This window comes from Vitis vinifera, chromosome 15 (genome assembly GCF_030704535.1).
Source record: "Vitis vinifera cultivar Pinot Noir 40024 chromosome 15, ASM3070453v1".
NCBI classification, from domain to species: domain Eukaryota; kingdom Viridiplantae; phylum Streptophyta; class Magnoliopsida; order Vitales; family Vitaceae; genus Vitis; species Vitis vinifera.
The window spans coordinates 883376-949793 of NC_081819.1; the positions used below are offsets into that span (position 1 = coordinate 883376).

The following is a 66418-nucleotide window of genomic DNA, read 5'->3' on the forward strand; positions in this document are numbered from 1 at the left end:
TAATCGAAAACTAATAAGCTTAACACTTAGTTTTTTGTGAAAGAGTAAGGATTGGACCTTTGGGAGTGGAAATTCTTTTGATGCTTAAATTTGCATAATGCCTACTCTTTATAAATTGTGATTAAGTAAGATATTTGATGACTTTTGTTAAAGGTTGGGTTTTGCCTCTTTGATGTTCCATGAGAGAGTATGATCCACATCATGCCACTTGAAAATTTTTTAGAGTGATTAGCATGATTTTGTAAATTATTTTAATATCTGTTTTTCTTTATCTCTCCTTCATTGCTAAGGTACTAGCAATGTGTCAATTGGGGAGAGTGACTGCTACTCAAAAAGTGCTCTTTTATAGCTTGAAATTAACTATTTTAAACACTTTTGAGTAGTAGTTAATACTTTTTAACTCAATTGGCACATTAAGGAACTTGGCAAGGGTTCCTAATCAGTTTTTGACTAGTTTTGGTGTTTTTGGTAGCTTTTTTATCATTGAAACAAGCAAAGAATGAGGGAGAATTTTGTGCAATCCATGGCAATGTAAGTTGACACTCAAATACATGAAGAATCCGAGTTTTGGAGGACTTCATAGCCCTTTGCCAAGCTTGGGAATAGGTTTCCAAGCCAATCAGAGATGCAAGGAAGAAAACCAGAGGAAGAAATCCAACATGTAGCAATTTCGCATGTCCATGCGAAAATTTCTCATAGCATGTGAAATCAAGAGGAGAAACAACTGTAGGATTGAGTGAAGGACAATTTTGCACACCCTGTGAAACCAGAAGATGCAAAAAAAAAAAAAAAAATTGAATTTCGCACACCATGCGAAATTTCGCATGGTCTGCGAAATCTTCCTGTGCACCGACTCCGTTAAATTTTTATCTCCAGATTTTTATGTAAATTACTATTTTCTCCTTGTAATCAACCAATGATAGGATTTCTTGGTTAGGAACTATAAAGGGGGATTGGAAAGACCTCTCTAGAAATATCTTTTTGTATAATATTTTAATGACGACATTTGTAATTCCCGTAGGAAGAAATATACAGAGCCCTTGCTCTACATTTCCTTCTCATTTTGTTTTCATTTTTCTTTCTAGCCAAACAACCTCTGAGGATGATTTCTCAGGGGATGAGTGGCTAAGTTTTACGTTTTTTTGGAGTGATGGAAACTAGGTGAAGGACCCGGATACAAAGGTGAGAGTTTTCCTTGCTTTAAATGAAGGTAGTTGTTAACCATTAATGGTTTTTATTTCAAGGTTTAGCTTTAAATCCCTTAGAATCACCTTGAATGGCCAATACTTGGTAAGCTTTTCGGATTCTATGGATGCTTATTGCTAGATCCATGGATGTCCATTAGTTATCAAGTATGAGCCATTGGAAGGTGGTTCAAGATGAGAATCACCTTGAGTGGCCAATACTTGGTAAGCTTTCCGGATTCTATGGATGCTTATTGCTAGATCCATGGATGTTCATTAGTTATTAAGTACGAGCCATTGGAAGGTGGTTCAAGGTGAGGGTCTTTAGTGTTTGAAGCCATTAATGGGAAGCAACTACCATTTTTTTATGAACCCTTTGGATCAAATCTTAATTGCTAAATACAAAACCAGTTCGAGAGATAACCATCCTTTATGTTATTGTCCCCAATGCGAGGAGAAGATCCAGAATCTTCCCCTTTGCCTAAGGAACCCGATCCTAGTGACCTAAAGCTCCAAGAGACATTCTCTTTGTAGTTAACTTCAATTGCTATTTTGCTTAACTTAAAATCAACTTTTTCAACCACAATTCCATTTTCTCTAAAAGCTAATTTCATAAGGAAAAATACCATTTCATTACCTTCCCTAAAGTCACTTGTACGAAGAAAACCCATCTCTGTGAATGATCCTAGAGCCACTATACTATAGTAGCCATGCTACCCTAGTGTAAGGTGATTTAGGTTTTATAACTTTTTTTTATAACACCCGTCTGACACAAGAATCAAATGGCGCCTTTGCTGGGGAGGAATCAGTGGTGTTTCAAAAGTGTTGGAGGTAGAAAACGGTGAGCAAGAGAATTGTGGAATAAAATAATAGGATTATGGATTGTGTGCCATAGTTGCTGGTGTATGTCAGTGTTGAATGTCAGTAGATGTTGTAGTGGGATGTTGATATGGTGCGGTTACTAGTGTAGCAGCAGGAGTGTCCAACTTATTATAATAGGATATCTCATGTGTGGAGGTTTGAGAACTAGGAGTAGGACCTCTAAAATTAGGCTAAATTGAGTTAGTTGATGAAATTTGTTCATTAAAAAAAAAAGTAATAACAAGATTTTTTTTTGGTAAGGAACAAGGAGATGTCTTTTTGTGAGTGTAAGGGAAAAAGCTTTCATTGAAAATGACATGTCATGAAATAAATACTTTGTGGGTTTGGGGATCAAGACATCGATAACCCTTGTGCAGGGGACTATACCTAATGAAAACACATGACTTATTCTGTCTAGAAAATTTATTCATACCTTGATGTTTTAAAGATGGAAAGCATTGACATCCAAAGGTGTGTAAACTAGAATAGTCGAGATTCTTACCATAAAGCTTGAAGTACAAAGTATTCATACCAAGGGAAGAAGATGGTAATCTGTTTATAAGGTAGGTTGTTGTGAGAAATGTGTCAACCCAAAATTTCATATGTAAGTTGGCAAGAAAAAACATTGTGAGTCCTATTTCCACAATATGCCTATGCTTTCTTTCAACCAAGCCATTTTGTTTTGGTGTATGAGGAGATGAAAGTTGTTATGCAATGTCACACTCAACCAAATGAGAAGTGAAAGCAATAGAGATGAATTGACCACCACCATCACTCTGAAATGTCTTTATTTTCCTGTCAAAATGCTTTTCAACAAAGACTTGAAATTTGAGAAAGCAACTAAAAAAATAATATTTGGATTATAAAGAATATAGCCATGTGTAACGAGTATAATCATCAACAAATATCACATAATATTGGAATTTTTTTAGAGGATAAAGTTGGGGTAGGCCTCCATAAATCACTATGAATTTTATTAAGAGGAAATTTACTAGTTGACTAAGACTTATTAAGAAGAAGTTTACACTTTTTTCCAAGTTGACAACTACCACAGATGGTATTTTTGCTTAGCTCACTAGACACACTAATAACATTTTGTTTTTCTAATTCTTGAAGAAATTTGAGATTTGGATGCCCTAATTTGCTATGCCAAATAATAGAGGGAGCAACTTGTGATCGAGTAGTGATGAGAGCCACCAAGTTTTCTTTCTATAGTACATAAAGGTTGCCTTTTCTATATCCATTGGCTAGAACTTTCTGGTTTTGATTCTTAAGAACAAAACCAAAATAGTTTGTTGTCATGCCATTTGGATTAACCAATGTTCCAGCTGCATTCATGGACATGATGAATCGTATTTATCAGCCTTACTTGGATCATTTGTGGTGGTATTTATGGATGATATTTTGATATATTCTAAGAATCGAGAAAAGCATGGTCATCATTAGCATTAGGCACTTCTAATTATATGCCAAATTGGAGAAATGTGACTTTTGGTTGCAGAAAATTCAATTTTTGGGACACATGGTTTCTATAAAGGGTATCTGAATGGATCCAACAAAAGTGGAAGTTGTGACAAAGTGGGAAAGACCTAAAAACATTTTTAAAGTATGTAGTTTTCTTAGATTAGTTGGGTACTACATAAGGTTTGTTGAAAACTTTTCTCGAATTGCATGCCCAATGACTAGATTAACACGTAAGGGAGTGAACTTTGATTGGGATGACAAGTGTGAAGAATCTTTTCAAGATCTAAAAAGAAGGCTAACCACAACACCTATGCTAATAACTCCAATTAGTGAGGAAAGATATATATAGTTTATTGTGATGCTTCAAGAAATGGCTTGGGATGTGTTTGATGCAAAGGGGAAGAGTGGTTGCTTATGTTTCTAGGCAATTGAAGAACCATAAGCAGAACTATCCTACGCATGATCTTGAACTAGCAGCCATTGTCTTTGCTTTGAAGTTATGGAGACATTACTTATATGGTGAAAATTTTGAGGTGTTTTCTGATCACAAAATTTGAAGTACATTTTCTCTCAAAAAGATTTGAATGCAAGGAAAAGGGGATGGATGGAAACCCTTGAAGATTTTAACTTTACTTTGCAGTATCATCTAAGAAAAGCCAATGCGGTTACTGATGCCCTAAGTAGAAAAACTCAATGTGTGTTATCTGAGTTGGTGGTTTCTGAGTGGAAAATGTACGATTACATTAGTGAGTTCAACCTTTGTTTTAATGTACATGATTCTGATGCATGCTTTTGTACTTTGGTAGCTCATCCAACAATATTCCATATAGTTATTGAAGCTGAAAGGAAATATACAAAGTTAGAGGGCATGCACTCTCAAATTATGGTAGGTGATGCAATGGAAGGTCCGAGCATACATTCTAATGGTAGGATTTATTTCTTGAACAAACTTTGTGTTCCTAATGATGCTTAGGTGAAGGAGGAGGTAATGAAGGAAGCTCATTGTTCTCGGCTCACAATACACCCTAGAGAAACTAAAATGTACCATGATTTGAGGCGTTAATATTGGTGGCAAGGTATGAAGCAGGATGTAGCTCAATTCATTTCCAAGTGCTTAACATGTCAACAAGTGAAAGTTGAACATCAGAAGCAAGTAGGGTTGTTACAACCACCACCTAGAGCAAAATGGAAGTGGGATCATGTGACCATAGACTTCATGACAGGATTGCGAAGAACTCCCCAAAGTAAGGATAGTGTATGGGCGATAGTTGCTAATCTAACGAAATCAACACATTTCTTAACAATGAGGATCATTGACTCAGTCCTTGCTTTGAGTAAATTGTATGTGAAGGAAATTGTGAGGTTGCACGGGGCACCACTCTCTATTGTTTTAGATAGAGATCCTAGATTTACATCATAGTTATGCCAATCGTTACAAAAAGCCTTGGAAATATAAATAAGGTTGAGTTCAGCATTTCATCCTCAAACTGATAGGCAATCAGAGAGAGTTATTCAGATTTTGGAAGATATGCTAGGAGCATGTGTGATGGATTTTAAAGGAAATTGGGTGGAACATTTGCCTTTGATTGAATTTTCTTAAAATAACAACTTCCAAAGCAATATTGGAATGACACCATATCAAGCACATTATGAGAGGCCTTGTAGATCCACTATGTGTTGGATGGAATATGGTGAAGCTAGTTTGATTGGGCCAGAATTAGTGCAAGAGACTACCGACAAGATTCAAGTTATACGTGACAGGTTGTTGGTAGCACAAAGTAGACAGAAAAGTTATGTTGATCACAAAAGGAGACCCCTATAATTCTAGATAGGAGATAATGTGTTTTTACGTGTGACACCTTGGAAAGACGTATTTCGATTTGGAAAAAGGGGAAAGCTTGCTCCAAGATATATTGGGCCATTTGAAATCCTTCAAAAGGTTGGAGAGGTTGCATACAAAGTAGCCTTACCACCACAACTACCAGGTATACATGATGTGTTCCATGTCTCCATGTTGCTAAAATATGAGTCTGACACCACAAATGTATTAGATTGGCATGATTTGAATATGTAAGAAGATGTAACGTATGGGAAAGGGCCAAAAGAGATTTTAGATAAGAAAGAGCAAGTATTATGGACCAAAACCATATGAAAGTGTTATGGGATCATCATGGAGTGGAATGAGCTACATGGGAGTTGGAATCAGATAAGAGAAACAAGTACCCAAAACTCTTCACAGGTTTGCTTCTTTAAATTAAGAGGATGAAATTTTTGTTAGGGGAAGAGGATGTAATACTTAGTACTAATGAATTAAATAGACAATAATGATTATCTTAGTACTTAACCTTAAACTTGCTTAATTAGATATTAAAACTAATTTAATGTTAATCTTTATGAATTAAACCTTGATTAAGGTTAAGTGGGATTAGTTAATGACTTAAGCATGCTTATTAGGTTCTTAAGGGCTTATTAGAATTATGAAAACCTAAAGGACTAATGGGCAGCTGTAGGTTTAATAATAGATAACTAGAAGGACTAAATAACAATTTTGGGATATTTGAGGTTGGTGGTATCCTTACGGACTGCCACCTCTTGCTTGGCTGCTTGGGGACCCTTTATAAGGGTTGGCAGCCCTTGTTTGCAGCCTTGTCTCTGTAGCAACCTAGGTTAGAGAGAGAATCTAGAGAAAGAAAGTGAAGAACTAAGGTAAGAAAGAAGGTAAATTTAATGATTTTGGTATATTTGGGTTCCTAATGATATTTTGAAACGAATTAATGGTAAAGTTTGTTTAAAAGTTGAGTGTAATTAGTTATAAACATGTTTTAGTTATAAATCAGGATTAATTAAGGTTTAAAGAGTTTTAACTTAAGCATCTTTGATGGAAGAATCAACATACATGTTTGTTTAGTTTGCTTTGATTGAAAAATATATTAGTAAAGCATGTGATTAATTAGGTTTATTTGGACACTTGGGACTTGCTAATTGATTGGACTTAAGGAAAATCAAAATAATTAGTGTTTGGTAATTAATTGGGGAATATTAATATGCATTGTAAAGATTGTTTAATTCATTTTTAAACTTGATTTGAAAACCTGTGGGCATGTAGATTAAAGAATATGAGAATTACAATTAGCAATAGAAAATTGTTAAAATTAGCAAGAAAGAAAATGTCATAAGTTTTAATTGTATAAATTTTCATGGTTAGGAAACCTAAATTATGTTGTTTCATTTTAGTTCCTTGTAATAGGTAAAGATCGCCTACATAGAAGAATCACAAAGAGGAAGTCGATGTAAGGTCAGGAATTTTATGTTGTTCCATGGTGTATCTTGGTTTCTTTTCTGGAAACATTTATGGAAATTTCATGTCATTTCTATGATTTCATGAAGTGTTTTAATGTATCATGGTATCTCGGTTTATTGTATTGAAATGTTGCAATGATATTTGAACATATATTGGTATGAGGATTCATGGTTCAGTATTGAGGAAATGGTTCATGGTGTGGTTGCATTGCAAGAATGATATGGAATAATGATAGATGATATCCAAAAAATTGATTGATATGTGGGAAGTGTTTATGTGAAGTTACAGACACTATCCTTTGATATATTGTTTATGTGGGACCATGGGTCCTTAGGTGAAAGTCCCTAAAGCCCTCGAGGAAGACACTCTGATGTGGGTGTATGGGGTTAGTCCTACCCTTGGGTTTTAGTCCCTTAAGACACGGGGTTGGTCTAGCCCTTGGGTATAAGTCCCAAAAGACAGGGTATGACTTACCCTTGGGTGATAGTCCTAGAATAGTCATTATTATGATCGAGTATCTTGTGGAGCATTGATATCTAATGTGTACATTGGTGGGGGTTAGTAGTTTATTTAGTGTAAAAGGATGAATGAGAAAAAGTAAAGATGAAACCATCAACAACATGCATACATGTTTGACATTATTGCATATTTGTTAATGGTTATCATGGTTTTAAAAACCGGATCGGACCAGCTGGTCCGGTCAATTGGCCGGGAAAAGGGTTGAACCGGAATCGAACCGGTTGAATCGGCCGGTTTCCTCAAAACCGAATGGTTCAATTAATTTTTTTTTTTACAATATCAAAACGACGTCGTTTTGATGAATATAAAATGTCATCAGCTTTCAACCCTCCCCCTCCCCAAGCAACCTCTTTAGAGCAGCCCACTTTCGTCGGCATGAAATTGCCACTGGTTGGACATCGCTCCCTTAGTGGTAGCCTGTGACAGCAAAACGCGCCCCCGATGGCATCCTTGCAGTGCTGTGAACACCCCCCCCCCCCCCGGCGGCACCTACTATAAATCCCCCCTCCTCCTCACTATGACAGTCACTATAAATCCCCTACCTCGGCAACACCGGCTGTAGATCCCACCCGCCTCCCCTTTGCTGCAACACCAGTTGTAAGCCCAACCCCTACAATGCTCTCCTTTCCTCCCCCTCCGACGTCATGGCACCGTTGCAGTGTTGTGAAGCTCTCCCCTCCTAGTGGCGACTGCGACACCAACTCTAATCTCCCAACCTCGGCCGCACCTGCTATAAATATCTTCCCCACCCCGGCGGCATCGGCTGTAGATCGCACACCCTCCCTCCCTTCTCGGCCTGTGCAGTGGTAATAGCTGCTCCAACGTTTATTTTTTATTTTTTAAAATTTATTTTTTATGTTTTATTACTTTTATATTTATTATTTAATGTGTTATTTTTATTTGTTGATCATAATTTTGATAGATATTGTAAAAATTTAAATAAAATTTATTATTATTTTTAAATTTTTAAAATTTTAATAATATATAAAATAATAAAATATAAATTTATGACGTCACCGGTTTGACCGCGGTTCGACCAATGAACCGTGAACCAATAACTTTTCCGGTTCAATGAACAGTTCGGTTATGAAAACATTGATGGTTATAAATTGTTTATCATGCATGCTATTATATGTTTAATTCAAGGTTTTTTTTTAAGGATATGCATAGGATGGTTGTAAACTTTCCTACTGAGTTGTGAGCTCACCCTATCCCTTCCACCTTTAGATGCAGATCGAAAGACCCATGCTGGAAATAATGCTTGAGCATTGTTTTTCTGTTGATTGGATGTTGTTTTCTCGCATTGAAAGTGTTTTGAGGCTTTGCCTTAATTTGTATCATACGAAGACTAAATCTTTTTGAAGGAATGATGTAATGTATATTTGTCATGTACACTTGTAGTATGGGCTACCCTGAGTGAACCATGGGGTTTTGGTATATGCAAAGTAATGTGGTACAAGTTCTCTTTGTGAAACAGATCATATTTTGTTAACTAATAGTTATAAAGTTTATTACAGGATGAATACCTCTTTATAACAGGTTTCCACATTCTCTTTTTGCACAAAATCAACCAAGAACTTAACATTTAAAATTTTGTATCCCCAATTTTGGGAGTACTTATGTTCTAATTGAGTATTAATTATTTAGTCTGAAACCCAGGGTGTGAAATGATTTGTCATGTGTGTTGAAGCACTAGAATCAGCATAAAAATTTGGATCAACTTCCTTTTTTAGAGTCATAACTGCAAAGGCTTGCTGATTTTCATCATCTTGTGTTGCATAGTCCTATCTATAATAACATTTTATCGTGGTGTGGTTAGTTTTGCCACATATTTGACAAGAAACTTTCTATTCTACACTTTGCTTGAAATGTTGGCCATTTCCTTTCCAAGAATTGTTGCTAATGGCATTTCCCTTAGGTTGAGAAGAGAGTTGAGTGTTTGGTCAGCTTGTTGGGTTGAAGCCTCTCTCCTTGCTATTGAACCTACGTGGTGAATGTCTTCTTCCACGACCTCTTTTGGCAAAAAAAAAAAAACCTAATTGTAGTCTACCTTTTATTCCTTCTTTTGTGAATAGACTTGCTCAAGATTTCACAAAGATAAAATAAACTGATTAAAGGTGGGATATGGAGGCTTAGAAAGCATTGCCACTCTAAAATCTTTGTACTGTGGACCAAGGCCTCTTGATAGTTGGAAAATTTTGTCTGTCTGTCTGATTACTACCAAAAAGTGCTATTTTGTAGACCTAATTATAATGGTTTTAAGCACCTTTGAGTAGTAATCATATTCATTTAACCCAATTAATTCATTAAGGTCCTTAGTAATTTGTTTTAACCATTTTGTGGCAAGTTTACATGTTTTTATCAGCTTATGAATCAATTCAAGCATGCCAAATGATGGAGGAGCTACTTGGACAAGTTAAAGCAAGGATTTTGGAAGTTTACAGGCTTGAATTTCAAGTGGAAACACGAGCACAAACAAAGGGATAGCCATTTCACAAGGCAAGGCAAAGTACCTTGCCAAAATGCAATTTTCGCAAGGTGAAAATGCACCTTGCCAAATTTGGCAAGGTGAATTTACTCATGATGCGAAAATATGGCACTTCGCATCATGAGTAATTCACCTTGCCAAAATTTCGCAAGTAACCTTTTACCTTGCCAAAATTTCGCAAGTAACCTTTTACCTTGCCAAATTTCCTCTGTTTCTCCACGCACGCACCACCGACTTCCCAGATATTTTTAGCTTGATATTTTCTCGTGTAAATTCCTTTTGTGACCTTATATTCAGCCGACATAAGGCTTTATCTTGTAATTTTGCTATATATAGAGGTGCACAACGCCTCCAAAAGATATTGGGGGATCGATCCTCTGTACATTAACTTAGAAATATATAAAGCTCTGTTTTTCTCTCTTCTCCTATTCTTCCCCATTTCTATTTTCTTAGTAGCCAAACAGCCTCTGAGGGTTTTTCCTCAGAGGATGATTGGCTAAAACTTTTAGTTTCTCAAAGTATGGATGTTATGTGATGGCTTGGATGCAATCCCATGGAAATTTCTCGCACCTGGAAGGTAAGGTAGTCGTTTTTCATTAATGGTTCATTAATGCAAAGTTTGGTTTTTATTTCCTTTGGACAACTTCCAACGGCCAATACTTAATAAGCTTTTGGATTTCTATCCATTAGTTATCTCTTATGAGCTATTGGAAGGTGAGGTTTTCAATTCCAAGTTTTGCATTAATTTGTTAGAACCAATTTCAATGGCCATTGAAAGGTGAGTTTATCACCTGGAATGACTTTGAGTTGCCAATATTTGGTAAGCTTTTGGCTTTAGACCATTAGTTATCTCTTACGAGCTATTCAAAGGAAGTCTAAGGTGAATAACCATTGATGAAATTCACTACCATCTATTTTGCCATTTTAAAGGATTAAAACTTGATTTGCTAAATCCATACCGGTTTCGGGAAGCAAGCATCACCATAGTTGCAACCCCAACGTGAGGAGCCTATCCTGAGATTTCCAATTTGCATAAGAGCCAGAGCATAGCTATCCTATCTTTGAGAAACTTGTTTTTACACCCTTTCATTTTAGTCTTTAATGTTAGCTTAGATTAGTTTAAATCTTTCTAAAACATTTACATCTTCTTTTAAAGCTAACATCCATAAGAAAATCACCTATTTTCCTAATTTGAATATCACTAGTGTTTGCGAAAACCCTTCCCAGTGAACGATCCTAGAACCACTATGCTATAGTAGCTTGGCTACTTTAGTAATAGTATTTAAGGTATAAATTTTGTTGATACGCCTTTAAAGCTAAGCTACCATGAGTCGCATCACTGTCACTAGTTTTCCAATTGTTGATAATTTGTCACAGATATTTTTGAATTTTCTGATGTATTCTTCAAGAGCCAATGATCCCTTGGTCAAGGCATACAGGTTGTCCTTTAATTGTGCTTCATTTTCCTTGGTGTTAGGCAACAACTGTTCTTCTAATGAGCACCAAACTTGATAGGCTGTATCCACACTAATTGTCATGCTGAGAACTTCTTAGGTCATATTTCCAAGAAGCCAGGATGTAAGGAGGCCATTGTTGTTGATCCAATCACCATAATATTGATTTGTTACCCTATTTCTAGAAGAGTTAATAATCTCTTATGTTGGTATTCAGAATTGGTGAGATGATGGGAAATGCCAAGGCTGCGAATCAAAGGTAGGATTTAGGATTTCCAAAGGAGAAAATTTGATGAATTTAGTTTGATTGAGACTAGGCTAGCACTTTGATGAAATGATTGGATAAATAGTTTAGGCTCTTCATGGGATGGCATTTTGCAGCTGATGGAAGAAAGCTCTGATAGCATAGTAAACTCCAGCAGATCAAGAGCAAAATAAAATAGTTCTAATGATTTGTTTCAATACAAAAACTCGTTGACTTGTCCAAGTATATACACACTAAGGTCTAACGGTAACAAAACTATGTAAGGAGATGTGATTTCATAAGGAAGGAAATCATGTGGATGTAAAGGTGAAATTAATTAGCTCTCAAAAGATTTTCTTTATTTGTTGCAAGCCCAATGACTCTCATTCTGACTTTACTTGATTTGTGGGATCAATCTCCATTTTGCTTGATTTGGTAAGGTCAATGATTCTGTCAAGATCATTTCTAAGTTCCCACAATGCAACATATTCTCATATTTTATAATAAATTGCTTGTAATAAAATCTTATATTAACAAAATATTATCAATATTTAATCGTTTAGGTCTAACGGTAACAAAACTATGTAAGGAAATGTGATTTCATAAGGAAGGAAATCATGTGGATATAAAGGTGAAATTAATTAGCTGTCAAAAGATTTTCTTTATTTGTGGGATCAATCTCCATTTTGCTTGATGTGGTAAGGTCAGTGATTCTATCAAGATCATCACAAGTTCCCACAATACAACATATTCTCAAATTTTACAACAAATTGATTGTAATAAAATCTTATTTTAACAAAATATTGTCAATATTTAATTATTTAGGTTCTAGAAAAATTATTTTATAAATATAAATCTAATGCCTTCTAATTTTTTAATATTGAAATATAATTTGTTTTCAGTGAAAGTAAAATATTTATTTTCATATTAATATTACTTTAGATTTGATCAACGTCACTGATTTTGATATACATATATCAATTTGTTCAATAAAAGAACTTAAATTTTTTTATTATCTTTTTAATTTTTGATATTTTTATGAGTTTTCATTAATTTATATTTCATTGAATTTGTTAAAATTTCTATCGATATTTTGTTATAATTATGAAGTTGAACTACTTCATTATATATTCATAAATTTGTTAATATTTGTTTAGTGTGTATGCATGTGGCATCAAAACAATACAGGTTGGTTCCCAAGTCATAGTCACTGAGACAATTTTAAAGTAAAGTATGATAGAAAACCGATATATGATATTAGATTATATAGAGGATGGTTCCCAAGTCATCGAGTTCATTTTGGCCTTCTTGAAATCAGGCAATAATTGGCGTTAAAATAATCCTTCTTTATAGAAAGTTGCGAATAAAACAATCTTGACAGCTGGCTTTGCCATGGAAAAGCCAATGGTATTGAATTTCTGACAATTGAAAATGGTTGGGGATGCCATCCCTTTATTAAATAATAATTTTTTATTTTATTTTTTATAAAAAGTGATAGTGGGTTTCGTGGAATTCGGGACAGCTTTATATTAATAAAATAAAACGTGACCACATGTGAATGGAAAGATCTGTGAAAAAAAATTCTTCTCCAGCGCTCCGATGCTTAGACAACCTAAACTTTTTTAATTATTTTTAGATGCCTACTCACCACTCCATAGAATAAGTTGCTGCCAAGACACACCTATTTCCCAACAACAATTGGAAAAACAAGGCAACAATCAAGGAGGAGGGATCAGTTGTGGTAGGAAAACTTCATATTACTTTTCTCAAATGCTTAATATCAAAATAATAATAATTGTTTTATCGTTTAATTTTTCATCACAAGTCCTGAATGAAATCATACTAAAATGAAGAATCACTTCGTGCCACAATATAAAAGTCTTTCACTTTTTTTTTTTTTTTTTGTTTTAATTGGGGTGGTTTCTAGGTAATTTCTAATAATTCCAATTATCAAAAACTACTTCCCTGATAATCATCTAAGCACGAGGACTGATGACCATCTTTTGCAAGTATAACACATGTATATGAAAAAAATTAAAAAAGAAAACATTTTTAAAAATGATGAAAATAAAACAAATTTTAGAATTAATTAATTATTTTCTTATTTTATTTCAATTTGTTTTTCATATAAATATTATATAATTTGAAAATAGATAAATTTTAGCTAATTTTAATGCATTTTCTTGTTGCATTAAGAGTGCGTTTGACGGTGATTGTAGAAAATATTTCTAGTCTTTCTAACACTTGAATGATAAAATTTTTCAATTATTAAAAATATTAGAAAGCTTCCTAAAATCACTGTCAAATAATCTTTAAGTATATTTACCTCATATTTATCTCTTTCAATGAATTTAATTTTTTTGGAGGTGTTTTATCATGTCATATTGACTTATATTGTAAGTCACTTAGTTGCGCACTTTGCCTTATTATATACAATTTTTTCAAGAAAAATAAAGGTTATGTTTGGTTCTTATAAAATTTGAGAAAAAAATATAATGAAAAGAAAATAGAGAGAAAAAATAGAAAGAAAGAAGAGGTGAAGGAAAATAAAAGATAAAGTTAAAGTTAACAAATTATTTTTATTTACTAGTTCAAACTTAAATTATTTATTTTAAATCATCAATATAAATATTAAATAATTTGAAAATGTATAAGTTTCTAATTAATTTTAATTATATTTTTTTTTCTTTGGAATTTTTCATAAGACAATCAAATATAAGAAAATCATTTTGTTCAACATTTTTTTTGTTTAATAATTTATGAGAACCAAATAAAACACAAGTGTGATGAGAATGTTAAAAATTATTTTTAGGGTTGGTTATATAAGGCACCTTATGCATGTTACGAATATATATGCATAAATATTAGCTTGCATTAAAAAAATAATATCACATCTTCATGTATATATTTATATCAAACGTTCTAATTACATTGAAAAATTCTTAACACTTAAAACACCATTCAAATATATATTTCCTCAAAACCAACATTTTCATCCACCATTTATGAAGAGTCAACTTAGTTGGCAAAGAGGAAACAGAGACTGAATTGCTATCACAAATTTCATTACAGCCCCTGAGTTCGTCTTCCACAAATCTGACAGGAAAGCAAGCCCCACAACTCTGACAGGAAAGCAAGCAATGTATTTTTCAACAAGTCTTCTGTATATATATATATATATATATATATAATATTAAAAATTAAAAAAGAAAAAAGAAGTTGAACAAGACAGATTCCCATCTGATTCATCATCTAGCTTACCTTGGATAAATTAACATGGTTGGCAAGGTGGAAAAAATGATATCACAAGCTTCACAACATCCCTGAGTTCGTTGCCCACAATTCGACAGAGAGAAGCAAGCCATGTGTGACCCAGATTCAATTGTCATCAGCCCCATCGCGAGCAGCCTCTTAGTTAAGATACGGTTGTTGTTGATGATAGTAGAAGACGTATCATCATTAGCAAAGGTGAAGGATGACTTGGAAAAGCTTTTACGAGCCTTAATCCCATTCAAAGCAGAACTGATGGATAAGGAGGACATGCAAGAGGCTGATCCACTCTTGAAATATTCGCTGGGAGATCTTCAAGATGCAGCTTCGGATGCGCAAGATGTATTGGAGGCTTTTTTAATTAAAGTTTACAGGAGCGTTAGAAGAAAGGAACAGCGGCAACAGGTATGTCCAGGTAAAGCTTCCCTTCGATTTAATGTTTGCTTCCTTAAGATCAAGGACATCGTAGCCAGGATAGATTTGATTTCACAAACGACACAAAGGTTAAGATCTGAATCTGTTGCAAGGCAAAAGATTCCCTACCCACGGCCTCTACACCATACAAGTTCTTCTGCAGGTGATATTGTTGGTAGGGAAGATGATGCATCTGAGATATTAGATATGCTTCTATCCCATGAATCCGACCAGGGAGAAGAGTCCCACTTTTCTGTCATTTCCATAATTGGGATGGCTGGTCTGGGCAAAACAACTCTTGCTCAACTCATCTTCAATCATCCTAAAGTAGTCCAACATTTTGATTGGAGGAGCTGGGTTTGTGTCACGGTTGATTTTAACTTCCCTAGAATTCTTGAAGGCATCATTACATCTCTCTCCCACATGAATTGTGAACTTGGAGGTTTATCTACAAGCATGCTAGAGTCTCGTGTTGTTGAATTGTTGGCTGGAAAAAGATTTCTAATTGTCCTAGACGATGTTTGGACTGACAATTACTTTCAGTGGGAGTCGCTTGAGAAAGTCTTGAGGCATGGGGGAAGAGGAAGTAGAGTCCTGGTTACCAGCAGAACAATTAAAGTTTCTCATATCATGGGCACCCAAGATCCTTATCGCTTGGGCCTTCTGTCCGACAATCACTGTTGGGAGTTGTTCAGAAGAATCGCTTTTAAACATTGTAAGATGGCAGATAGAACACAGGGGGACCTTCAAAAAATTGGTATGAAAATCGTAGCCAAGTGCGGAGGTTTGCCTTTGGCGGTGACGGCATTGGCAGGCCTGTTGCGAGGCAACACGGATGTAAACAAATGGCAGAAAATCTCAAAGAATGATATCTGCAAAGCAGAGAAGCATAATTTTTTGCCTGCCCTAAAATTGAGTTATGACCATCTACCTTCTCATATAAAGCAGTGCTTTGCGTACTGCTCCTTATTTCCCAAGGCGTATGTGTTTGATAAAAAAGACTTGGTCAATTTATGGATGGCAGAAGAATTCATTCAATACACTGGACAAGAAAGCCCAGAGGAAACCGGAAGTCAGTATTTTGATGAGTTGTTAATGAGGTCCTTCTTTCAACCTTCCGATGTTGGCGGTGACCAATATAGGATGCATGATCTTATCCACGAGTTGGCACAGCTAGTTGCCAGTCCACTTTTCTTGCAAGTGAAAGACAGCGAGCAGTGTTATCTACCTCCGAAAACCCGTCATGTGTCACTGCTGGACAAAGATATAGAGCAACCTGTTAGACAGATTATTGATAAATCTAGGCAGTTACGTACACTTCTGTTCCCCTGTGGATACTTGAAAAATATTGGGAGTTCTCTAGAGAAGATGTTTCAGGCTTTGACATGCATCCGGGTGTTGGATCTGAGTTCAAGCACAATCTCCATAGTGCCAGAATCAATCGACCAGTTGGAGCTGTTGCGCTACCTGGACCTCAGCAAAACTGAAATCACTAGGCTTCCCGACTCCTTATGTAACCTCTACAATTTGCAAACGCTGAAACTCTTAGGGTGTCTTTCACTTTCCCAATTGCCCAAGGACTTTGCCAACTTGATCAACCTGCGACATCTGGAGCTAGATGAAAGGTTCTGGTACTCATGCACCAAGCTGCCACCTAGGATGGGGAGCTTAACCAGCCTGCATAACTTGCATGTGTTTCCAATTGGCTGTGAGAACGGTTATGGCATTGAAGAACTAAAGGGTATGGCCTACCTTACAGGAACGTTGCACATTTCAAAGCTTGAGAATGCAGTGAAAAATGCAGTGGATGCAATGTTGAAGGAGAAAGAAAGCCTTGTGAAGCTTGTTTTAGAATGGAGTGACCGAGATGTTGCTGGGCCCCAAGACGCAGTTACTCATGGGCGGGTGCTTGAAGATCTACAGCCTCACTCAAACCTCAAGGAGCTCCGCATTTGTCACTTCAGGGGTTCCGAATTTCCACATTGGATGACAAATGGGTGGCTTCAAAATCTGTTGACTCTTTTCCTAAATGGTTGCACAAACTGCAAAATTCTCTCACTTGGTCAGTTACCCCACCTTCAACGGCTCTACCTTAAAGGAATGCAGGAGTTGCAGGAGGTAGAGCAATTGCAAGACAAATGTCCCCAGGGTAATAATGTTTCCCTGGAGAAACTAAAGATTCGTAACTGCCCAAAGCTAGCAAAGTTACCCTCTTTCCCTAAGCTAAGAAAATTGAAGATCAAAAAGTGCGTTTCCCTGGAGACTCTTCCAGCAACCCAGTCTCTGATGTTTCTGGTACTCGTGGACAATCTGGTTCTACAAGATTGGAATGAAGTGAATTCTTCCTTTTCTAAGCTATTGGAATTGAAGGTTAATTGTTGCCCAAAGCTGCACGCACTGCCACAGGTCTTTGCCCCACAGAAGTTGGAAATTAATAGGTGTGAATTATTGAGAGACCTTCCAAATCCGGAGTGCTTCCGACATCTTCAGCATTTGGCAGTTGACCAAGAATGTCAGGGTGGAAAACTAGTGGGGGCAATACCGGACAACAGTTCTCTATGCTCTTTGGTAATTTCCAACATCTCAAACGTCACCTCCTTCCCAAAGTGGCCTTATCTTCCCCGTCTCAAGGCCTTGCATATTCGGCATTGCAAAGATCTAATGTCTTTGTGTGAAGAAGAAGCACCATTCCAAGGTTTGACCTTCCTCAAATTATTGTCCATTCAATGCTGCCCCAGCCTTACGAAATTGCCGCATGAAGGACTCCCCAAAACGCTTGAATGCTTGACCATCAGTCGTTGCCCGAGCCTTGAGTCCCTTGGCCCAAAGGATGTGCTGAAGAGTCTCTCCTCCCTCACTGATCTTTATATTGAGGACTGCCCAAAACTCAAGTCCTTGCCTGAGGAAGGTATCTCCCCCTCCCTTCAACATTTGGTGATTCAAGGATGCCCACTGTTGATGGAGCGATGCAGAAACGAGAAGGGAGGAGGCCAGGATTGGCCAAAGATCATGCACGTCCCTGATCTAGAGGTGGAGTCCACTGATGTATGTTCAACCCCAGATTTGCCAAAGCCAAGGCCATCTTCAGCTCATTGGTATAGTCATATTTCATGCTGCAGAGGTTAGTAACTGTTACAACCACGTGTGTGTGTGTGTGCATACTACGAATGTGTGGCGCTAAGTGTTTACTTAGCCAGCCCATAATTTGTCTAATGCATTATCTTGGCTCCTCTCATTGCGTGATGATCAAGGATATTAGCAACCTCCCTGTCAAATTGCTTTCTAATGATAGGTGGAGCATGCTTAGCCTGCACCCTTCCTTGATCAACATATTCAATGTTGAGTTTCAAGAAGCTGACATGGAATCTTTGATGGATCTTTAACTAGTCTAGGAACTTTAGCTGATAAGCAACCTGACCAACCCTCTTTAATACTTCAGAGGTTCTATTATACTACAGAATCAACCCACATTGCACTGTTCTGCTATTGATCATCTTCCAAATCTAAAGGGACGATTGCAGCAAGACCTTGTCTCTAATCAGGAACTCTAAGGGCCTTCTACCTTGTGAAGACAATATCTACCATGTAAGCACTTCCAGAAGCTTCTATCATGTCAACCTTTGTTGAAGCTTCATTAAGTTAGAAATCTGTTCGTATCAAACCACCTCTAGTAGATTAGTTGGCATCAAAACTGAATACATATATATATATATATACATTGGTTAGTATATTCAACTCATCTCTTCTTTTGTATGCAAGATACCACCTCTGTTTAGAAACAGAATAGAAAATGCAGTTCATCAAATGTCGATCTCTTGATTCCATTATTTTTCCCTCTTTTTTTTATTTATTACCAAACACGTTTCTTTTCATGGTATCAGAGCTCTATTTACTCTCCAAGCAAGAGAAAGTCAAAATCATAGTTAAGCATTGCTTCTGCTGCATCAATTCTAAACTTGTTGCAAAAGATAAATTTGTGTTCTTCATTTACAACCACCCTTAGCACAGCACTCTCAATCAAACTCGATTGTGACAATTTTCTTCTATGGAAATCTCAAGTATTACCTGTTGTTTGAGGCCATGGCATCAGAGGCTACTTATTTGGCACATAGCTGTAGGGACCACCCCTAAACGAACACGTGGCAGCCTCACAAAGCACTCCTCCATTGGACATGTGGCACGTCCAACCCTCCATCCGGACTACCATGGGACTGACACACACCTCCCTTATCTGGACTTAGTGGATAGCGTCTCAAACAGGAGTCTTGACTGCGTCTCGTGAGCAATCATTATTCATTTTACCAAAAACATGCTCAACGGGACCTTCCTGGGTCACTTCAGTTGACCTGCCACCACCTGTATGCACCGCTTGCAGAGCGAAAAGACAAGGATGATGGCAAGTCATCCCTCCCACAATCTCTAATAGCCGCTTGCAGGATAATGATGGCTCTGCCACCATCTAAGCACCATCATGACAGGCCAAAAAGTCTTCCCACCATTAAAGGGGACAAAGCTCTTGGCACTATAAAAGGCCCTCACACAGTAAAAGAAGGTAGGCATTCCTAAGGAGAAGGACCCAAGAGAGAATATCAAAATGTTAGAGAGTAAAACTAACAAAACTATCGGAGGGTGTGTCTGGACCACTTGTCTGGACATCTTTTGCAGATCAAAGGAAGGAAGCATCATCTTCAGTTGAGGAGGCGCGTACGTCAGGCAATTGCAGTGGTCCTGGTAACGCGAGCCTCAACAATAGCCACATCCACCTGAATTTTTGGAGTCTCAGGATGAAGATGGAAACAATGTCAGAAATATTAATCCTGAACTTGAACAATGGAATTGAGAAAATCACCTACTGTTGAGTTGGTTGCTTTTATCTTTATCAAATGTGATTCTAAGCCAAGTTGATCGATACACTACTTCACACGAACTCTAGATGGTTTTAGAGCATTTGTTTATCTCAAAATCAAAGGAAAAATTAATACAACTAAAGATGCTATTGTAGTAATTGAGAAAAGGATCTATTGCAATTAGTGATTATTTTGCTAAAATGGAAAATATTGCAAATCAATATGCAATGGCTGACTATTTTGTTAGTGAAGAAGATTTGGTGCTTTATATTTGGATCAGAGTATGATCCAATTGTGTGTAGTATTATCACTCACGATAGTGCTAATCATCTTTGTCTAAAGGATAATTAAATCCATGCTTTACTACTCAATCAAGAAAGTAGAATTGAGTAACTGTATGCAATGATTTCATATTCACGTCATCTGTTTGCCAATTTTGCTCATATAAATGTAGGAAACCTTGGTTGTTGAAAAGGAAACTCAAGGCCGAGGTGGAGGAAGGAATGGAGGTGTTTTTGGTCTCAAATATAATAGTAAATCTATTTGTCAAATTTGTGGGATTTAAGGTCATGTAACCCTCACTTGTTGGCATAGAATGGATGAAAACTTTTAGCCTACAACATGTCCTATCAATAGTAATGGTAACTATAAGATAGTAGTCTATATGGCTACACCAGTGATAATGATTGATCAAAGTTGGTATGTTGATAGTGGTGCTAAAAACCACGTCACAATTGAGATGAATAATCTAAATTTGAAGACACCGTATGAAGGTTAGAGAAGCTGAAGACTGGGAATGACAAGAATCTTAATATTACTCACAAAAGTCACTCATATTTGTCAGTAACTATTTCCAATATCGATTCCAATGTATGGCAGAGAAGGCTTGGTCATTCTTCTAATAGATTTTGATCAAGTGCTAAAGGCTTATAGTTCTTCAATAAAGAAAACTCCAAATTTTTGTTTAGCTTGCCAATATGGTAAGAGTCATGGGTTAACCTTTCCAAGTTTAGAAACTAAAACTACTACCCCTCTTGAGCGTATTCACGCAAATATATGGGGAGCAACACCTATAAATTCCATTATTGGTTATAAGTACTACATCCACTTCTTGGATGATTATACTAGGTACACATGGATTTATCCTCTTTAATTTAATTTAAAGCAATTTCAGTCTTTGAATAGTTCAAGCTTTTAATTGAAAAATCCTTGAATAAATCCATCAAATGTGTCCAAATAGATTAGGGTGGAGAATATAGGCCTTTACAAAATCTTCTTACTCAAAATGGAATACAGTTTCGTCATCCTTGTCCCTACACTCATCAACAAAATGGTAAAGTAGAGAGAAAGCATCGTCATATTGTAGAACTTGGTCTTACCTTACTAGCTCAAGCATTTATGTCACTCTCTTTTTAGTGGGAATCATTTTCAACCTCTATTTACTTGATTGATAGGATTCCCACTCTATTCTTTCTAATATTTCACCATTTTAAAAACTATGTCATCATACACCAGATTATCCCTTCCTCAAAACATTTGTATGTATTTATTTTCCTCATTTAAGACCTTATAATTCTCATAAGTTGCAATTTCATTCTTCCAAATGCTTGTTTTGGGGCTACAGTTTAGTTAATAAAGGCTACCTCTGTCTACATCCTTTTGGAAAAGTCTACATCTCTCATGATGTAATTAATGAGCTTGAATTGCCTTATTCTGAATATGGTCCCAAATATGGTGTTTTTTTATATCTAATATCTCTTCAAGATTCTTCATCATTGTCCATAACCTTTTGTTTGAGTGATGCAGCTATAGTGAGAGACATGATCAGGCTTAGTGTAGTCTCATTTCCTATAGCTTTTGACATCCCATTTGGTTTACCACCAGCAATTGATCATTTTCTAGAACTAACTCAAACTCCACTCTCAAATATTCATACCTCACCTACTTTGCCTCATGAATTTACCACTTCTTCACATCCATCTAAGTCTTTACTTGCTCATGCTCCAATTCCATGTCACCTTATGATTACTCGAGCCAAATCTGGTATTGTTAAGCTAAAAGTGTGTTCTACCCTTGTACATCCATTAAGTATCTCACCTAGTCCTATTGAACCTATGTGTATAAAGAAAGCTCTTGTTGATCCAAATTGGAAGATATTAATGGAAGAAGAATACAAGGCTTTAATGAGGAATCATACATGGGAATTGGTACCTTATCAATCCCAATATAATGTAGTTAGTAATAAATGAGTGTTTAAGTTGAAGTTTCACCCAGAATAGTATCCTTAATAAGCACAAGGCTAGGTTAGTTGCCAAGGAATTCCATCAAACTTTAGGTGTTGATTTTTCATAAACTTATAGTCAAGTGATTAAACTTACCACCATTAGAGTTGTATTATCTCTAACAATAGCTTAAGGTTGGGAAATTAAGCAATGGGACATCAATAATGCCTTTCTCAATGGCTATCTATCAGAAGATGTGTTTATGTGTCAACCTGAAGGCTTCATTCATCCTACCAAGCTAAATCATATTTGCAAATTGAGAAAAGCTTTATATGGTTTGAAATAGTCCCTAAAGGCTTGGTTTGATGGACTAAAAGATGCATTATTCACTGGGGTTTTCAAGCCTCAAAGTCTAATGTAACTTTGTTCCTCTACAAGTCCAAAGGAGTAGTTTTAATGTTATTGGTATATATGGATGACATTTTGATTATTAGAAATAATAGTATAGTAATTTCGGAATTGGTTAATGACCTCAATAAAAGTTTTTTTTCTAAAGGATCTTGGTTTGTTGTATTTCTTCCTAGGAATTGAAACATTTAGAGATAAAACAACTCTTTATTTAACTCAATCCAAGTATATTGCTAACTTGCTCTAAAAGATAAAGAAGGATGCAACAAAGCCTTTACCAACATTAGCCCATTCTTATGGTGATCTTATGGACAATCCAATCTTATGCAGAAGCCCAATTGGAGCTTTACAATTTGTTAGTCACAAGACCTAATATATCATATATGGTTAGAAAGTTAGACAGTTCCTGCAAAGTTCAATAGAGATACATTGGAAAGATTGTAAAAGGGTATTACGCTATTTAAAATGCATAATCACTCATGGTTTACATTTCTAGTAAAAAAATCTTTAAATCTTATAAGATTCATAGATGTAGATTAGGCTAGTTGCCCAAATGATAGAAGATCAACTAATGGTTATTATATCTATCTAAGGGGTAATCTTATCTCTTGGAGTTTAAAGAAATAGAGTATTGTTCCTTGATCCAGCATGGAATTGGAATATCGAGCCTTAGTGCATGCAATAGTTGAGTTAACTTGGCTCAAATCCTTAGCAATAGAGTTAGGACTTCAATTGAGGTTTAAACCAGTTATTTGGTGTGATAACCAAGGTACAACCTCATTTGCTGCTAATTCTATTTATCATGCTAGAATCAAGGATTTCAAAATTGATATGCATTTTGTTCATGATAAAGTACTTCAAAAAGAGTTGGATATACTGTTTATACCTTCAATTGACTGGGTAGCAGATTTTTCTACAAAACCACTTTCAATCAATCAGTTCTTCAAGCTCAAGGCCAAACTCAAGGTGAAAAATTCATTTTTGTTTGAAGGAGCATGTGAAGAGAATATTTACCATGTAAGCTCTTCTAGAAGCTTCTATCATGTCAACCCTTCTTGAAGCTTCAAAGTCCTTTTCTTTTCTCTTCAACCATCCCATTCTCACTCATATGCCCAGGATGTTTATGCTAGAGTCTAGTAACATCACCATCTGATAAGGAAGGAGTAGCAACAGTTATATCACCTATAATCGTAGAACCCTATAAGACATATAATTTGACAAACCTTTTCTGCCCTTTCATCACAACAAAAGCTCATTTGCTAAGCTTCAAGACTCTACCTACACCAGTTTATTTGTACCTTTTTGAATCAAGAGTACTCAAAGAGATAAGATTCCTTCTTAGATCTAGGACATGTCTCACATCACCAAGTGTCCTCCTAACCCTATCAAACATTTTAATTCTGACCATTCCAATACCAACTATCTTACAAGATGCATTATTTCCCATTAACATACCACATTTAGATGTTTTATATGTTGAAAACCAGTCCCAATTAGGACACATATGAAGCATGCAACCTGAATCAATAATCTAATCCTTGTAAGGTTTAGAGTCACCTTCAGAAACGACTAGGAGTTCTCCATCACTGTAGTCATCTTTTGCAACATTGGCTTCACTAGAATTTTCTGGTTGTTTTCTCATTTGATTAGCAATAGTTTTCTTATTCTTATTTTCCAACTTATAACATTTAGATTTGATTTGCCCTTTTTTCTTGCAATACTTATAGATTTTGTCTTTATTATTGGATTTTGATCTGCCCCTCACATCACCACCTAGAATTCATTTCCTATGTCTTCTCTCTAACAACAAGGCCCTCTGTTTGAGCCTCAAATCCAACAATAAGTGGCTTCATTTTCTCCCTAGAGAATAAAGCATCAAATACTTCCTCTAAAGTAAGAGTGTCATGACTATATAAAATAGTATCTCTGAAAGTCACATATGAAGAGGGTAGCAAACATAATAAAATCAACCCTAAATCATTTTCATTGTACTTAACCTCCACGGTCTTTAGATAAGAGACAATTTCCTTAAAGACAGTTAATTGATCTTCTAAAAACATACCTTCTATCATATGGTGAGAATACAATCGTTATTTCAAATGCAACTTACTGGAACACAATGGCAGTTTTATTTTTTAGAACGTCCTATAGAATTTGAATTAACAGATGAAGATGAATTTGAGATAGGTCTTTCGATCCCTATGTTGTTTTTCCTACGATGTCCACAATGAGGGCATCTTATCAAACCCTAACAGTGCATCATCCAAATCTATTTGTGTGAGCGCAACCCACATCTTGACATATCATAGCAAAAATTTGGTGTTGTGATCCAAAAGTGAAATATCATATTTCATAGTTGCCATTGTCGAGATTAAGCCCAACATGCTTCGATGCCAATTTTTTTATGGAATAACAAGAATATGAAATAAGAAAAACATAATAAGAACACACAAATTTACATGAAAAACCCTAGATGAGAAAAACCACGAGTAGAGGAGAAAAAAATCCACTATGTAAAAAATTTGTATAAGAGGGAAGAGTTGTGAGTGGCTACAACAAAAGCATAATCATCATCATAACCCTAAAACTATACAACATCAAATATATATATATATGTGTGTGTGTGTGTGTGTGTGAAAGTAATAAGCAAAGCAAGTCCATACCATAAGGGCTTTGCCCTTCGCTACCACCACAAACCCCCTAAAAAATCTTATAATTTTAGTTTATCCACATATGTTGCACTCTGAGCTTTTCAAGTCAAACCAGAAAAGAATTCAGGTCACCAAACTCTAACAATCATCAATATATGCATTAAAAGAGATTGGTAGATCCAATATTGAATGTCAAAACTTTATACTCTCCATTATATATTCATAGCAACTTTAATTATATGGTTCATCAAGAATTTTGCAAAGAAAGATAAAACAATTCCGAAATATTAAAAAACTCAATAAAAAGGCCATCTAATAAAGATTGCAAACAAGAACTTGAAAGCACTGTGATGATTTTAGAAAGAAACATACTGCAAAATATCAACAAAATCTTTTCATTGCAACAGAAAATATAATCTATAAATTTAATTCTCTTGTCAAAAATTTGATATTATAAAAGAGAAACGTATAATAATCTCTTTAGAGGAAAATCACAAGTTCCTAAACCATGTGCTCTGATACCACATGTTATGGTTTCTTTTATTTATGCAAAATAATCATAACCCTAATTCCTGCTAAACAATATAACCTTAATTCCAAATCTTAGAACTTTTTTATTTTTACAAATAAAATAAATAATCAAGAAAACATACCTTAATCCAGGAGATTGATCTTGAAGAGAAATTCCTTGTGGAGAAGAATAAATTACAGAAAACTTGGTTTCTCTCTATTAACCCCTTTAGTTTGGCATACCTTTCTTGATGGAGAGAAAGATGAGTATATAATGGGTAAAGAAAGGACCAAATCTAAATAGAGTATCCTATCATGTATCATCAACGTGAACGTTTCATCAACGTGAACGGTTATTTGGAAAATATATCCTCAATTGACCAATAGGATTCTAGCACTTGATATTACTAACCATAATTGTCCTTTAAATTAAAAAAAAAAAAAAGATAATTAATAACAAAGTAAGCCACGTTGGCCACATTAAAGGAAAAAAAAAAAAACCTATCTTCATTTCAGTGCAAGAATGTGGAGCGATGGCAAAGGAAGCACACTTTGAAAATCAATCAACAATCAAAAATTGATCTAAAATCATGCACCTTTGGAACTTCTTCAATGACATTCCTAAAACATTAATCTCCCAAGGTTCTCTAGAATATGTGAGGGTTGCAACCCTACTTCCTTCTTCACATTCTTGTCTAACTAGCGAACTAAGCAAGACTTCCCATTGGTTTGGATATCTTCTCCCATCTTTAGTCAATGGAATGACCTTTCTGGCAATGCAAGTGTCCTCATCCATTGTCCTAACCTTGGCCTCATATATATGGATTTTCCGCTTGTTGATCTTATGCCTAAGGAACATTGTTTCCTGTGCAAACTCACGATTCTCTTTTCCACACAACGCTTGTTCTCCTTCAATCTCCAGAACACGTTTCTCACACTGTCTACATGTTCTTCCAAGTCATGGGCCAATTGCTGCCGATGTTGCATGCCTCATAACAACCTCTAACACCCTTAATCCCACCTATCTTATCTTTGACATGTCCTCCCACATGCCTCAAGCCATGTGTGCGAGTGCAAGGTGCCGCTTGTGATCATTGTGCAGTACGTTGGGCATAATGGGCTAACACTGATTACATACCCCCTTCTTCAAATATCCTCATACACTAATTCTCTCCAGGTGAAAATTTTGTGGAATATAGTTCACATATGTTCTTGAACTTAAGCAACAGTTTTAACTGCAGGAGTTGATGGAAGCGAAGCTCCACAATCACTGCAACATTTGATGTGACCCCGGGAAGGTAAATTCAGAATTATATCTACTCCTTTGAAAAATAATGCAAATTATATGTTTCTTTTTTTTGGATACAGAGAGATGCATTGTAGTAGCAAGTGACCATTAATCGTAATGCTGACATCACAAAATATCATAATTTCACGGGAAAAAAAAATGTCCAAACATAATTATTAAGTTCTGCAAAACAGATGCTCCTAGATGATACCTGAATCTTGAAGTTCTGATTCAGTTATATGCAGCTAAAATGGCACCGTTACTTCAAGTTTTCAGTGGTATCCTTGAGCTGTAATATTATTGACTTCAGGAAAATAGTTTGATATTTTTATAAATAGTAGTTTTATTTTCATCGTTTTGATCAATATGTATGTGCTGATTTGTAGGGGATTGGAGAAGCTGAACAAGGACCTGAAGATGGCAACTCCGATCTTGGAGCTGGGACAATGGCACCGCCACAATCACCCCACCTCCACCAGCAGCGTCATCGCTACAAAAGAGCATCCTCCCTGATATGGAGATTTCGCTGCTGCAGTTCCTCATGATGACGACTATCAACCCCCAATTTCTCCTCTTTCACCTCTATCATTGCCTTCATCAGACCAATCAGAGGAGCTCTTCCATGCCGTACGTGAAAGCCAACACCAACCTTCTTCAATCATCGTTGCTTCTCCCTTGCTGCTTTCCATTTCCACCGCCCTCCCCAAACTGGCATGAGGCTCTATAAACGGGGCTGGGAGTTTCCAATCTTTACAACAACTCTCTTTCAATGGCAGAAAAGGCACCAAGTTTGAATAAAAATACAGTAGTTGTACATTCAGTGAGGAGCAGAGGGAAAACAATATATCTGACTGCTATATATTTCTAGTTGCAACAGAAAAGGCCTGGATGATGCTTTAAGTTGATGGCTAATGTGGCTATAAGACTTGTGTTTGTGTCTTTGCACGGATAGCGACTATGTGTTACCTTCTATGCTTGACATTGACTTTGCTTGTGTTTTAATTAATAATACGTTGGTAATGATTTGTCTTGGATCTGATTGTGCCCGCCCATGGTTATATCCTACTGCTATCTTTCTATAGTTAAAATAGATGGTGGTGCTCAGCGTACAGAATTTAGCAGAGGGGCATGCAGCTTGCTTCATCTGAAAATCCACTCATTTCTCAAAATTTAACATGCAGTCTTTCACAAATACTCTCATATTGTGATGTTAATTTCCATTTACTCCATGTGGAAACTAATAAATAATTATTACATGGAAAATCATGTTCCCATGGTTTACAAAATTACTTGATCCACGCCTGAAACAAAGACAACTTTTGTAGTATCAAAATAGCTAAACACCCATTTAGCTAAATGAATTCATTATTTGGAAAATCATACAAGCCTGTTCTCAATTGCCAAAAAAATGAAGGCACTATTGTTGTAAGCATGGTTTTAAAAGGCGCAAGGTGTAGTTAAGGCGCAAAAATCTCCTACAGCTTAGACGTAAGGCACAACAAAAGACACACGTCCGAGTGAAGTGAAATATAACCTGAGATGCACATTAATTCTATAAAATATGATTCAAAATCTAATCCAATCAATAAAATAATTAAAATTCCAAACATTTAGGCTATGTTTGGTTCCCAAAAAATGCTAAGGAAAGGAAAAAAAATGCAGAGGAAAATGGTTTTCATTAGTTTGGATGACATGGAAAATATGATGGAAAAAAAATATAAAGGAAAATATTGTAACATTTTTCCCTATTATTTTCCTTAAAAAATAATGAGGAAAATAAGAGAAAAAAAGAAGGGAAAAAGGGGGGGGGGGGGGGGTGGATTTTATCGGGCTCTTGTTCACTAAGGCTTCACCTCTAACTTCCTCTTCATCGGTGGCTATGGCTTCTCACCTTCGTCAACCCTTTCAACGGCCACCACTATCACTCTGACCACCTTCCAGTGCCAAAAACCTACCCTTTTCAAGCACTTGAGTTCCCATGGATGAAATGAATTCTTCAAATCCAATGAATGTATTCGAATCCATGTCTTCAGATCAAGTGCGAATTGAACTCCAATCCACCTCATCCTATGAAAACCCGGAACCCAAGGTAATTTTTCTCTCTTGGGTTCTCTGTTTGAGTTTCTAGGTTGCTTTCACCTTTTCCGTTTCTTAAATTTCGCCATAATTTTTCTAAACTTTCCTGGCTTCTTGCTTTCTGGATTTGGTCTGATTTTTACCCTTGATGTTCTGCTATTGTTTACTAGTCGATGGTTTTTTCATAATTTGGTTGGGGGAATGGGTCTGCAATTGTGTATTGCATATATGTATGTTGTTGTGGCCTCTGAGTGCTTGGTTATTGTTTTGTATCATTGTTGGTGGCATCAATTTTTGGACTGTTTAACATTGGATTGTTAAAAGTATCAATTTCTACTCTCCTGATTAGAAATGTTACCATAAAAACAAAATTAAGATGCATGTTGTGTTACAAACCCAGTAGATTAAATAATAAAACGAACTAAAAATAGTCAATAAATTTGGTAGTGGGCTGAGATGGGACTCTTCCATATATCTTCAAATGTGAAATTAATCACATGACACTAAATGAGAAACTTGACTAGAAGTTGTCATTCATCTGTATTATTGTTATTTTACTAAAATAAAGGCAAGTTATTCTCTTGATTGTGAAAACTGTTTTTGCACTACTGTTTTATTGTCTAAAGCTTTTGATAAATGCTTAGATATGTTATACTCTGTCAATTTCAATTGTCTTCTATTGTCAAGCCTTTCTGGTATCTAGGGATAAACCTGTCCTGTCTTTTGGTTTGTGGGGGGCTTGAAGGTGGGATATGCTGTAATTGGGGTTGTGTTTTCAAATGGGAAGTGGGGATTGTGATTTGTTTAGTGAGAGAAGAGAGGATGGTTGTTGTTTTTGGGTTTACTTGTGTCGTGGCTACTACCATACTACCATCATCCCCTCTTAAACAGATGGTGATCAACTTTAGCAAGGGTAGCTTGAAACATCACCCTGCAATGTGACACACTAATTAAGAAAGAAAACAGGTTCGACTTACCAGGATCTAGAAAGGTTTTTATGAGAGATTTTTATACCTTGCTTAATTTTTTAGTGTTTTGACACCATCAATATATATCTCTGAGACATGAGAGATTTTATGCCAATCCTCCCCTGTTGTTTTCTTGCATCTTTCAGTCAATTGAAGGCATTCTCTAATTACAAGTCTATCAAGGGATGTGAGGCTGCACACTGGCAATGCCTCCAACTTTGGTAATTTTTTTAGCGTCAAAACTCGTAGATTCCTGAGCCTTGGAATGTGGTCTTCCCCATTTCCATCCAGTGAATTGAGCCTTTTGCAATTGAAAATCATGAGATGCTCTAACAAGGGTAATTGTTTCATGCTAGGTGCCAAAGTCTCCAAACTCTTACAACCACCAATAGCCAATGACTGAAGGGCAGTGAGGCTTTGCGTCCCTTGAAGTAGAAATTCTAGATTTTCACATTCGTAAATCCTTAAAATACGAAGAGATTCTAGGCGTCCTATCCCTGTCAAAGCCCTCTATTTCATGGTGATGCATAAATTCCTCAAACTGATGAGGTTCTCAAACTCCTTGGGCAGATTCTCAAATCCCTCACATTTGAAAAGCGACAACCTTTGCAGATGAAACGACTTGCATATTGAATTTGGAAGTTTCTTTATCCTCTCATTCCAACTGAGGTTGAGAAGCCTAAGATGCTTTAGATTACTGATAGAATTTGGCAATGTGTCAAAGTTTGAATACGATAAATCTAGCATCTTAATGCATTTGAACTTTGACATTCAAGCTTTAAGAAATGATTCACCAATTGATGTCTCCCACACCAAGCAGTATTCAAATACTACTTTGTCATTTAGATTTATGTTCATTAGTTGGAGGAAGGATGACAAGTTATGATTGTGCCACTTGATACACAAATTCAATATGCATTTGAACTAAAATAGTGTATCAAAGGAACCTCAATGGTGATCCCATTTGTTGCATTTGAACTAAAATAGAGATTTATTTGAACTAAAATAGTGCATGGGTTTTCCATTTCTTTTTACCTAATTTACTTTTCTATTATTTGTGTAGGCAAAGCAAGTTCATCCTGATAAAAATCAGAGTAACCCTTTGGCAGTTGAACAATTTCAGGTAAGTTCACTTCTTTGTCATTCATTCATCATCTTCTTCTTAATACTCTACTCTCCTTCATTCATCCCAAAACCAAGTGGAGGACCAAGTATTCTTAAGTAATCATGAAAATTTCAGACTGAATAATGAACTTAGAAAGAGTTTCATTTTGTTATCATGCTTTAAACTAGACATTTCAGATGTATTATGTATTATTAAAAAAAAACTTTTATACTGCTCAAAAAGTTTTACAAAATGGTAGTGGATTTGGTTTCAATGAATCAACTCAAGGTGATGAAGCTACCATGGAAGTATGGACTACTTACACTAAGTTGAGTTAATTATTATTTTTGAGTTATTAGAAATAAAATTTTTACATGTAATGTAGAGCTATAAATTTCTAATAGACATTATCACAATTGAACTCAAGTTTTGTTAATATTTGTTTTTTCTGATGTTAAAAGGCACACCCAGGAGCATCTCAGCTCAGATACAAACCTATTAGAAATTATGATAAGTTGTCCATTCTTTTTGGAAAAGATTGAGCAACAGGAAGTCTTGCTGTAGGAGCAAAAGAAAGACAACTTCGTTGGGCCTAGGAACAAAATTTGGATGGCACAAACCCATTAGGATCATCACAACATGGGATCAGAGATGAAACATTTGCTTATTTTTATTTTTACTTTTACTTTTGTTTTGGGGCTATACGTGAAGTTTTGATATCAAAACTCATGGATGATAGTTGGCTATTAGAAATTGATCTATTATATTTTTAGACTTATGAAGACTTCTTTTATTCATTTGCTATAAGGGCTTCTTTTTATTTGTTTGTTATGGAGACTTCTTTTTATTCATTTGTTATGGAAACTTTTTTTTATTCATCTATCTTTTCAGCATGTTATTCAATTATTCCTTTGTTTGGTTAGCTCAAAAATTGAGGAAATTATGCTTTTTTTTTGTTTAGACCAGCTTGTTGTTTCTTGAGTTTTCGATAATTTACAAATTAAATTTCAAATTCTGGACTTCTTCTTTCATTGATTTCTCTTATTATCTACGTTTTTGTAGCCACCGAACAAAGCACAAAGTTCAGTTTGATTGCCTCAGGTGCTTAAGGTGATATGTTTTGTATAAATAGCATCATGGGGTTGTGGAGTGGCACTCTGTATAGTTGGCTAATTTTAGTGGTTGGCTGCTGTTAGAAGTTGTGTAAACCAACTTAAGGATAATCAAATCTGCAACTACTTTTACCTTAGTTTTGATACCCATTTTTACATTTTTATCTAGTCCTTTTTGCTCATGTATCTCTACATTGATCATAGGATATATGTATGAATTCTGCATGTTTCATTATAGATAAATGAGTGGTTATTCAGAGGGTAGTGCACGTAGCCTCCATATCATCTTAGTTCATTCAAAACATTGAGCAGTTTATTATAACATCCTTTCTAGTGCAGGATTACCTTAGTTATATATATATATATATAGATATATAGATATAGATATATATAATTTTTATGATATCAAGTAATAATACATAGAACTCAAAAATATATTTATAGATGAATGTATTCAAAATAAAAGAGAATTATTATATATTATTTTCAAATTTATGTTTCTGTTACTTTCTTAAAGAAACCTTTTGTTGATTTTGAGAATCTCCTTTGATTTTTGTACCCTTTTTTGGTTGATGGCATAAAGATCACAGTAAATAATTACAAATTTCTAACCATTTTTCTAGTCTATTGTTTTGTTTCGTGAAATTGAAAATTTGGTAATAAAAACATTTTTCCAATTTGTAGCACTGAAAACTTGAAGTTGCAAAAAAGGTAAATTCATGGAAGTTTGTGACTGAAATGTGATGGTTTAAATTTCAACCTATGTGGGCTGCAATGGAAATTTCAGTGGCTAAATGTAACTAGTTTCTGCAACATGTTTTTAACATGCTAGGCATGAAAATTTGTTAATATTTTTTTTCTCAATTTTATTAATCCAAATAGTCTAACTATAGATGGAGAATGAACAATACAGATAGTGGTGTGTATCACTGAATACAGTTAGAGCGAGGGAGGGTTGAATGAGATTGATATCTTTCTACCAATCTACTCCAAGAGTTCAATTTTTGTTTTCCTGAAAAAAATTTATTATTCAATAAATTGATAACCATCTAAAACAAATTGTTGATTTTATTTTCCTTCAATTTTTCCTTTACTACTTTTCGTGGTTAACCAAACAAAAGAAAATGAATTCCTTTTTTTTCCCTTGAATTCCATAGATAACCAAACAAGTGAAAAAAGTTATAATCATTTTCTTAACTTTTTCTTTCCTTCTATTTTTCCTCCCAATTTTCTTTCTCTCACATTTTCCGGGAACCAAACATAGCCTTAAAATAAGCATTTAATAAAAAAGTAATAAAATTATATGGAATTCAATTTACAATTAGAAATTTCAAGAATAAAAGTGTTTAAAAAATGAATAGTAAAGTTAACGAGGCACGCCTCTTCAATTAGGTGCACAGCTTGGCAAGCAAGGTGTTATTACTAAGGAGTGGTTGCGCTTTGAACCTAGGTGCACTTAAAGCATGCCTTTTAAAACTATGGTTGTAAGAAACAAAGAGCTAATTTTTAAAAACAAGAATAGGGTAGAAGATAGCTCCAAATATTTTTTATTATTATTTGGTTTTTAGCCTATGATTTATGTTTCTCTTGTTGGCCATTTGGGTTTATTTTAGTTCTATTAAGTAGGATTTGTATGACCATTAAAGAATATGATAAGTGAATGAATATTAAGTTTGTTCTTGTACAATGTTTCAAGATAACTCTCTTGATTATATTGTGGAATATTTCAAATTTGACTTGACTTTCTTCAAATGTCAACCCATAATATCAGTTTGGCTAATTTTTCTCTCTAGGATCGATCACACCCATCCTTTTTACACCTCTGACTTTGTTAGGAGTTGAGAATGCAATCTTTAAAATATATATATATATATATATATATATATATAATTTAAAATATCTCTTATAGGGTACTTGAAAATGCATTCTTTTTTATTTTATTTATAAAAAAAAGAAAAAGAAAAAAGGAAACACTAGGTTTGGCCATGTGTAAGGCAGGTGGATAGTTAGATGATAAAGTTAATGTTATATATTTTTTAATATTATTAATAAAAAAATATGAGAAAATAATTTAGTAAAAAATAAACAAAATTATTAGCTAAAATTTTAAAAAACTTAAATATATATATATATATTTCAAATAGAAATTTGTATTGGTCGCATTTTATAGGCACTATTTCAATTGCAATAAAAACAAACTACTATTGCATTAGATTTCTCATCTCAAAGATGAGAAACAAAATCTTGCTTTTCATCTAATTTAGAAGTTTGTTTTCGTAAAAATGAGTACATGAGAATTGACCGCATAAGAGTTGAATTCTTTTTTTGCGTATTATGGATGTAATTTAATAGTCTAAACTTCAACAACACAGAGAATATCCAAATTCTAAAGTGAGTGGACAAAAAATAAATAAAAGACTATTTTGGAATATTTTCCAGCACTACAGTTGTCATAAGACTTGTAATTGCAAGAGCAGCAAAACACTAATAGTTTAAAACAATTATAAATAGGGGGAATTGTGTTTTGGGCCCAAATACATTGCCCTAATTTATCTCGCCATTTCAGTTTGCCATATATTGTGCCCTGATCCATCCCCACCGGCAGTGCCCTCCGTATTGGTTATATTTACTGGTTATATTTTTTCTATTTTTTTCCCCTTGCATTAGTACAAACATATTTTTCCTCTGTTGGTTGAAATCAAATCTTTCAGCATTATAGTGACTTCATCGTGTGGCAGTCTAGTTAAGTACGATAGTTCGTATGTTAACTTTCTTCGATAAACCCAAGTTATGGTGACCCTATAGTATGAGGTATTGTGGGCTACTTAGTATGTGTAGATAGATTATCATTTCCAACTTCATGAAATCTGTAGCTAACATGAATATAAGTGGTAAATAAAGAAACAAATTAGTTGAATTGATTCAAAACACTAACCACATAGCCATCATATGTACATTTATGAGTGTCAAAAGTAACTGTTATGTTCCCATTGGGATCCAGAGGGTGATAGCAGTATGCAAAAATAGAGAAAGAGTCAACCAATTTGTGAAAAAAAATAATAATAAGTGAAGCAACAAAAGGAAAAGTATATGTATAAATGATATATTATATACTTGACATGGCGACTAATAATAATGTCAACTTCAAAGGCAAAGGCGACATGGGAGAGAAGATCAACCCCATTTTCTATACTATGCATAATTGATTGTTTTATAATATGAAATTTCTGGTATGTTTGTATAGGTTGATGGACGCAACTAATATGATATATTGTTACATTTTTGTGGGAGGCAAACTTGTCCAAAAAAATGATGGGCAATGGGAATACGTGGGTGGAAGAAGCAAAGGTATTCACATATATAAAGGAATGCCATTTGAAGAATTCACCAAAAAAATCTTAGAGAAATTCGACATCTCGTTTGATGCGATGAAGATGCACTACACCCTCAAGTTCAACCCCAGAGTCATCCAAGATTTAGAAGATGAGGATGACTTGGATAAGGTGGTTTCCCACAGTGATGACTTTGCAAATGTATACCTAATAGACTTACCCTGTGTGGAAGGCATTGAAGCAAATATACCGAATACAGAATTGGCAATTGGGTAATGGACGTTAACATGAATGTCTATTTAAAATATTGTGAATATCACTTTTACGCATCACGTAGTTTAATTATGTTAATGTATGTAAATGCAGGGGTCCACCTGCGCCGTTTCCTTCCTCTAATGCATCATGTGATGTAATTCCTAATACTATGATGCTATCAAGAGGTTTTGTGTCGCGTTGTGCAGATAGTGAGTACACCCCTTTGGAATCGATTCATTTTCATGAGGCAATATTAGGGTCGGGACATACATTTAAAAATGCAGAGGAGTTTCGCAACGCAATTTACCAGATGTCATTAGGTGGAAGGTTTGAATACAAGTACAAGAAAAATTCTCCTACGCATATGTCTGCAAAGTGTTCGGCTGAGGGTTGTCCTTGGAAGATAACAGCTCACGCTGTCGAGGGAAATGTCATCTTGCGAGTTCATACTTACCAAGTGAATCATAATCATATAGCTCAGGATGAGTGTTCATCTAAGGTCAAGGTTTCTTCAAAGAGAGGCGCGGTTGTTGTTGAAGATGTGTTTAGAACCACACCAGACTATCTTCCCCATCAAATTTGTAAGGATTTTGAATGTGATCATGGAGTTCAATTGACATATAACCAAGCATGGCACCTTAAAGAGAAGGCAAAAGAGCGCATATATGGAGCTCCACGTGAGTCCTACACGTTTGTCCCTTGGTTATGCCATAGGCTAAGGGAAATCAACCCCGGCACAATTGCGGAGTACACTTTCGATGAAGGTCACTTCATGCAATTGTTCATTGCCCATGCATTTTCAATTCAAGGGTTCATCAAGGGGTGTCGACCAGTATTGGCTATTGATTCTTGCCATCTAAGTGGACCATACAAGGGAGCTCTTTTGTCTGCCATTGCATATGATGCAGATGATGGAATGTTCCCTCTTACCCTTGGTGTGGTCAGTTCAGAAAATTATGAGGATTGGTATTGGTTTTTGGAGAAATTAAAGGGGGTCTTAGATGGTAAAGAAGTTGTTATTATATCTGATAGACATCAAGGAATCTTGTGTAGTGTTCCCGAGTTGTTCGGGATAGGAAATCATGCATATTGTTATCGACATGTTAAGGAAAACTTTTCTAGCTTCTTGAATAAGCAAAACATTAGAGGAAAGAAAGGGAAAGAAGATGCTTTGTTACTTCTAGACAGCATTGCATATGCTAGGTTGGAGATAGACTACAACGAGTCATTTGAAAAACTTGTGCGCTTCAATGACAACGTCGATAAATGGGTTGTGGAAAAAAATCCAGAACATTGGGCAATGTCAAAGTTTCTAAAAAAACGATGGGATAAAATGACAAGTAACATTGCAGAGTCCTTCAATGCGTGGTTAAGAGATGAGCATCACCAAACAATTTATACGTTATTATTAATGCACATGGATAAGCTTGTAGCCATGTTGTACACCCATATGCGTGGTACAGAAAAGTGAAAGAGCGTGGTTGGACCGAAAACTGAAGAGAAGCTAATGTCAAATATCATGAGGTCTGGTCCGATTAGTGTGTTGCCATATTTGGGGGGGACGTTTAAGGTGTTTACCGGGGAGGTTTATTTGGTTGTCGATATCAATCAAAGTACGTGTACTTGCATGACATGGCAAATGTCCGGCTTGCCATGTTCACACGTATGTGCTGTCATCCGCACACTCAGACATGACGTGTATGACTATATTGACCCATGTTTTAATGTCTCCACCCAACATTTGATTTACTCTGGTTAGTTTCAACCATTACCAACACACAATATGCCGAAAGTTTGTGAGGATGGGAGTTTGCAAGATTGCGCCGGCAACTTCTTTTCTGCTCTCCAACCCCCTCATGTCAAACGTCCTCCAGGAAGACCCCGCCAAAGGTGCATTGAGTCACAGTTTACCATGACATAGGTCACAACCGCTCTAAATGTAATAATCTGTTACCATGACATAAAAAATGTTTGTGCTTGTACGATTCTCATACTTTGTATCAGCCCATACATTCTATTGTAGGGTAAATGGTACGGTATTGTTGTTTTCATTCCTATGTATTGGGCCGGTTATAGGCACGATGCACTATCTTGTTATTTTCATGATTTATAGTTGCTTTGCTTAACCTACTTAATTAAAAGTGCAATTTGAATGTGGTTTCTTTGAAGTTGTTATTTAATTCCATCAGTGTATCTATATTATCAAGCATTTGTGGTTCCACCTACTAAAAAATGTCTTTCCATTTGCCTTGAATGAGATATACTCGTTTCACACTTTGTAAGCATTGCAGTTATAATCTTGTAATTCATATGATCTGTTGGCAATAGCATAGTACTTCACTCACATGTTTGCACCCAAACTATCATGCCACGAGGCGACCACCGAGATGAGCTATCATATCTGGAGGCATTTCTCATTGATTCGATTATGATGGGGAGATGGATTGATGTTGGATATGTGATGATGATGCACATGCTTGCATGTTGTGAGAGCTCCACACGCTTTCTCCCCTATGGTCGTTTTCTGACACGCGTATTCAAGGATGCGGGGGTTGATTTGAGCAGGGAGCAGGACTTTGAGGCCCCAAGTAGTTATGACACATATGATGAGCAATCATTGGCCCATATGAAGTTTGAGAAGGGCCCCGATGGATTGTGGATTAGGAAAGTGGAGCGACCAGTACCACAGCCTGCCGTTGAAGAGGAGGCAGAGATTGGGGAGATGGAGGGTGGGATTGCCCCTCAGAGAGATATGAGCATACACAGACTGAGTTTGATATCCATGCACAGCAGTCCGAGGGTTGCTAGTTGGGGGCGACTATATTAGGGGGGATGACTTCTGAGGCAATGCACACAGCGGGAACATCTTCGCACCCATCATTCACTGATCCACCTCATGCGCATACATCACCTCATCAAGCTCCATACGGGCCTAGTCAGGCTTGGATGGATTTAGGTGCTCAGATCAGCTCACTGGGCGCTCAGATTGAGGAGCTTGCAGTTGTCAAGGATATGCGATTCTACTCTATGGAGGATCGCATGGATCATTATCAGACAGGCTTCACCGAGCAATTCCAGTGTATGCAACAGAGATTGCAGAGTATTGAGGATCGTATTGATCAGTAGCATGCTACCTTTGCGCATATCCTCCAGAGGCTTGATCGCTAGGACAGTCATCATGAGGACATGATGGCTTACATCTGATCAGTGTTTCCACCACCACCACCTCCTAAGCCGTGATAGCAGTGAGAGCTATTTAGGATTAGCATACGTAGATGCAAATCATTGCCATCTTTGTTTCTGTTGTCTATGTTTACTCTATATTTCACTTGACTATATATATATGTCTATGTTTATGTCTATATATGTCTATGTTTCCTCTATATTTCAGCTGACTATATATATATATATGATTTCTTTTATCTTATGTGAATTATATGTTTACTTTTGATTAGTATTATATAGCCTTTGATTAACGCGTGATAAATGGATTATCGTGTGATGGTACTCATTATAAAAAATACTGGAAAATTTTTTATATGATGCTGCTGGTTTTGGGCTGGTCTTCTGGTGAGCTTTAATACCTCTGTAATTAAGGTAGTCAAGGTTATTACTGAAATTTTTTTCATAAACTTGTGTAGGTTGCTTAGAAAACCAAACCAAGACCAACAAATTTGCCCTCTCTAGCAGAGCCATCTTTATGATCACAGATAAACTTGCTTGCTCAAGTGTTTAATATGAATCTGTATCCCTCCTTCATTATTACTACAAACATGATGCAGAAGAATCCAACAGGATGGGAAGGACCAAGTTGCTTAAGCTGGACTAACAGTTAGCTTGGATTTGTAGTCCTTATTCTATATGAATTTGTTTTGTTTTGTTTTGTTTTATTACAGTTTAAGAGACAACTATTTGGTTCCTAGTATTTTCAAGTAGAGTATTGCTATTTAAGTGAACTGGACTCATTGGTTTGCTTCTTTCAACTTAACACATGTTATGAGGGATCCTAATTTTGTGAAAAATTACATCATGGGTCATTAGGTCATCAGATACCTGAACAAGCAAAAACAGTTTTCCAATGAAGTATTTTTCTCTTAAGCGGTCATGTGAGTTTGTAAGTAGTGTGAATGGCTAAGATTAGAGGTGAAGCTTTGTGTTGTGAGGAAGTTGGTCTAATGGAATTTAAAAAAAAGAAATAGAAACAGACTACTTATTGTATAGAAAACTAATGTAACAGTACCAAAAAAGAGGCTGAACTATAACAATTATCCTTCAAAGAAGGATATGACAACATAAACAGTACAACACAAAGGAATGAAAAAAACACAACAGAAACTAACAAAGCTATGCAACTCAAGATGAGAAAAAAGTCCTAAAAAAGGGCATTAAAAGTGAGGTCCCAAAATTACCACATTGGAATTTATGGGTTGCAGAGATAGAGGTTACTAATCTATATGGGTCTTGGTTTTTCTTTGATTCCCGTTTTAAATGGGAGTTGTGCTAGTTTTAGCTGAAAGTGGGAGAGTCCTAGAAGGTGAGTTGTTTGTTAGGTTAATCAGCCTTCGAGTTTATTTATGGTTCAATGAATTCTCCAGAGAAGTGGGTGATCGGTGTTTGGTTGCAAAATCAATGAATTCATTTATGGGTTCAATGAAGGCATAGTCAATAGAAGTTGTTATTATTATTATTATTATTATTATTATTATTATTATTATTAATGATTCTCATATTAAGGGGCCCAAGGGCAATTTTTTTAACTATTTGTTTCCAAAATCAAAACAATAAGTATGGGGAAAAAAAATGTGGGTGCTAAACAATAACTATTTGTTTCCAAAATCAAAACAATAAGTATGTGAAAAAAATTATGTGGGTGCTAAAAAATTTTGTATGAAGTTAAAGTAAAACCTTCATCTTTCAACCGATCCATCTGATCGGCTGTTACAGGCGAGGGTGTGTGCTACCGGTCATCCATAGAGGTAACCGGTCGACCGGTTACAATTTCCTGGTCGATTACCGGTCGTGGACCGGTCGAGGTGGCCCACTCATTATCTCTCACACAGTTGCTTGCATCTTGGAGAGTCAACATTGTATGACTGTGGTTTTGCATTATATGGGGTTAAATTATGAACTAGTAATTGGTTGTTGAAATGAAATTGTTTTTTAAGTTTTCAATGTGATTTGCCTTGGATCCATGTCCGAAGGGCCTCACACAGGGCCGGTGAAGGGGATAATACAAGGCACCATTCGAAAGTTATCACTGCCCTCACAGAAAGGCTACAGGTTACTTCAATTATGCAATCGTATATGGAAGGGGTCCTTCAAATTATATCCAGTTATAGTATGGTTATATAATGCATTCAGATAAAATTTCAAGATTATAAATACAGTAACTAATAGATCAACATGTCCATTATGTCAAGACTTAAGTAATGGTAATAATTCAAAAAACATTATGAATTATGTATATCAATTGATATTTTGTTGTTGTTTATATTTAATTCAAAACTCCTAACACAAGTATGATCATAACATGTTAATTCAGTTTCGTTCCTTGTAGTCTCCACATTCGCTTTACTCAGCTGTAGCAACCATCAACTCATCAAACTTCTCGGTTGTGCGAACCAAAAATTCAATCTAAAAGCGAACAAAACAAAGAGCGTCAAGTCAGTCTCGCATCCTCCAAGGTGCCTTGAAACAGTAGGAATTAATGACTCATAATAAATTAATATGATATCATGTCACAACTTGGATGTTTTCTTCCCCTTTTTTATGCCCACATACAATACTTATATAAATCAAGGCATTTAAAAGATACTACGTCACTTGAAATTAGTTTGTCATGGTAGGCAACATTATGTGACATCGAAAGTAAGGAGGATGAAAATAGGAAGAAGGGAGGTTTGAAAGAATATTGAACAAAGAAATGAGCAAAGAATTTTGCGAAAATCATTTCAAATCCTTCAAGTTAGGTAGCCTTGTACACCTTGTACAATTACCACATTGGCCTTGTACACTTACTATAAATGTCTTGTACAGTTGGAGAAATCCTACATAGCTACAGCTGAATGAGTGTAAATGGGCGGGATAGCCACTCGTCGATGTCATGGATCAATGAAAAGGGGGAAAATGAAACCCAATTTAGGTTCCCATTCATCATACATGTGCTAGCACATTCCAATAAATGTGTATGAAGGGAAATGAGGGGGGGAGTACGAGGCATGTCCCCATTTGAAAAAAGAAATGAGCAAAGAATTTTGCGAAAATCGTTTGAAATCCTTCAAGTTAGCTAGCCTTGTACACCCTTGTACAATAAGCATATTGGCCTTGTACACATAGTGTAAATGCCTTCTACAGTTGGAGAAATCTGACATAGCTACAGTTGAATGAGTGTAAATGGGCGGGATAGCCACTCGCCCATGTCATAGGTCAGTAAAAGGGGCAAAAATGAAACCCAATTTAGGTTCCCATTCATCATACATGTGCTAGCAAATTCCAATGAATGTGTACGAACGGAAATGAGGGGGGAGTATGAGGCATGTCCCCATTTGAAAAAACAAATGAGCAAAGAATTATGCGAAAATCGTTTGAAATCCTTCAAGTTAGGTAGCCTTGTACACCCTCGTACAGTTAACACATTAGCTATGTACACTTAGTGTAAATTCCTTGTACAGTTGGAGAAATCCTACATAGCTACAACTGAATGAGTGTAAATGGGTCGGATAGCCACTCGCCGATGTCATGGGTCAGTGAAAATGGGGAAAATGAAACCCAATTTAGGTTCAAATTCATCACACGTGTGCTAGCACATTCCAATAAATGTGTACGAAGGGAAATGAGGGGGAAGTACGAGGCATGTCCCCATTTGAAAAAAGAAAGGAGCAAAAAATTTTGCGACAATCTTTTGAAATCCTTCAAGTTAAGTAGCCTTGTACACTCTTGTACAGTTAGCACATTAGCCTTGTACACTTAGTGTAAATGCCTTGTACATTTGGAGAAATTCGACATAGCTACAGCTGAATGAGTGTAAATGGGTAGGATAGCCACTCGTCGATGTCATGGGTCAGTGAAAATGGGGAAAATGAAACCTAATTTAGGTTCCCATTCATCATACGTGTGCTAGCACATTCCAATGAATGTGTACGAAGGGAAATGAGGAGGGAGTACGAGGCATGTCCCCATTTGAAAAAAGAATTGAGCAAAGAATTTTTCAAAAATCGTTTGATATCCTTCAGGTTTGGTAGCCTTGTACACCCTTGTACAGTTAGCACATTGGCCTTGTACACTTAGTGTAGATGCCTTGTATAGTTGGAGAAATCCGACATAGCTACAGTTGAATGAGTGTAAATAGGCGGGATAGCCACTCGCCCATGTCATGGGTCAGTGAAAATGGGGAAAATGAAACCCAATTTAGGTTCCCATTCATCATACGTGTGCTAACACATTCCAATGAATGTGTATGAAGGGAAATGACGGGGGAGTACGAGGCATGTCCCCATGTGAAAAAAGAAATGAGCAAAGAATTTTGCGAAAATCGTTTGAAATCCTTCAAGTTAAGTAGCCTCGTACACCCTTGTACAGTTAGCACATTGGCCTTGTACACTTACTGTAAATACCTTGTACAGTTGGAGAAATCTAACATAGCTACTGTTGAATGAGTGTAAATGGGCAGGATGGCCACTCGCCGATGTCATGGGTCACTGAAAATGGGGAAAATGAAACCCAATTTAGGTTCCCATTCATCATACGTGTGCTAGCACATTCCAATGAATGTGTACAAAGGGAAATGAGGGGGGAGTACGAGGCATGTCCCCATTTGAAAAAAGAAATGAGCAAAGAATTTTGCGAAAATCGTTTGAAATGCTTCAAGTTAGGTAGCCTTGTGCACCCTTGTACAGTTAGCACATTGGCCTTGTACACTTAGTGTAAATGCCTTGTACAGTTGGAGAAACCAAACATAGCTACAGCTGAATGAGTGTAAATGGGCGGGATAGCCACTTGCCAATGTCATGGGTCAGTGAAAAGGAGGAAAATGAAACCCAATTTAAGTTCCCATTCATCATACGTGTGCTAGCACATTCCAATGAATGTCTACGAAGGGAGATGAGGGGGGAGTATGACGCATGTCCCCATTCGAAAAAATAAATGAGCAAAGAATTTTTCAAAAGTCGTTTCAAATCGTTCAGGTTAGATAGTCGTGTACACCCTTGTACAGTTAGCACATTGGCCTTGTACACTTAGTTTAAATTAGTTGGAGAAATCCGACATAGCTACAGTTGAATGAGTGTAAATGGGCGGGATCGCCACTCGCCCATGTCATGGGTGAGTGAAAGGTGGGAAAATGAAACCCAATTTAGGTTCCCATTCTATATACGTGTGCTAGCACATTCCAATGAATGTGTACGAAGGGAAATGAGGGAGGAGTAGGAGGCATGTCACCATTTGAAAAAAGAAATGAGCAAAGAATTTTGCGAAAATCGTTTGAAATCCTTCAAGTTAGGTAGCCTTGTACACCCTTGTACAGTTAGCACATTGGCCTTGTACACTCAGTGTAAATGCCTTGTACATTTGGGGAAATCCGACATAGCTATAGCTGAATGAGTGTAAATGGGCGGGATAGCCACTCGCCGATGTCATGGGTTAGTGAAAATAGGGAAAATGAAATCCAATTTAGGTTCTCATTCATCATACGTGTGCTAGCACATTCCAATGAATGTGTACGAAGGGAAATGAGTAGGGAGTACGAGGCATGTCCCCATTTGAAAAAATAAATGAGCAAAGAATTTTTCAAAAATCGTTTGAAATCCTTCAAGTTAGGTAGCCTTGTACACCCTCGTACAGTTAACACATTAGCTATGTACACTTAGTGTAAATGCCTTGTACAGTTGGAGAAATCCTACATAGCTACAACTGAATGAGTGTAAATGGGCGGGATAGCCACTCGCCGATGTCATGGGTCAGTGAAAATGGGGAAAATGAAACCCAATTTAGGTTCAAATTCATCACACGTGTGCTAGCACATTCCAATAAATGTGTACGAAGGGAAATGAGGGGGAAGTACGAGGCATGTCCCCATTTGAAAAAAGAAAGGAGCAAAAAATTTTGCGAAAATCTTTTGAAATCCTTCAAGTTAAGTAGCCTTGTACACTCTTGTACAGTTAGCACATTAGCCTTGTACACTTAGTGTAAATGCCTTGTACATTTGGAGAAATTCGACATAGCTACAGCTGAATGAGTGTAAATGGGTAGGATAGCCACTCGTCAATGTCATGGGTCAGTGAAAATGGGGAAAATGAAACCTAATTTAGGTTCCCATTCATCATACGTGTGCTAGCACATTCCAATGAATGTGTACGAAGGGAAATGAGGAGGGAGTACGAGGCATGTCCCCATTTGAAAAAAGAATTGAGCAAAGAATTTTTCAAAAATCGTTTGATATCCTTCAAGTTTGGTAGCCTTGTACACCCTTGTACAGTTAGCACATTGGCCTTGTACACTTAGTGTAGATGCCTTGTATAGTTGGAGAAATCCGACATAGCTACAGTTGAATGAGTGTAAATGGGCGGGATAGCCACTCGCCCATGTCATGGGTCAGTGAAAATGGGGAAAATGAAACCCAATTTAGGTTCCCATTCATCATACGTGTGCTAACACATTCCAATGAATGTGTATGAAGGGAAATGACGGGGGAGTACGAGGCATGTCCCCATGTGAAAAAAGAAATGAGCAAAGAATTTTGCGAAAATCGTTTGAAATCCTTCAAGTTAAGTAGCCTCGTACACCCTTGTACAGTTAGCACATTGGCCTTGTACACTTACTGTAAATACCTTGTACAGTTGGAGAAATCTAACATAGCTACTGTTGAATGAGTGTAAATGGGCAGGATGGCCACTCGCCGATGTCATGGGTCAGTGAAAATGGGGAAAATGAAACCCAATTTAGGTTCCCATTCATCATACGTGTGCTAGCACATTCCAATGAATGTGTACAAAGGGAAATGAGGGGGGAGTACGAGGCATGTCCCCATTTGAAAAAAGAAATGAGCAAAGAATTTTGCGAAAATCGTTTGAAATGCTTCAAGTTAGGTAGCCTTGTGCACCCTTGTACAGTTAGCACATTGGCCATGTACACTTAGTGTAAATGCCTTGTACAGTTGGAGAAACCAAACATAGCTACAGCTGAATGAGTGTAAATGGGCGGGATAGCCACTTGCCAATGTCATGGGTCAGTGAAAAGGAGGAAAATGAAACCCAATTTAAGTTCCCATTCATCATACGTGTGCTAGCACATTCCAATGAATGTCTACGAAGGGAGATGAGGGGGGAGTATGAAGCATGTCCCCATTCGAAAAAATAAATGAGCAAAGAATTTTTCAAAAATGGTTTCAAATCGTTCAGGTTAGATAGTCGTGTACACCCTTGTACAGTTAGCACATTGGCCTTGTACACTTAGTTGAAATGCCTTGTATAGTTGGAGAAATCCGACATAGCTACAATTGAATGAGTGTAAATGGGCGGGATCGCCACTCGCCCATGTCATGGGTGAGTGAAAGGTGGGAAAATGAAACCCAATTTAGGTTCCCATTCTATATACGTGTGCTAGCACATTCCAATGAATGTGTACGAAGGGAAATGAGGGAGGAGTAGGAGGCATGTCACCATTTGAAAAAAGAAATGAGCAAAGAATTTTGCGAAAATCGTTTGAAATCCTTCAAGTTAGGTAGCCTTGTACACCCTTGTACAGTTAGCACATTGGCCTTGTACACTTAGTGTAAATGCCTTGTACATTTGGGGAAATCCGACATAGCTACAGCTGAATGAGTGTAAATGGGCGGGATAGCCACTCGCCGATGTCATGGGTTAGTGAAAATAGGGAAAATGAAATCCAATTTAGGTTCTCATTCATCATACGTGTGCTAGCACATTCCAATGAATGTGTACGAAGGGAAATGAGTAGGGAGTACGAGGCATGTCCCCATTTGAAAAAATAAATGAGCAAAGAATTTTTCAAAAATCGTTTGAAATCCTTCAAGTTAGGTAGCCTTGTACACCCTCGTACAGTTAACACATTAGCTATGTACACTTAGTGTAAATGCCTTGTACAGTTGGAGAAATCCTACATAGCTACAACTGAATGAGTGTAAATGGGCGGGATAGCCACTCGCCGATGTCATGGGTTAGTGAAAATAGGGAAAATGAAATCCAATTTAGGTTCTCATTCATCATACGTGTGCTAGCACATTCCAATGAATGTGTACGAAGGGAAATGAGTAGGGAGTACGAGGCATGTCCCCATTTAAAAAAATAAATGAGCAAAGAATTTTTCAAAAATCGTTTGAACTCCTTCAAGTTAGGTAGCCTTGTACACCCTCGTACAGTTAACACATTAGCTATGTACACTTAGTGTAAATACCTTGTACAGTTGGAGAAATCCTACATAGCTACAACTGAATGAGTGTAAATGGGCGGGATAGCCACTCGCCGATGTCATCGGTCAGTGAAAATGGGGAAAATGAAACCCAATTTAGGTTCAAATTCATCATACGTGTGCTAGCACATTCCAATGAATGTGTACGAAGGGAAATGAGGAGGAGGTACGAGGATGTCCCAATTTGAAAAAATAAATGAGCAAAGAATTTTTCGAAAATCGTTTGAAATCGTTCAAGTTAGATAGTCGTGTACACCCTTGTACAGTTAGCTCATTGGCCTTGTACACTTAGAGTAAATGCCTTGTATAGTTGGAGAAATCCGACATAACTACAATTGAATGAGTGTAAATGGGCGGGATAGCCACTCGCCCATGTCATGGGTCAGTGAAAGGTGGGAAAATGAAACCTAATTTAGGTTCCCATTCATCATACGTGTGCTACCACATTCCAATGAATGTGTACGAAGGGAAATGAGGGGGGAGCACGAGGCATGTCCCCATGTGAAAAAAGAAATGAGCAAAGAATTTTGCGAAAATCGTTTGAAATCCTTCAAGTTAGGTAGCCTTGTACACCCTTGTAGAGTTAGCACATTGGCCTTGTACACTTAGTGTAAATGCCTTGTACAGTTGGAGAAATCCGACATAGCTACTGTTGAATGAGTGTAAATGGGCGGGATAGCCACTCGTCGATGTCATGGGTCAGTGAAAATGGGGAAAATGAAACCCAATTTAGGTTCCCATTCATCATACGTGTGCTAGCACATTCCAATGAATGTGTACAAAGGGAAATGAGGGGGGAGTTCGAGGCATGTCCCCATTTGAAAAAAGAAATGAGCAAAGAATTTTGCGAAAATTGTTTGAAATCCTTCAAGTTAGGTAACTTTGTACACCCTTGTACAGTTAGCACATTGCCCTTGTACACTTAGTGTAAATGCCTTGTACAGTTGGAGAAATCAGACATAGCTACAGTTGAATGAGTGTAAATGGGCGGGATTGCCACTCGCCGATGTCATGGGTTAGTGAAAATGGGGAAAATGAAACCCAATTTAGGTTCCCATTCATCATACGTGTGCTAGCACATTCCAATGAATGTGTACGAAGGGAAATGAGGGGGGAGTACGAGGCATGTCCCGATTTGAAAAAAGAAATGAGCAAAGAATTTTTCAAAAATCGTTTTAAATCCTTCAAGATAGGTAGCCTTGTACATTCTTGTACAGTTAGCGCATTGGTCTTGTACACTTAGTGTAAATGCCTTGTACAGTTGGGGAAAGCCTACATAACTATAGTTGAATGAGTGTAAATTGGCGGGATAGCCAGTTGCCAATGTCATGGGTCAGTGAAAAGGGGGAAAATGAAACCCAATTTATGTTCCCATTCATCATACATGTGCTAGCACGTTCCAATGAATATGTACGAAGGGAAATGAGGAGGGAGTACGAGGCATGTCCCCCTTTGAAAAAAGAAATGAGCAAAGAATTTTGCGAAAATCGTTTGAAATCCTTCAAGTTAAGTGGCCTTGTACACCCTTGTACAGTTAGCACATTGGCCTTGTACACTTAGTGTAAATGCCTTGTACAATTGGACAAATCCATAATAGGGACGACCAAACAAGTGCATATGGGTGGGAAAACAATGCTTCCACTCTCATAGATAAGGGAAAAGGATGAAAAAGTTAAGCCTCGTTTCGCTTCATATGCATCACTAGTAAGGGAGCTAATAGAATGAATTAACATGGTAGCCATCACATAAAATGTGTGCAATGAGGCACCATTCAAGCAATATGTGTGAGGAATGTCCCCAACGATTGGAAAAAGTAAATGAGTAAGTTTTTCAAAATCACTTGAAACCCTTAAGATACACGCCCTTGTAGACCCTTGTACATTTAGTACATTGGCCTTGTACACTTAGTGGAAATGTCTTGTACAGTTGCAGGAAATTGACCTAGGTACACCTTAACGAGTGCATATGGGCCGATTAACCACTTCCCAATGTCATGGCTCAATGAAAATGGCGAAAATGAAACTCAATTTAGTTTCCTATTCATCATAAGTGCACTAACTAGTCCCCACAACTCCCTTTCTGCATTATACCCATTTATTCTCTAGAATATAAACTCAACAACCAGATTATAAAGTGAGGAATTTTCAAACAGTTGAAATGCCAATTTTTAGGAGATCTTTTCTGAAGGATTAACTGGAAGATTCTTTCATTTACTTAGTTTGTGCTTCATTCGTATGAGGCAAGATGGATATGATCAAAGCCTCATTTATACCCCACCCTGTACCCTAAAACACGCTGTTATTAAGTTCAAAAATTTTCAAGAACACCCCAACACCAGATCAAAACGGACGTCTTTCCTCAAATCTTGTAAATAAACATCCACCACATCATCAAAGGAACCAACATGAAATCAAAATCTCAGAAAATTTAATCACACCCACCCTCATTTCGATTTGGGAATGATGATGATCACATACATGCAAAGGCTTTTCTGAGTTGCTCACAATCCTTGGCTGCACGATTGGGGGACATTCATAGTTGGCTTCGTCTTTGACCATGGTGTTTACGGAGGGAAAGAAAGGGGTAGGAGAGTGGTGACCCTTTTTACCATTTATTTGAGATTTTTCAGTCAGCATGACATGGCATTTCAAGTTTAACCACTTTAATTTACAACCAGCTGACTTGGAACTAATGAAGGGCATATTGGTCAGTTAATATCTCATAGCCTTCCTATTAATTTTGTTAGATATATGGACCATTTGTTAATTTTTGGGCCCAGCTGGGCCCAAAACACAATTCCCCCTTATAAATAAGACAAGCTTATAAAAAATGTATGAGAAATAAGGAACGTAAAATAAATAGAAATAATAAAGTAATTATAAATTAGAGAGCATGTGATAGTGTAAAGAACACAAGATAGTAATTAAATATAAAATAAACAACTAAAAGAGATAAATTATATATTAATAATTCATTGGAAGAGGATGAACTACACGCTTTAAAAAAATGTATGAGAATATTGGAAAAAAATATATAAAATAATACAAACAAATTGAAATTTAATCTTTTAACCATAATTAACTATGCCTAATTGAAATTCGATGTGTAGTATAGATATGTAAGAACATTTATTGATGTATTAATTTCATGAATAATATTCAATTATTTTTGTCTTCTTTTGTCTACTTATGAAATTTATATATTTTTGGAATATTATCATATGATTGTTTTTCAACTCTTTATCCAAATTGTAGTGTACCCCTTTTTTGATGTTAATATGAATGCCAATGCTTTCATACATAATTTTAATATTTTTTTTCTAAGGTTGTGATTAAAGTATATGTATATTTTTTAATTTTAATTTCATAATTAATTATTTTTTAATTTGATATTTAATATTTTTTATTACATAATAAACATATAGATAGAGTTGTTATAACCATACAATTTTATTTTTTTTAAATACAAACACTTTAAAATATTAAATATTTTATTTTATTTTTTACTAATTTAATTTTTGAGAAAAGTGGGATTTTGATTCACTAATATGAAAATATATAGAAAAAAGAACCTCAAATATTTTAAATTAGTATTATCTTCATCTATTTAAAAATAATTTGAAATACATGCACTTTTTAATGAGTCATTTAATTATTCTCAAAAATGCCCTTTTACTTGTCATATCATCCCAAAAATGTCTCTTTATTTGTCATATCATCTAAATTAATTGACAATTGATTCCTCTATATAGATATTTTCCTTCTTTTAGATATTTTATTATTTGGGAAATTTTGTTTTCTCTAGAAACATTATAAAATAAGAATTTGAAAAAAAAAGTTTAGTATAGTATTAATAAGTTAAAAATAAATTCATATTCTTGATAATAAATAAACTAATAATAAATTTATATTTATTATATAACATTAATAATTGTTTAATATAATAGGGAATACAATTTATTGTAAGAGTTTTTCCGATATAAAATGTTTTAAAATATGGTTGTACTTTGATATATAATATAAAAATAAATAAATAAATAATTATTTTATATTAAATAAATTTATCATAATTAAAATAATTATATAGTATTAAATTTATTATTTATTATTTAATAAACAACCTTATTACTTTTTGAATTAATAATTATGATTAAATAGGATTTTTTTTGGCAATATTTCCTCTTAAAATTTTAGGAAATAAAAAAATTTTAATCCTATTTAAATAGGATTTTTTTTGCACAATATTTCCTAAACTTTTAGGAAATTAAAATAAGAATCCTACGAGGTGTTTGTTTCTAAAGAAAAAAAAATCTCAAACAATAAAATAATAAAATAATAAAATATTTAAAAAAACAAAGGAAACATTTATATAGAGGAGTCTTAGTTGTCAATTGATTTGAATGACATGACATGTAAAAGGACATTTTTGGAAATAATTGGACGACTTAGTAAAAAGTGCATATATTTCAAATTATTTTTAAATAAATGAAGATAATACTAATTTAAAATATTTGGCATCCTTTTTACCATATATTTTCATATTAGTGAATCAAATATCACTTTTTCCTTAATTTTTTTATTTCAATCTTAGCCCTTATTTTATTTATTTTTTTCCCCTTTTTTGCTATCTCCATCTTTTTCTCTTCGCCACATGCACCTCCACTAACTATCAAACCCACCCTTTTTCTATGTTTTCATTCCTTTCTTTCCTTTCCTTTTATTTCCTCCCCCATTTTTTCTTCTCCTCCTTTTCTTTTCTCTCATTTCCATTTTTTTCCTTTTTCTCCTACCACTAATGTCGCACTACCACCCATAACCCTTGCACACTATTGCTATTCCATTTTTTTTTCCCTATAATGTGTGGTCATAGATAATTATATTTATGTAAATATTATTTAAGAGTTTCAATTGATAGGTAGGTGAATTAGTTGATTAGGCATCCAAGAGTCTTACGTATGGAAGGCTAAAATTATAAATGGGGAGTTAGAAAATTTTATTCATATGAATATGGAGTTACAATTTTTGTAACCCCACCATTATGACATTTTATTTGTACAGAATGTTTATGAGTAATGGAGGAAAATGGAAAAGTATAACTTATGCAATTATATGAATGAATTCAAGATGGTAACCCACCATTACCCATTAATTTGTACATAATGGTTTTGAACAATAAGTACAACTCCCATGTAGTCTTTGATGAGAAGAGTGAGATATATAAATCTTTTATATGAGGTTAAGGTTAGTCCCATGCCACAATATTCTTATCCTTATGTCTTTTTTTTGTTTTACTTATAACAACATACACCACATAAGTGACCCATCCACTATATAAGAGTAGTTAGTTTAAGACCTTGACCAAAACAATTCACAAGGTGACTCATGCTCACTTCAAAAGTGTTATCGATATCATGGATCAAGGTAAGAATATGATCATTATTTTATCATTACTTTAGTACTTATATCTATTATGTTTTATGCATCCAATTTTGATTTTCCAAAATAATTATTTCAACGTAAAGTTTAGTTAACACCCAAATCAAATCTATGTGGTAAGGAAGAAACTTAAAATCTCTTGAGGTCTCTTACACCCAAGATCTTTCCCCTGATGGTTCTAACCCAAACTTGGCACTCTCCCTATGGGGAATATGGGAGGATGAAGACTATGTGATTCATGCCCAATTGGTGTCTCAGCTGGTTTGTGTTCAGCTGGTGCTCCTTGATTGAGGAAGTGATCAACAAAATTTATACCTATAACACCATACACTAGGGTAGCAAATACAAAGCTACTATAGTATAGTGGCTCTAGGATCGTTCACTGGGAATGATGAACAAGCAATCAAGGATACCAATTCCAAGTGAATTGGTCTTGTTTCATTTCATGGTTAGCTTAAGGAATAAAACACAAACTTTGATTGGTAAAGGTTGAGACTTAAACTAACTAACTTAACAGAAGTTTGGAATAATTTAGGAAGAAAAGCATTCCTTGGAGAATTAGGTTCATTGGGGTGGTTCCTCATGCAAAAGACATAGCTCCGGTCAGATGGTTCATTTCCTCGCATTAGAGATTCAACTTATAGTCAATTCTCTAACCGGTGATGTACAGAGACTCCTTCAATTAGATTTCACTTTAATTCTCTCACTGATGCAACTTGCAATGGTTCATGCCTCTCACGAGCACTTACCATTCAAGGTGATCTTTAACTTTGGATTCCCTTCACAAACTCGCAAGAGATAACTAATGGATGTCTCCTAGGAGTCCAAAAGCTTATCAAGTGTTGGTAATTCCAGAAAATCCTACCTTGAAGTCACCTACCAGAGGCTCGCAAGGGGTAAACTAGTGCATTTCCATGGTTGGAAATCACTTGCCTTACCAAGTGTTGGCCCAGGTGACTCCAAGGTGTTTTAAGTTAACTAAAAACATTGAAATCACTAAAGGATTTCACTTCCTCTTCATTACTAGCTAAAACCACAGAGCTTTGCATTCTTGCACTTGGAACCTTCCCCGGCAACCTTAGCTCCAAGGAATTGGAGGTTTAGTTACTCATTCTCTGGGGAAAACTCCTCAGAGAATTCATAACTTGAAAATAAAATAAAAATACAAAGTGAGAAGGTAAGGCAGTAGAAAGAAAAGACCTTTACTTGCTTACCAAAAACGGTTCCAGAAGGAACTCCTCCCTGAGAACATGCTCCCGAGAGGTATATATATCAAACTAATATAAAACTAATTCTTACAAAGATATTTGGTCTTTTTACTAACTTAAAAACTAAGGAATCATGCAATTGGTGGTTTACAAGGAGTATTTTGGGATTTAGACAACAAAAATCTAATGGAAAATATCTCCCAATGTCGGTAGCAAGCTTCGGGAGGCTTCAGGAACCATTTCGCAGGAGTAAAATGGTGTCTGCGAAATTTCGCAGACACCCAAGAGGGCTGCGAAATTATTTCGCAAGACCAAGCTATCTTCACCAGGCTGCAAAGTTGGCTTCCATCTTGAAGTTCCTAGCTTCCCTCTCGCGGCATGGTTCGTGCATCGTCAGAAGGAGAAACACCTTACTGTACAAAAGTGTTGCGAAATTCTCGCAACAAAAGGCTGATTCCGCAACACTTTAGAGTGACTGGCTTGTAATGGCTGCAACTTCTTCGTTTCAACTCCAAATTGCACACCGTTTAAAGCATTGGATTTTTGACTTCCTGAGCTTTGAAATGGTATATAGCATGCATCATTTGGACTTCAGAAAGTGCTCCAAAAGTGGCTGCTACAACTGTCATCAAGAATATGCTCCATGACTGATCCTCTTTGCTTTTTCTCCTTGCAATCCGGATTCACTCTTGGCAATTGAATTCTAAGCTTTGCCCAAGATTCCTCATAGCTCTCCTCATTCTTGACTTGCTTTGGTGATCAAAATACTAACAAAAACACCAAAACTTACACAAAGTGATCAAAATTGCTTTAAAGGATCCTTAACATGCCAATTGAGTTAAAAGGCCTAAACTACTACTCAAAAGTGTTAAAAAGGATTAATTAAAGGCTATCAAATAGCACTTTTTGAGTAGTAATCACTCCCCCTAACCGACATATTGCTAGTCCCTTAGCAATATAGGAGAGAAAAATGAAAATAAATAGCTAATTATACTAAAATTTACAACATCATGCTGAACAAAATCAATTCTCAAGTGGCATGATGATCTATTTCTCACATGAAGCATTAAAGAAATACAAACCCAAATCTCAACAAGAGTCATAACAAACTATGCTAAGCACTGTCAATCAAGGGAGTGCATTATGCAAACTGAAATTTTTAAAATCATTTCCACTTTCAAAGAACTAAACTTCAATCTTCCACAAAAATCTGTGTATTGGTTCCTTAGCTTCCGAGAATAATATGCTAAACTAGTCTCACCCCCCAACCTATCTCTTTTTAACACTTTAGCAAACTGACCAAAATCAATAAGAAAAGAACACACTTTCATCATTTTTATTTATTTATTTTTTTTCAAGGTAGCTTTATGGGGTACTCTTTCTGACTTGTCCATGTAATGGGGGTCCATCGATGACTCCCAACCAATTAAGGTTTAGGGCACCAAGTTTTAAGGATCTTTCAACCACTAACTCCTCGGATTTTTCCCCGGACTTTTAAGAATGAGTTTCTAATACCCAAGCATCTACCATATGCTAACTCTACCTATTCACCCTTATAACGAGCATTGAGGTCGGTGACTCCCAACCAATTAAGGCTTAGGGCACTAGGCTTTAAAGACTTTCACCATATGCCCCTCAGACCTTGCTCGGGTTTCAAGGCAAGCAAACAACTTTCTTTATTTCAAAGGCTCATTGGCCTTTTGCAGGGTGTTTCAATTTTTATCAAATGAGGTCAAATATACCAAGTCTCAAAATTATCCTAAGTCAAGAGGGAAATAGCTTTTCATCTTATAATCGGAAACTAATGTGCACAGTGTGTGGATAGCTTAAAGTAGAAGAACTCAATTCAATTTCAGTAGAAGTTTCAACAATTGAACCACTTTAGTAAGCATAATCCATACTCTAAGTCAAGTGAAAAACAACAGCAGTTCAATTTCTCTTGGTTTAATTTGAAAATTTTTCCTCAAAATTCATGGAGAATAGAGTAACACTAGTAAAAAGTAAAATCTACAACTAATTAACCAATATAATTGCAATACCAAAAAGATTTAGAATACTTCCTTCCTCATACCCCCCAACCGAACTGAGCATTGTCCTCAATGTGATTTGAGTGACTGTAATAAAAGGGAGGAAGTGGTACCTCCATGCTGATATCAAATTCGAATATTGATTGGGGAAAACCACATGTTTCAAAAAGAATAGAATATGTGAGAAAAGGAAATAAAGAGAACTTAATGCTAACTTTTAACAAGAAAAATTCAACTTGTATTACTTTGAGTTCATTTGATTACAATGCTAAGGACAAGTAACACAAGGAATCCCATATATAGTACCAAAATACTGGGATTTCATTTCAACTAAAACAAAACAAACATGCATAAAAACATAAACAGTAAATATATATAATGTCTGATGAGTGGGGTGATGGTGCTAGGCAGAAGGATCTGCCTCCTCAGTAGGTGGATCAGCTGGGACTTCGGGCTCTGGAGGATGAGACTCTGAAGGCTGAGAGTGTGGCTCTGGTGGAGTCTCAATGGAGGGCTCTATAGCTTGTGGCAGATCGAAATGGACTTGAAGCTGCCTTAGGATGGCAGCTTGTTGAGCCTGAGAGGCTAACATCTGCTCCTGGCATGCTTTGATGGCTGCCAACTCCTGAGCAAGATTGCTCTGGGAAGCTGTAAGAGTCTCCAATGCTCGGCACAGCTCTCAATATTCGGATATAGGGATGGCCATCCTCGGCTCAACTGATGTGGATGGCTGTGATGGAGCAGGTGCAGCTGGTGGAGCTCGAGGGATGGCAGGAGTAGCAAGTGTTATACCTTCAGATGCATGTCTTGGGGAGGCTCTCCTTGCTGCTGGCTGAGGCTGCCCAGGCTGATCAATCTTGTAGGCCGTCATATTATTCCATTTATCAAGAGTAAATGGCTCACGGCAAATTCTCTTTCTTTCCTGCTGAGGCTCAGAGGGGTATCCAAAATGCTCCAAAACTTGGCATAGCAGCCTTGGGAAGAGGAGTGGAATGCAATCTGCTCTTTGAAGCTTCTTCTTGTGAACCTTCTCCTCAAACTAGAGAAGGGCTGCCAAGATCAGACGATGAGGCCCAAAGAAGAATCCTTCTGACATTTTGTACAGGGCTTCCAGGAGAATTCCCCTTCTTTGGGTCCAATGCTGCAGGGGATAGATATTATGCCTCAAAAAGGCATCAATCAAAAACATAACTGGAGGTAGCTCCCCCCTCAGCAGGTGTGACCGATTTGCAGCTCCTCTGGACAGGGCCCGAACCATTTCTGACTCAGTAGGATTTGCCCAAGCTTTAAAATTGTCGAATTGGGTTGGCTCAAAAGGAATTTGTAGGGCTTCAGCAATATGTCTTGCTCCCAAAATACCATGTCTTCCATCAATAATAAAATGAATCAAGGTTGGATTTCTTACTTCTTTGGTTGTCATGGTCTGGTAGAAATCCGTGACTACCCGGGGATAGAAAAAATCCCTTGGAGCTAGCAGATGCTCCATATGATATCTCCTCAGCAGCTGGAAGGATTGGGCAAGCTCTGGCCTCACTCTAAATGTTGCTAAGTCAAAGCAAAGCTCAGAATGGAATGCCCGAGTTCGACAATCCAAGTTTCCTTCGATTGGGGGCTGGGGCAGCATTGGCCTTCGGATCACTTCTTCCAGAGGTGCTTCAGCTGCAATTTGGGGCTCTGGAATTGGCGCTTGAGTCTCCTGAGCTTTTTCTTGGGGTGCCGGAGATGGTACCGGCGATGGAATTGGCAGGGGACTCAGTAAGGGGACCGGTGATGGCACTGGAGTTTGAACCAGTGAAGGATTTGGTGAAGATACCGGAGATTGAACCGGTGTTGGCTTTGGGGATTTCACAGGGGATTGCTCAGTCAAATCAATTGGTTCAGAGCTCTCAACCCTTGGCTTCTTCTTCAACGATCGACCGCCTGACCTTGTTAAATATCGTCTTGCCGGCGGCTTTGGTGGCGCCGGCTTCACTGGAGAAGGTTTTGGTTTCGACGACGAAGGCTTTGGAGCAGGTTCTGGAACAGAGCCTGGACTTGGCTCCTTTCGCAGACTCCTTTTGCGGTTTGAAGGGGATGAAGACTTTGCCCCTCGCGTTCTTGCCATTTCGGGCTATCGATCTTTGGCCGGCGCTGCTGAACGGAGAAGACGACCGGAGACACGGACGGCGTGGCTTGGTGAAGAAGACGAAGGGGCTGCGAGAATGGTGCTCTGATTTTTGAAACCCTTTTCGCAGCACTTTTGACCGGTATAAATAGGAAAAACGGAAGCCCAGGGGTCAGATTACGTTTCGCAACAAAACGCCAATTTCGCAGCAAAATGGCATTTTCGCAGCAACTTCGCAGTGAGTTTCGCAGCTGCGAAATCGATGTTACTGTGCTGCGGAGTGGCACTCGTGTGCCAAAATCACTTTCGCAATTGCGAAATACCCTGCGGAATGGGACTTTTGGTGCGAAATCATGCTTTTCCATTTCGCAATGAGTTTCGCAGCTGCCAAATGGATGCTACTGTACTGCGAAGTGGCACTCGTGTGCCAAATTCTCTTTCGCAGCTGCGAAATACACTCGCAGAGACTTCTACAGTGCTGCGGAATGGTTTGGCAACAAAATGCTCAGTTCGCAGAGGTTTCCTTCACCCTGCGAAATTTCGCAGAGCTCTGTTTTTCCCCTGTTTATGCTCTGTTTCGGCTCCAATTTCGACCCGATTTTTTTCTTTTCAATTTCCTTGAAATTTCTTCCACCTGGGATCATATAAAACGATTAAAACACACCTAAAAACATGATTTAAGATCAAAAACTAAGATCAAAAGTATGGAAACAACTTGAAAATTTACAAAATTTACAAAAATTTTGGACTGTGGTAAAACCACGCCCAGCAAACCCATTTCACTTAGGCTTTTTGAGGTTCAAGGAGGTTGATTGCCTCATTTTCTGATTTGAATGACTCCATGAACGACTTAAGACGATATCCATTGACTCTAAAGCTGTCCTTGCCATTGGAATTCAATAAGTCCACCACTCCATTGGAATATACTCGGTGAATAACAAATGGACCAATCCACCTTGACTTGAGCTTCCCAGGAAAGATATGGAGTCTTGTGTCATACATCAAAACTTTTTGCCCTTCCTGAAATTCCTTGTTGGAGATGAGTTGATCATGCCACTTCTTCATCCTCTGCTTTGCAACTTTAGAATTGATATAAGCATTATTTCTCAATTCCTCCATCTCATTAAGGTCTAGAAATCTCTTTTCTCCGGCCTTGATCAAGTCCATATTCAGCTTCTTTATTGCCCACCAAGCTTTGTATTCAACTTCCACAGGGAGATGGCATGCTTTGCCATAGACTAGACGATAGGGAGACATCCCAAGAATAGTCTTATAAGCTGTTCTATATGCCCACAATGAGTCATGAAGCCTAATAGACCAATCTTTTCTGTTGGAATTCACCACTTTCATCAAAATGTTCTTTATTTCCCTGTTAGCTAGCTCAACTTGCCCGGAAGTCTGAGGATGATAAGGTGTAGCCACCTTATGCTTCACTCCATACTTGGATAACAGAGCTTCAAAAGGTTTGTTGCAAAAATGGGCACCTCCATCACTGATTATGGCCTTGGGCACCCCAAATCTTGAGAAAATGTTCTCTTTAAGAAACTTGAGAACCACCCTGTGATCATTTTGTTTACAGGGGATTGCCTCAACCCATTTAGAAACATAATCTACCCCCACCAAGATGTAAGAATTACCAAAAGACATTGGAAAAGGTCTCATGAAGTCAATGCCCCATACATCAAATAACTCAACTATCAAAATGGGGTTCATAGGCATTTGATTTCTTTTTGTTAGCTTTCCAAGCCTTTGGCATCTATCACAATTTCTACACATGATGTGGGCATCTTTGAAAAGAGAGGGCCAAGTAAACCCTGACTGCAATACCTTCATGGCTGTTTTCTGAGAGGCAAAGTGGCCTCCACATGCATTCTCATGACAATGAGATAGAATCCCTTGCTGCTCATCTTCAGGGACACACTTCCTAATAATCTGATCTGCACAATACTTAAAGAGAAAGGGCTCTTCCCAATAATAAGCATGAATTTTGGCAAAGAAGTGCTTCCTGTCCTGTGCATTCCACTCACTTGGAATTTTACCAGTTACTAAATAATTAGCAATATGAGCATACCAAGGAGTTTTCACTAGGAACATAAGTGATTCTTCAGGAAAATCATCATTGATAGGCAAGGGATGGGAATTATGTGCTATAACTAACCTTGACAAGTGGTCAGCTACTACATTCTCCACTCCTTTCTTATCTTTGATTTGAAGATCGAACTCTTGTAACAAAAGAATCCATCTAATCAACCTTGCTTTTGCATCTTGCTTTGTCAATAAATACTTCAAGGCTGAATGGTCAGTAAAGACAATAATGAAAGACCCCACTAAATAAGCTCGAAATTTATCCAAAGCAAATACCACAGCTAACAATTCTTTTTCTGTAGTTGTGTAGTTCCTCTGAGCTTCATTTAGTGTTTTACTTGCATAGTAAATCACATAGGGCTTCCCATCTTCTCTTTGGCCAAGCACAGCTCCTATAGCAAAGTCACTGGCATCACACATTAATTCAAAAGGTAATTGCCAGTTAGGGGCTCTCACTATTGGAGTTGTTGTTAAAAATTTCTTCAATTGATCAAAGCTATGCTGACACCTTTCATCCCATATAAACTTAGCATCCTTAGCTAACAACTCACAAAGAGGTTTTGAAAGACTTGAAAAACCTCCTATAGAACCCTGCATGGCCAAGGAACTGCCTTACTCCTTTCACAGTCGTTGGAGATGGTAATTTGGCAATAAGCTCCACCTTTGCTTTATCAACTTCAATGCCTTTTTCAGAGATGATATGGCCAAGGACAATTCCTTGACGTACCATAAAATGGCATTTTTCCCAATTCAGCACCAGATCTTTTTCAATGCATCTATGAAGAACTGCTTCCAAATTAACCAAACACTCCTCAAATGTACCTCCATATACGGTGATGTCATCCATGAATACCTCCATAATTCTTTCCACCATATCACTGAAAATACTCAACATGCATCTTTGAAATGTAGCAGGTGCATTGCATAACCCAAAAGGCATTCTTCTATAAGCAAATGTTCCAAATGGACATGTAAAAGTTGTCTTTTCCTGATCTGCCAAATCAATTTCAATCTGAAAATACCCTGAATACCCATCCAAGAAACAATAGAATGGGTGTCCAGAGACTCTCTCCAGCACTTGGTCAATAAATGGCAATGGAAAATGATCCTTCCTGGTGACAGCATTCAGCTTTCTATAATCAATACACACCCTCCATCCTGAAGTGAGGCGTGTAGTAATTTCTTCCCCTTTTTCATTTTGAATCACTGTGATCCCTGACTTCTTTGGTACCACTTGAGTAGGACTCACCCAAGGGCTATCAGATATAGGGTAAATGATTCCTGCTTGAAGTAGCTTCAGCACCTCAGCTCGCACCACCTCTTGTAGATGAGGATTCAACCTTCTTTGAAATTGACGAATTGGCTTTGCTTCCTCCTCCATATATATATGATGAGTACAAACTAAAGGACTAATGCCTTTCAAGTCAGATATTTGCCATCCTATTGCCTTCTTACACCTCTTGAGAACTTCCATTAAACACCTCTCTTGATGATTGGTCAGAGATGAAGATATTACAACAGGACATTGATTATTTGCTTCAAGATATGTATATTTCAACTCCATAGGTAAAGGCTTCAGATTGAGTTTTGGAATTTCTTTTTCAACAGCTGCCTCCTCTTCTTCATTGAACAAAGGTAGAATTCCTTCTATCTTTCTCCAACTTTGTAGAGTAGCAAGCCCAATAGGAGATTCAGAAAAACCTTCCTCAATATCCACAAGACTTTCATTCAACTTGTCTTGCATATGTTGATTGCAGTGCTCCTCCACCAAAGTATCAATTATACATAGCTCTTCTGGACCTTCTTCTTCTTCCGGAGTGATTTGCTTTTTAGACATATAGAAAATATTGAGATCCAGTGTCATATTACCAAAAGTGAGTTGCATAAGCCCATTTCTACAGTTGATGATTGCATTTGAAGTTGCAAGAAATGGCCTTCCAAGGATGATAGGAACTAAATTAGCTTCCTTTATAGTAGGATCTGTATCAAGAACAATAAAATCTACTGGATAGTAGAAATTATCCACTTGAACCAATACATCCTCAATTACCCCTCTTGGAATTTTCACTGATCTATCTGCCAGAGATAGAGTGATTGCTGTTGGCTTTAACTCTCCAAGTCCCAATTGCTTGTAGACAGAGTATGGAAGCAAATTCACACTTGCTCCCAAGTCTAACAAGGCTTTCTCCACTACCTTTCCTCCAATCATGACTGAAATGGTAGGACTTCCAGGGTCTTTGTACTTCAAAGGAGACTTACATTGTAAGATTGCACTTACTTGCTCAGTCAAGAAGGCTTTCTTGTTCACAATCAACCCTCTTTTGATGGTACACAAGTCCTTTAGGAATTTTGCATACGTTGGAACTTGTTTGATCATATCCAGCAGTGGAATATTAACTTTCACTTGCCTCAAGACTTCAAGGATTTCAGCTGCATTTCTAACCCCCTTTTTCCCCTGTAATGCTTGAGGAAAAGGTGGAAAAGTTGATTTCTTCAGCATTTCTTCCTTCAGAAGCTCCTTCTCTGGAATTACTTTCATTGTTGCATCAGAGTCCTTCTTTTCTTCACTGATCTCACTCTCTTTATCTTCCATTTCCTTCCCTTTCTTCATCTCTTCTTCTTTCTCAACATGTGGCTTGGGTGTTGGTTGCTCAATTTTCTTACCACTCCTTAGAGTGATCAAGGCCTTCACATCTTTCACCTGTGATGATTCTCCCTCATGGCTTTCCACTTCATGGACACCTTTGGGATTTTGGTTAGGTTGAGAAGGAAATCTTCCCTTTTCTTGCAGTGTATTCAAATTTGTAAGCCTGGAGATTGAATATTGGATGTTATCAAACTTTTGATTCATGTCATTTTGCATTCCATCCATTCTTTTATTCAACACACTCTCCATTCTGTCCATTCTTTGATCAACTCGAGCATTAGTAGCTTCTTGCTTTCCCACAAAATCTCCCACTACCTTGCTGAGATTGGCTATTATTTGTTCAATACTTGAAGATTGCTGAGATGGTGGATCCGGCTGTTGGTATTGAGTTGCTCTAGCTTTCCATGAGAAATTTGGATGATTCCTCCAACTTGAATTGTAGGTATTTCCATATGGAGCATTGTTATTGGGCCTGAATTGTCCAACAACATTTGCTTGATCTCTATACATTTCCCTTTCAACTGAAATTGCAGGGCACTCCTCTACCAAATGTTCAAATGATTGACAATTGGGACACAGCTTCACTTGCACAGGTGCTTCAGCAACAGCTTGCACTTCATGCATTCTTTTCAGCTCCAGCTCCTCCAATCTTCTTGTCATAGCTGCCAACTTTGCTTTCATGTCATCATCTTCTTTCAAATTATACATCCCAGCCTTTGCATTGTAAGCATTCAACTGAGACTTCATCTTTCCCACTTCTCCTTTAGTTGGTTCATCCCATCCCCTTGAAACATCAGCTACATAGCTCAAGAAATCCATAGCTTCCTCTGGATTTTTGCTCATGAAATCTCCTCCACACATTGTCTCGAGGAGTTGCTTCATTGAGGATGACATACCATCATAGAAATAGCTCACCAATAGCCAAGTATCAAAGCCATGGTGAGGACAAGCATTTATAGCTTCCATATATCTTTCCCAACACTCATAGAATTTCTCATTCTCTTTAGCTGAGAAATTTGAAATTTGCCTTTTCAAGCCATTGGTTCTATGAGTCGGAAAAAATTTCTTGAGGAACTCAGCTTGTAAATCAGTCCAAGAGCGGATACTCCTTGGCCTTAAAGAATTAAGCCAAATTTTGGCCTTATCCTTTAAAGTGAAAGGAAATAACTTAAGCCTCATCAAGTCAATTGAAGCTCCCCCCTCTTGGAATGTATTACAAACATCCTCAAATTCCTTGATGTGTGCATACGGATTCTCACTTTCCATTCCATGGAAAGTTGGTAGAAGTGGAACAAGATATGGTCTGATCACTAGCTGCTCTGTAGGGGGCACTATACATGATGGTGCACTCATACGAGGTGGATGCATACGATCCCTCATTGATCGGAATTCATTGAGATTGTCTTGACGACCTTGGTGACTATGCTGATCTTCAGGTGCAGCCTCCATGATATTCAAGATTACTTCAAATTCTCTTCTCTGAGGTGTATCACACTTAACAAGCCTACCTCCAATGTCTCGTATCCACTTGGGCATACACAACTAGTATCTACCTGCAACTAAAAATGAAAACAGAGAACAACAAGAACAGAGGACAACAAGAGAAACAGGGCTACAATAGCAAAATTAAACTAGGCTAAATTTTAAAAAGATAAACTTAGATTATGAATAAACAAAGAAAGAATGAAAATTAGTAAAGTGAAAGAAACTTTACCAACTTGTGATGAAAATCACAAGTGCTCAAAAATGGTATCAATTTAAACTTGACACTCATTCCCCGGCAACGGCGCCATTTGATTCATGCCCAATTGGTGTCTCAGCTGATTTGTGTTCAGCTGGTGCTCCTTGATTGAGGAAGTGATCAACAAAATTTATACCTATAACACCATACACTAGGGTAGCAAATACAAAGCTACAATATTATAGTGGCTCTAGGATCGTTCACTGGGAATGATGAACAAGCAATCAAGGATACCAATTCCAAGTGAATTGGTCTTGTTTCATTTCATGGTTAGCTTAAGGAATAAAACACAAACTTTGATTGGTAAAGGTTGAGACTTAAACTAACTAACTTAACAGAAGTTTGGAATAATTTAGGAAGAAAAGCATTCCTTGGAGAATTAGGTTCACTGGGGTGGTTCCTCATGCAAAAGACATAGCTCCGGTCAGATGGTTCATTTCCTCGCATTAGAGATTCAACTTATAGTCAATTCTCTAACCGGTGATGTACAGAGACTCCTTCAATTAGATTTCACTTTAATTCTCTCACTGATGCAACTTGCAATGGTTCATGCCTCTCACGAGCACTTACCATTCAAGGTGATCTTTAACCTTGGATTCCCTTCACAAACTCGCAAGAGATAACTAATGGATGTCTCCTAGGAGTCCAAAAGCTTATCAAGTGTTGGTAATTCCAGAAAATCCTACCTTGAAGTCACCTACCAGAGGCTCGCAAGGGGTAAACTAGTGCATTTCCATGGTTGGAAATCACTTGCCTTACCAAGTGTTGGCCCAGGTGACTCCAAGGTGTTTTAAGTTAACTAAAAACATTGAAATCACTAAAGGATTTCACTTCCTTTTCATTACTAGCTAAAACCACAGAGTTTTGCATTCTTGCACTTGGAACCTTCCCCGGCAACCTTAGCTCCAAGGAATTGGAGGTTTAGTTACTCATTCTCTGGGGAAAACTCCTCAGAGAATTCATAACTTGAAAATAAAATAAAAATACAAAGTGAGAAGGTAAGGCAGTAGAAAGAAAAGACCTTTACTTGCTTACCAAAAACGGTTATAGAAGGAACTCCTCCCTGAGAACATGCTCCCGAGAGGTATATATATCAAACTAATATAAAACTAATTCTTACAAAGATATTTGGTCTTTTTACTAACTTAAAAACTAAGGAATCATGCAATTGGTGGTTTACAAGGAGTATTTTGGGATTTAGACAACAAAAATCTAATGGAAAATATCTCCCAATGTCGGTAGCAAGCTTCGGGAGGCTTCAGGAACCATTTCGCAGGAGTAAAATGGTGTCTGCGAAATTTCGCAGACACCCAAGAGGGCTGCGAAATTATTTCGCAAGACCAAGCTATCTTCACCAGGCTGCAAAGTTGGCTTCCATCTTGAAGTTCCTAGCTTCCCTCTCGCGGCATGGTTCGTGCATCGTCAGAAGGAGAAACACCTTACTGTACAAAAGTGTTGCGAAATTCTCGCAACAAAAGGCTGATTCCGCAACACTTTAGAGTGACTGGCTTGTAATGGCTGCAACTTCTTCGTTTCAACTCCAAATTGCACACCGTTTAAAGCATTGGATTTTTGACTTCCTGAGCTTTGAAATGGTATATAGCATGCATCATTTGGACTTCAGGAAGTGCTCCAAAAGTGGCTGCTACAACTGTCATCAAGAATATGCTCCATGACTGATCCTCTTTGCTTTTTCTCCTTGCAATCCGGATTCACTCTTGGCAATTGAATTCTAAGCTTTGCCCAAGATTCCTCATAGCTCTCCTCATTCTTG

The 66418-nt window shown here is 36.8% G+C and overlaps 2 protein-coding genes and 1 non-coding gene across 3 annotated transcripts; all 3 read left to right on the forward strand.

Moving 5' to 3' along the window:
• Positions 1 to 14878: 14878 nt before the first annotated feature.
• LOC132252630 (putative disease resistance protein RGA3) lies at positions 14879 to 18038 on the forward strand. Its single transcript, XM_059743279.1, has 2 exons — positions 14879 to 17894; positions 17995 to 18038. The coding sequence occupies exons 1-2, from the start codon at positions 14879 to 14881 to the stop codon at positions 18036 to 18038; spliced, it is 3060 nt and encodes a 1019-aa protein (XP_059599262.1).
• Positions 18039 to 18050: 12 nt separating this feature from the next.
• Positions 18051 to 28179, forward strand: LOC100254066 (uncharacterized). The gene is made up of 3 exons (XR_009467897.1): positions 18051 to 18320; positions 27079 to 27135; positions 27512 to 28179. It is a non-coding gene; the product is annotated as an uncharacterized LOC100254066 (transcript).
• Positions 28180 to 35814: 7635 nt separating this feature from the next.
• LOC104881749 (uncharacterized) lies at positions 35815 to 37444 on the forward strand. The gene is made up of 2 exons (XM_010662927.1): positions 35815 to 35990; positions 36085 to 37444. Exons 1-2 carry the CDS (start codon positions 35815 to 35817, stop codon positions 37442 to 37444), a joined length of 1536 nt encoding a protein of 511 aa, XP_010661229.1.
• Positions 37445 to 66418: the final 28974 nt, after the last annotated feature.

Excerpts from the sequence above, each read along its gene's own strand:
- LOC132252630 (XM_059743279.1), top strand. The coding sequence starts at position 14,879 with ATGTGTGACCCAGATTCAATTGTCATCAGCCCCATCGCGAGCAGCCTC. Across the intron at positions 17,895-17,994 it reads AGAAGAAGCACCATTCCAAG|TCGTTGCCCGAGCCTTGAGT; the intron begins GTTTGACCTTCC and ends CTTGACCATCAG.
- LOC104881749 (XM_010662927.1), top strand. The coding sequence starts at position 35,815 with ATGAAGATGCACTACACCCTCAAGTTCAACCCCAGAGTCATCCAAGAT. Across the intron at positions 35,991-36,084 it reads AATACAGAATTGGCAATTGG|GGGTCCACCTGCGCCGTTTC; the intron begins GTAATGGACGTT and ends ATGTAAATGCAG.